Source organism: Muscardinus avellanarius, assembly GCF_963383645.1.
Source record: "Muscardinus avellanarius genome assembly, chromosome: 17".
Classification (NCBI taxonomy): domain Eukaryota; kingdom Metazoa; phylum Chordata; class Mammalia; order Rodentia; family Gliridae; genus Muscardinus; species Muscardinus avellanarius.
The window spans coordinates 31,954,235-32,026,323 of NC_137803.1; positions in this window are offsets into that span (position 1 = coordinate 31,954,235).

Sequence of the window (72,089 nt, forward strand, 5' to 3'; positions counted from 1 at the left end):
AAAAAAATACCCTATATTTTAGAAAATCGTGTTTTCACTTTGAAAATAGAGTGAGCTTAGAACAATTAATTCCCTCCTCCCTTCTTGCTGGGTTTCAGCCACTCTTCCTCTAGAGCAAATGATATCTTAGAAGCACATCACGTTAACAGGATAGAACGTCTACCTCCTCGTTATGTGAAAACTTAGCAGTTCATTTACCATCATTTCAGTTGATTTATGTGCAATTTTATACTATGCATCTAGATTTTTATTATCTTTTCAATTTTCTTTAAAAAAGCAGTTCACTCTGATGCAACATTAAAATAAATATTCTATGCAGAAAGGCAAGGAAACAGAACAGTGAGGTTTATATTTGAGAACTATGAAGGAAATAGCCATTGTTGGGAATGACCAACACCAGCAAAATCTGGGCAAATTGGTATCAGCAGTTTAGAAGAAAATCTTAAAGATAGCCCAAGACACTCTTTTAAAAATACTAGATTTCCAATACCCTTGATGCAGTTTCTTTGCTGCTAAATTGGGAACCTACTCTTGAAATTGCAACACCTTTCCCAATATTCATTTCTTGGGAATATGGTTCCAAACTTTAGCTCAGCACATGACTTTATGGAAAAAAAATACAGCTTGCAGCCCCTCTTTAGTTCAGGTTTAAAATCCATATATCCAAATTCCTTCAATTAGATACAGTTAGATGCAAATTTCTACTTGCAACTTTCAGAAATATCTCTTCCTTACTTTGTCCTACTAGATGATGGGATAGAAAATACTCGTGAAGAATGAAAAAATAATTAAAAAGCACACAGTCTCTGAATTCCTAACAATCATGGTGTCATCAAAGTATCTTTGGACTACTTCTGTTGTAGTTCAATTACCTGAAAGTAGTAGTTTTGGTAAACTACTAATAGAAAGTAAGTAAAGTGTGCTTACTTTTTATTATGTTTAAATTGTTTAAGGGAATAGGAGAGTTCTGTCACTTGCAAAACAATTATAATGTTTAATTGTAATGCAAAAATATGTGTATACTCTGGAATTAAGCTTTGTAAATTTGAATATGAAATCCAAAAAGATGTGACTTTAGTAAAATTCAGTTAAAATGACTCCTATTCTTCTGATGGTGGACACTGAGCATCACAACACTTCTTCTGATTTATAATATGCCAATAAATAAATAAATAAATAAATAAATAAATAAATATCAGATGGTCTCTTTTTAACAAGAAGTTCTTCTTTCCCCTTCTTTTCCCAAAAATTCTGTCAGAAGGAAGCTTTTTTACCTTCACACAACTATGAAAGTCCTTCCTGGGTCCCTTGAAAAATATCCCATTTCATTCGGGCTATAATTGGAACAATAAACAATTTAGTATCATAAATTACACAAATATCATTTACCATTTCAAAAATACTATCTATAGTTTCTCTTTCTTTGTCTAGAGTTCCTCCTACATTCACAAACATATCAACGTCAATCACTAAGACAAATATGAGAAGTAGGGAAGTGGGAGGGAAAGGTGAGAGAATTGGGGAAGGGCTAAATGAGTGATGTGTGCATGTATGCCTCTACCGTCTTGTACTCCATTAGGATATATGACTATAATTCACAAATAAATTTTAAAAAATTACTACCTATATTGTGCTTAAAGTATCATTTATTATAAATTATTATAGCTTTATTGGAATTTAATTGAGGCAGCCAGCCAGACAATAAGCTAATTTAACACATCTATTTGAAGAAATTTCCTAGAATGATGCCTTGGAGACACTGATTTGCTCATACGACATAGAAAAAATAGGCCTAAGTTTCTTGGTTGTTTTCAATTTGTTCTTATCCTAAAATTTTCAGGTGCCCTTTACAATGAGATTTTTAAATATTTTAAATTGTTTTAAACATAGAAAAATAAATATTTCAGACTAGATATACTCCATTGACTTCTCATGGTTTAAAATGCTTTGATTTGAAAGGATACCTTTAGTATTGTTCTAGCCAAGAGGAATGCAAACTTCCTGCAGATCATTAAATATGTGCAATGTACAGAGCTATGATTCATCGCTCCATTCATTCAACTTGTAACTAGTTTATGACTTCAAGTTAATGCTTGTTAACATCTCGTAATATGGATTCATGGTCATTCAGTTTTAACCTAAACTTAAATCTGATTGACCCTCTGTGGAGCTTTATTCAAAACAATGTGCTGATTTTAATAGGAAGTTTGCAGACTCAGCAGAAGAAAATGCACAGATGAATTTCAAGACATTCTTCTGAGGAAAAAAAAAATCAATATACAATGTGCATGATGTTAGTTTTCAGATGGACAAATCAATAACTTCTGGATGTACATGGCTTTGTGACACTTTTGTTTATTTTTAGGAAGAACATAATATGATATATTGTTTTACATCTATACAAGATGGGAAAAATGGACACGTTAATTTAAAATTCCATTATCAAAGTTACTTCTGTAATCTCTGGAGTATGTTTTTTAAAGCCTGAATATAACATCCTGAGAACTCTGATTTCAGAGACAGAAAATGTTGAATTCAAACAGTTCTATTACCAGCTCTGCCATTATCATCTTTAACTTAGAGAAGTCACTCACGACTGCAGTCTAATATATTTTTATGTTCTTAATTAAACTGACATTAATGAATATTTACACAAACAATGCATTTACTTTGTACTTAAGTCAAAGGATACAGATAGTTACAAAAATCTATGACTACTTTTAGTCCATTGGTCAGCTAGCTCTCTTCATTAACTATTTTGGTTAAGAGTTTCTTACATATTCTTGTTATTTATGTGCATAAAGCATATGTGTAAAACGAAATATTCTTCCTAAGCATTATTCCACATCTTGATTTTTTTTACTTAAATTATCTTGGGATTCTTTTTCAGTATTCATATTAACTATAACACTAATCTTGACAATGACTCAGTTTCTTTGCATGAGCTTATCATAATTTATTCAATCAATTCCTTATGAACAAACATTGTTGTTAATACTAATGTTTTTACTAAAGAATTTTGAAGTAATAGTATGCATAATTTTTAGTATTTACTATTATATTTAGAGCACGAATTCCTGAAAGTATGTTATAAATACATTAGTATAATTAATATAAATACATGTACACTTAATAATAAATCTCTATGGCAGATTTTTTGTATAGATTTTGTACCAATTTGCTAATCAAAAATTTTCAGAGTGTCAGTCTTTCTTCCCATTAAAATCCTATTCTATCAAATTATTTGATTGATATGTAAAAATGATAAAATCATAAATAGCTTATAGGGAAAATATAAATCATAAGGCATAAGATTTATCTCTTCTCATATGTTCTATTTGTCAGAAATATAGGAAAATCCAGTAAGTGTAAGCGAGAAATCCCAGTTGCAAAACAGACTGATGATAAGTTTTCTTTCTTCTTTCTTGGGAATCCTGAAAATTACTAAAATGTAAAAAAAGGTGTCTGAAAACATCACAAATGTCTATTACATAGCCATTGGTTAACTTGATTCTCACCACCATCCTCAGAAATAGGAAATTAGTATAATATTGCCCCCATGTTACAGATGGAGAAATAAGAGTCTAGAGAGGAGACATCAACATCGAGCTCATCCACTGCACTATACATTCCACATGTTTTTAAATTTCCTCATCACTTCTCAAAGTGTAAGTTAATTATTCTTATGTTATAAATCATTTAATTGTGTCTTAAAACAGACATATAGATGTATTTTTCAATAATGCCTGTAAATTCCATAATAAAGATTTAAATGTACCCCCATTGACTATAGACAGCATAATTTCCAATACACTAGATTTCTTTAAATTAAAGCACAGGCTCATAAGAGAGCTGAGTTATCTCAATGCCTGCTTGTATCTGAAAGCTGAGTTCAGAGTATCTCACAAGTTATCAATTTAAATTTCAGAATATGTGTGCAAAAGTATGTGTATATGTTGTGGACATGAAGGCTTATTCCTGGATCATGAATTGTATTTCTTGGTTTTTTTTTTGTCTATTTTGTTGCCATTGGCATGCAGTTTTTCTTATAATGGTTCCATTGTATATTTTGATATCAGGATTGTGAGGCCTCTAGCATTGTTCAAAATTTTTATTTTTAAATTGTGACTCTATTTCTTTTCTCCCCCTCACCCAATAAACCATAGTAAAGCAGGCTGAGAACACATTTTTGGGTTCAGACTTACTATGTGCTCAGGATGGAATTCCCTATAAGTAGTAAACATTATAATAGTTAAGCCTACTATTTCTTTTACTTTTTTTTCTTTCCTTTTTTTTTTTTTTTTTTTTTAGCGGTACTAGGGATGGAAACCAGGGGCATTCTACCTGCGAGGTACACTGACAGCACTATTTTTTAGTCTTTATTTTGAAACAAGGTCTCACTAAGTTGCCGAGGGTCTCACTAAGTAGCTTGAGGTTGGCCATGAACTTACTCCTGTCTCAGCCTCCTAAATACTGGGATTATAAGCATGTGCCACTATGCCCCGGCTTTAGGCTTACTATATCTTTACCTCTTTCCAGAAAATTTCTTAGAAACTCTACAAATATCTTTCTTCTAAATGATCCCTCCAGATTCTCAAGCATGACTTGTTTGTGCCTTAGAAGTCGACTATGACAAAAACTGTAGCATCCCAACCCATTTGTATTATATGTCATTTCTACTTAAGGGTCTCTAAGACCCTCTTCTAAAGAGAAGGCTGGACTTTCAAATATTGGGATGATTCATTATTGTAGAAAGCATTTTCTGTTATCTCTTAGTTAAAATCAAGTCTTGTATGATTTTATCCATCATGTAGAAACATTTGCAAAAGAACTGTTGATTAGAGGAAAGTTAAACGTTAGGCAGGAACACTTTCAAAAATCTACATCCAGACTTTTTTTATATGCTTGTTAGATAAAGATTTTTTTTTTAATTTTTCAAAGCCTTTCTGGGCATATTACAGGCAAACTAAGTTCATGAGCTTGAAGTGTTTCAAGAAATACAAAGCTTCATTAATGACAATTAACTGCCTAACAGACTAGCTCACTCATATCTCTTATTAAAATATACTAAGTATCAGTCTGATTACATATGACATTTAAAGATTTTCTCAGGATCATTCTTTAAGATTGCTATTCATTTTGGGTAATTTGTAATTTAACAACCAGCAGTAAGGCTTTGAGGCTATATTTTAGGAAATCAGTTTCAGATATATATTTATTAAATCATTAAATGAAAAAAATGTTGATCTATTAACATGAAATTTTTTGTTAAATTAGAAAGTTTTAGAGTAGTTGTAGATTTGCAGAAGATGTGATCATAAGGTACAGAATAGATTGTATTTAAAGTTTATACAATAATTGTGCTACTTTTCAGATTCTATGTTTCACTTAATTTTGTATTCTTCTCTGTGGTACGACTGGTAAAGGATGCAAAATTTTGTGCAGCACAAAACAAAAATGAAAAACAATTGTTCCATCTTGACATCTCATCTCAGTCCTCTATGGACCCTTATCATGGTCAATGTAACCTTTATCATCATCTGTATCATCAGCATCAGCATCAGTTTGCATTCACCCTTTACTATTTCATCAGAAATAGGGAGTTGATGGGAATTCTAAGCTTGGTCTTTTCCATTTTTCACTCTACAAAAGAGTAGACTGGTCAGACACTTTATTTGTATATCCTACTTTTGTTTATAGTAACTATCGTGATGAGAGAGAGAGAGACACTGGGGACTGAACTCAGAGACCTCTACCTCTGAGCTATATACCCTTAGTCCAGCATCTTGTTTTTTTTTTTTAGTTTTGTTTAGAAGCAGGGTCTTGGCATGTTTTCGAGAGTATCACTTAGTTGCTGAGGTAACCTCAATCCTGCAATCCTCCTGTGCCAGTCTCCCAAGTACTGGGATTACAGGCGTGAGCTTCCATGCCTACCTTGCTTGTAGTTACTATCTTGATAATTCAAAGAAGAATATTTAAAGAAATAAAGTATACAGACATACAAGCAAATGAAAAAATAACTCATTCACTATAATTCTTAGATGTTTGATGGATAAAATTATTGTAAAAATAAAACTATCTTCATTTTTAAAAAGGAATAAAGTATCTACCTAATTAAAAAAAAGTGAATATTAGTAAATAAGTATTTATTTTTATATCAGTTCAGGCTTCGAAAGGCCTGATCAAATAAATAGCCATTCTACAGAAGTTTGTATTGCTAAAGAATACCAACCAGCTGTTATAAGCCTCCATATAAAATAAATTTAACAAACAGAAACCAAAGAGCAGCTTATATAGCAGCTTCTAAAAAAAGAATCTTGTGAACCTTTGTGGTCAGAAGTAGAAAAAATAAAGAGTCCAAGAATTACATGTAAAAGAGAGCATTAACTGACTTATAATCCTGTCACCATGTGACCTAGAATTAATTTTCAACAGACCACACTGAACTGTCAGGCTACTAATTGAAATGGTTGTATTCTGCACAGTTTCTCATTGAAAGCGGGAGATAGAGAGTGCTTAGGAGCTGAGCTGATTGATGAAAACACCAGCCACGACCTTACTCCAAAAATCTAGCTTTAATGAAAGCTAAAGCCATAGAACAAAAATGGAGGAATGTTAACATTGGTCAATAGCGGAATCCAAGATCTATAAAAAATGAAGCAGAGCTGGGCATGGTGGTGTTGCACACTTGTAATCCCACTACTTGAGAGGCTGAGACAGGAGGATCGCAGGTTCTTGGTCAGCCTTAGCAACATAGCAAGGCCTTCCCCAGCTTAGAGAGACCCTGTTTCAAAATAAAATAAATAATATAGGGCTGCATATATACATTGGAGGTGAAATTTCTCTGGGTCTAATACCTAGCACATGCGCGCACGCGTGCGCACACACACACACACACACACACACACATGCATACACACACACACACAGAGAGAGAGAGAGAGAGAGAGAGAGAGAGAGAGAATGAATGAGAAAGAGAAAGAGAAAGAAAAGGATTGACTTACACGCAAAGACTCCTTTGTCTTAAGCTGAAATCACCCAATGAACTTTGTCATTAGTGTGTTACTAGCTTTGTCTGTGTGGGCCCCACAGGTTAGCATGAAGACATGACACAGTCACCCCACACAACCATAGATGTGTATATAATTACATGAGCATGACTAGGTAACACCCCACAATTTATATTGGCATAAAATATTCCTTTGCCTGAAATCCTATATAAGAGCGGGGTTTGTAGATTAAAGCTGCTGTTTGTGTTCAGTGTGTTGACTCCAGCTCTATTTTTCTCCCCTGCAACCATACCTGGCCCTTGGCAGGGCCCTTGCCAATTGGTGCAGTACATTGGATGAAATGAGAGATCCAGGGCTCCTCCAGAGGAGCAGCCTCCAGAGGGACAGCTCAGAGTGGAAGGAATGTGGCCCCTGGCCTTCCTGTGGTTTCCGGTAGCAGAATATCTGGCGGTGTGGACTCACCAAAGGATTGATATGCGGTAAGCAGTCAGCCGGAAGAAGTCTGTAAGGTATTAAAAGTGCTGGAGTTGAACATTCCAGCATGCATCCGCAGCTCCAAGGTTCCTACAGAACATGCTGGCCACAGCAGCAGAGGCACAAACTTCAGGATCTTTGGTTTTTTTTTTTTTTTTTTTTTTTTTTTTTTGGTGGTACTGGAGGTGGAACCCTAAGGCTTTCTACATCCGGGCTCTACTCCCAGACCTATTTTATATTTTATTTGGAAACAGAGTCTCACTAACTTGCTGAGAGCCTCACTCACTAAGTAGCTGAGGATGACTTTGAACTTGTGCAAACCTCCTGTCTCAGCCTCCGGCTTACTTCAGGATCTTGGAGCCCTGTTTAGTCCCCGGGCCACACAAGCTTGATCATGGAGGGCTTGGTGGGGCTGCATGGGTCCCAGATGTGATGCGGTGTGAGTTAGGGCACTGGTGGATGACACACATTGTGAACAGTTAAGGGGGCGACAGTGGCTAAAGTCTCACCTGTAGTACTCAGCTAGTAGAGAAGCTGATCTGAGGCCACATGTAGAACTGACAATTTACTGATTTTTCCTCCATAATTTGTAACATGTCCTGGCACTAGATGACAGTTTAGCATGCCCTGGTGACTTTGAGAATCACCCACTGACCTTCTAATCAGTTAGATGTGTATATATTCCCCATAGCTGAGTATATCCTGAGGTGGACATGTTATAGGAATCAACTGTGCAGACAATATTGGAGAATTCCAGCCACAGGTGCACATGGTAATACTATGACTAGAGGACATTCCCATCATGCTCTCTTGCAACTCCACAAGCCAAGAGGATTATGAATGTATAGTAGTACAAGTTAACAGGGGCTGGGACAGGAGGAAGTTGGGAAGATGATACTAAAGCTAGAAGAGGCAAGTGTAATCTTCCTTACTTGTAGCTCACTGAACTCTTCTGTGTGCCCAGTTCACAATGCTAGCTGTTCTTGGAACATGACATAAACTGTCAGAGGGAGCTAAATAAAGTGACACTTTCTTTGCATGCAGCAGTATACAAGATTTCAGAACTGATGGATCATTTGTCACATGAACTGAGACAGTTTCATTATTTTGTAGACTTGGCAAATGCCTTTTTCTCTATTGATATTATCCAATTTTATTTTACCTGGGAAGGGTACCATTAGACCTTTCTGGTATCACCCCAGGGACATCTGCATAGTTCCACTTTGTGTCATGGTCTAGTGACACAAGATTTGGCCTCTTGACAGAGGCCTGAGGATGTATAGTTGTATCATTATATTGAAAGTATCATGCTAACCTCTCATTTTCTTACAAAGTTAGAAGCAGCTGAGCTCTTCTCCAAAAATGGGTGTGGGCTGTTAAAGAAGACACTATCCAGAGAACTGGGTATTCTGTCAAATTTTGGGGACTTGTCAGGTTGGGTAAGACCAAGGTGATAAAAATACAGTAATAGGCTGGGAATGATCAAACAGTTATAGATATCTGTATCTTTGGGGATTTTGGTGAATGTTTATACTTATCCCACTTAGCTATGTTTATGTGCCCCTTACACCATCTTCTCCATAAGGGGGCAACTTGGGATTGGACCCCTTTAATTAAAAGTACATTTATTACCACCAAGCTCTATGAAGTACAAACTCTATGAGAAGTAGACCCTGCCTTTCCTTTTCTGCTAACAGCCCAAGATGATGACACAGGCTTTGATTGAGGGTTATGGAAAACTCAGAGCACTAAAAGTGCTCAATTGGATTTTGGTCACAGCTATAGAAAAGAACAGTGTGCTTTCTTGTAATACTGTTGCCCCGAAGCAGCCACTATTTTGGTTACAGTTTTCTCACAAGATGATCATGTCATCTGTATCCTCTCAGTAGGGAATAATTTACCTATGATGGTCTTTCTCTTTGCTCGGTCATACCATCCTGGTTAACAGCAGGGAATAACCTTTTTTTCTGGGCACACATCTTTGTAAGACTGTATAACACCTTTCATTTCTGCATCTGCACAGAGTTACCAGTGGAAGCAGCCGAAGGTCTCCTGCGGTAAATTTCCTTCACTACTGTAGACAACTGGACTACCTTACAAATCTAGAACCACAGCAACTCAGAATGAGATGAATGATGCCATATAATAGAGGACTGTTGAGCAGGGTCCTAGTAATGCTCCCTCCTTGTTTGTGTATGCTATAGAAATGGGTGACGGTGATAAGGGGGTCATGTAGAGCTTGTAAACATAGCACCTTTTGGTATAGAATAGGTGAACCAGTTTTAACCAATTAAATATGCAGATGTTTACCCCAAGAGCTGTGTTCTTGTTTGTCCCCAGAGGTGGTACTGTAGGTATAGAACTACAGGTGGAACCCTTAGTCAAATGTATTGCTGAAGCTTTAAATATGTCCTGTCTGGGTCTTCACCTTTTCATGAATGAAATCACCCACATGTAGCAATGGCAGAGGCAGGGATTTTGATTCTGGATGCCCAAAACTAACATTAGGGTGACCCCTAATGGTGCAAACCCCTAATGACCTCTAAAGCTTATTAACATCCAAGAGACATTGGTGGCTGTCAGATAGCCATATTCTTAAATACCAGGCTGTCTTTATGGAGAGGTCAAGCATAGCACTGAAGAAATGCACTACCCTTAACCCCTCCACCTCTTTGCCTGAGGATTCCAAGGGCCTGGTCCATTCCCGTGAGAGAACATTAGCCCATCTCTGGGCTCCTAAACCAGATGTTTCAGACAGGCATCTTCTAAACCCCGATGAAAAATTATTTACTGCTGGCAGTGCTTTTGTAAAGGAAGGAGTACGGTATACAGCCTCATCAAAGGGAAACAGACCTTGTTTCTCAGGGTAATAACTTAGCCAATAGAGCAACATGAGAGGCTGCCAGCCATCCATGTCAGACACTCTGCCCTGTCCTGTGGGAAAGGTACAGCTGCCTGATGTGAGACCAGTGTATTCCTAAGAGGAAAGCGCAAACGCCCAGCAGAAAGGATGTAATATAAATAGTAGAAAATAGTAAATTACATCTAACAATAAACTCTGGGTTCCCCAGAACAGTCAATGAAATATATTTAAAACTCTCCATCAGATGCACCATTTTGGAAGAAATAATTCCTTAAAACTGGTTTCAAGGTTGTTTACCAAAAAAAGTTATAGGAGACTGAGTCATATCATACAGGGACTCAAAATTTGCCTTAGAAATTATTTCCAAAAGCTTATTAAGTCCACCAGGCAAGCAATCTAGAGACACATGTCCAGGTGAAGATTGGCAGCTTGGTTTCACTCATGCCAAGGGAAACTTTTAGGTCTTTTCTGACTGGGACATAGTCCTAGATAACAATGTTACCCTATTGTCAGCATACAGCAAGTCTTAAGTAAATTTCAAACAGTGCCAGAGGAAAAGGATAAATTCTGTTTTGTCCAGGTGACCTGGTACTCATCAAATCATCTAAAATCTTTATTCCAAAGACTATTTCAGGTCTCCACAGCACTAATTTCTGGATTCACGTGGTGCAAAATAAACTTAATACATCCTACTTTTGTGTGTTTCAGCCTAAGTCAGCAAAACAGGTTTTAATTTCTCATTTAAGTGTTATTTTTGGGGGGGTTTCATGGTTAACCTGTATTGTTAAGTGTTGTCTCATAGGGTTAAAGCTTGCCAACAGACAGAACCTGACAGACATCTATCGAGGCCCTTTGGATTGTCATAGACGCACACGGCACGGACCCATCTGATTCCCCCATCCAACTATATGCATGAATGTTACCCTAAAGCTGCCCCCCCCAACTTCGCCCCTGTACATCTCGAAGCAGTTTATGACCGATTTGACATCCTTATTCCTTTGCTAAGGGGTACATTCATGCAATAGAAATGGATGAAAAATTAATGGAAATTGAGCTCATGTTAAAGTTTGTAAAATTGTAAATGTCAAAATGTATTTTCTGTATCTACCTTTGGCCTGACAGGTGTCAGGGAGTTACTAGACAAAGGGGAGAATGTACCGGTATTGGAATGGCCTAGGAAGATTTGGGAAAGCTCTGATTATTAATATACTTCAAAAGAAAATAATTGGTATATTTCAAAATAGTTGTGTCAAAATGGCAGACATGGGTAAAGAAAGGACTTGTTTTCTGCCTAAAACAGGCAGCTATTCCAATGTAAATTAACCTAGCTCAAAGTAATTAACCAGTCAATAGGAGAGGAGAACTAGGCCTTTCTCTATCAAAAGACAGATCTTAAGAGAGAACTAGGCTTTTATCTAAAGACAGATCTACTTGATGATTTAGGGAGGATGGAGCGGGTTTTGACCTTGCCCTTCATGAAAGAAGACACCTTGCCACACCTTTCTGGGGGAGGTAACTTTCAGGCTTAAGGAGGGTACCTTACAGGGATGTTCACTACATCAGAGTCATGCAAACAAGATGGAGGTCATGAATATAAAAGGCCGAGTCCATGTGTAATCTCTTGGGTGTATTCATTTAGAGTCACCCCCCCCCATGCCATTTTGGCATGGAGCTGTATTTCTATTTTCTGTATTTCTATCTTTCTAATAAACTTCTTTAAATCTTCAAAAAAAAAATCACCCAGATGTAGAAGGTGGTTTTGCAGAATAGAATGATATTAAATAAGTTAGATATACTCATTGCTGCTCACATATGCTCTTTATTATGTAAAATGCTTTGTATATGCTCCAGGTCACCAGAAACAGTTATACCAAGGCTTAGAGGAAAAGAATGAGGAGGTACAGGCTATTTAGGTTACAGGAATACCTGCTTACAACCTGGTAGAACTCACTGGGCTCCTCCTGGAGATATGTATTCATTATCCTTGCCATTGTGGCTGGGGGACTAATAGTCATTTGTTGTGTCCTCCATTGCTCTTGTGATTTTTGGGCCCAATGTAATGCTTTCTGGGTCAAGTCACCTACTATCACACTGGAGGGGATGGAGTTTGGGGCCCAGAGGGAGTACAGGATGGCATTGAGGATGTAGCCTTGCCCATTCCGTGCAGCCTCAGATGTGTGCACATCTTGAGCAGCCACAGATATGTATATAGTTGTGTAAGCATGATTAGGTAATACACAACATGCATGCGCACATTATCCTGGCATAACATGGGCCATTTTGCCTGGAAACCTATGTAAGGTACAAGTCTCTAAAATAAAGCCACTGTTTGTTCTCCTTTGCATGTTAACAACATATGTACTTTTCTTTCTGGGGATCTCACTGCCAAAACCTCTTCTTCAACCACAACTGTTCCTTTACAGAGCCACTGACAGTCTAACAAGCAGATTAATAAACCAACAAATATCTGTTAGCTGTTTGTGTATAAATTCTCCTGAATTAAGTAATTTTGAAGAACATTTTAAATTATATTGGGCACAGATATTGACATTAAAGAATTCAAGGTCAACTGGGGAAAATATAGTCTGAATATAAATAAAATAAAATCTTAAAATTGCAGAATGTTTAGTGAAATCTATCTTAACCACTAAAACAATCCCTCTGAAACATTATTGTTTTCTTCAATATTTCTAAAATATGGCTGCACAGTTTCTCCTTAATCACCACCAGTGATTGGGAATGCATTAATTCTCAATTTCTCAAGACAATACTATTGGACTATTGGACTATTCTAATATCTAGAGAGTTCTATCTATTGAATCAATTTCTCCACAGTTTCTATTGACCTTTGCTATGGTTCTTGTTATTTTTATGTTACCTATTCAATCCTATTCTCCAAGACAATGCTTCAAAACTGTGCTAGTTCATATGAGTTCTCCTCCTCCTCCTCCTCCTCCTCCTCCTCCTCCTCCTCCTCCTCCTCCTCCTCCTCCTTCTTCTTCTTCTTCTTCTTCTTCTTCTTCTTCTTCTTCTTCTTCTCTGAGAATTGAACTCAGGGCAATTCTACCTCTGAGCTACTTCTCAGCTCTATTTTTTTTTTTTTTTGTAGTAAGGTCTTGCTGAGATGCTGAAGGTCTTGCTAAAGTATTGAGATTGGCCTTGAACCTGGGATCCTTCTGTATCAGCCTTCCAATTGCTGAAATTATAGTGTGCCACTATCCTGATGCTAGCTTTACTTCAAATGCTCCTTTAAGTGATTTACCTGGTTCACCCATATGACAGGGCTCCAATGGCTCTCATAGTTAGGTTATTTTCTCCCCTCATAACTCACATTCTTAAAAATACTACTTAAAGTGAGTATTCTGATGTAATCTTAGTATTTAGGAGGCTGAGACCAGAGGCTGGCAGATTCTAGACCAGCCTCAGCAATTCAGCAAGACCCTCAAAAACTTTAGTGAGATTGTTTCAAAATAAAGAATAAAATAGGACAAGATATGTAGCTCAGAGGTAGAATGTCCTTGGCTTCAATCCTCAGAACTATAAATAAATAAATAAATAAATAAATAAATAAACAAATAAATACCTACATACATACATACATACATACATACATACATACAATGGAGTCTTCTAAAGACAGTAATATTGATGCAAAAACCATGTTTTTTTCTCTTCAGTTTATTTTTCTCAAACCAAATTTCTCTGATTTATCACCTTATTCTTGTACTTATGCACATTGATATTTTTCTCAACAAAATCCCTACTCAGTTCCCATTGTTTGGAATTTATCTAACCTCACACAATGTAAATACTCTCTGTCTTTTTCATAATTTTATTTTTTTATCCTTGGGTCCCTGCCCCCCAAAAATGACCCAATGGTTTGTTATTCCATCTGAAGTTAGCTGTATTCTTCATAGAAATTCATAAGCTTTTATCAATGGAAAATTCATTATAAGTTATCTTTTTGTTATGTTGAGAAATGCCGAGCTAGGAGCAGAGTTTGGTATCATATTTCAGAAGCCTAAAGAAAAATGAATAGATAGTAAGAAGAATCTAAAACATTCACACTTATATCACACTTTTTCTAATGGCCAGCTGTGACATCCTTAATTAAAACTAGAGCATAAACCATTTTTATTACCAGTGCTGCAAAATTTAAATCTGTCTCCTAGATACTGTCTCTTTCTTGAAATATGTTTTGAATATCTGACAGAGGAAATGTATCCTCTCCTTCTACCCTTGTTATAAAAGGATTTTTGTGAATAGGTCACCACAATTTTCACCATGGGATTCAATCTTCCTGGTCAGAACTGATTGGAATACCATCTATGGGTGGGCCAGAGAGTGGATGGAAATTTTAAAATGAGAACTCTCTGGCAGCCCTGTGTTACTATACGGCTGATACCATTCCTCAAAAGTCTGGTCTGCAATAGGGATTTGTTGAAATAAAAATATATATAAAATGTATGAGACTCTGAGGTTTTGAAATTAATACTTGTCTGAATCTAGGGGCATTAGATAGAGTTGCTATTAAAATCTGACCATTTGTGTCACATCAATAAAGCCATTGATGTGCCCTGAATCCCTGTCTATTCATCTTTAAAGTGTATTTTTATTGAGCCTGAGCTCTTTTGTTGACCTCTCTAAATACCCATATATTTAAGTCTAAGCTTCATTCATTGAAGCACATTGAATGTGCTACTGTCTTTTTCAGGTAAATGAGCCTTCAGGACAATGGTCAGGAGGCAGCAGAGTGATATTCCTTCATTCAGAACACAAGTATTCTTTCACTTACAAGAGAATCATGTCCTGCTAAGCCCATGGACATTGTAAATATCCCAAATTAAAAATATAATTAATACATCAGGCCTACTAGGCAGCACAGTTTAGCAACACAGTATACTGTGCAGTATGAGTTGTTTACCATCACGAACACTTAGCTGACAGAGCTATGGCTAGCAGATGCTGCTCAGCATTGCAAAAACAACATTGCACTGCATATCACTGGCCTGGGAAAATTCAAAACTTGAAACGTCATGTCTACTAAATGTATATTGGTTTTGCATTATTGTAATTATCATCAATTTGGGATCTGTCTGTACTTCTCTTTGGACTCCCAGGATGCAATAATTATCATTGTCCACACTCAAGCACCTTGTCCAGCTAATGAGCTTTCCTCTTTCACAAAGGCCTTCAATTATTCACTATTTTAGACTGAGGTGGGGACAAGGTGTTAAAATGTTTGTGAAGGTCATTTTAAGAATGAAAAATGATGCTGGGCGGTGGCCCACGCTTGTAATCCTCGCGCTTGGGAGGTGGAGACAGGAGGATCGCGCAGGTTTTTTTTTTTTTTTTTTTTTTTCTGTGGTATTGGGGTTCCTGGAAGCCCTTCTACCTCCGGGCTACACTCCCAGACCTATTTTTACATTTTTTAAAATTTGGAAACAGGGTCTCCTAAGCCAGCGCCCGCGGCTGGCTTCGAACCTGCGCGATCCTCCTCTCTCTGCCTCCCAAGCGCGGGGATTACAAGCGTGCGCCACCACGCCCGGCTGATCACGCAGGTTTGAAGCCAGCCGTGTTGGCTTAAGAGACTCTGTTTCCAAATTAAAAAAAAATACCTTGTAAAATAGGTCTGTCTGGGAGTATAGCCTGGAGGTAGAAGGGCTTCCAGAAACCCCAGTACCACCAAAAAAATAAATAAATAAAAGAAAGAAAGAAAGAAAGAAAGAAAGAAAGAAAGAAAGAAAGAAAGAAAGAAAGAAAGAAAGAAAAGTCTTTTCATGACATTTAATTCCGAATTTGGTATATAATGCCTACCAAGCTGGGCCTGGTGGTGTATGCTTATAATTCCAGCATTTGGGAGACTGAGACAGGAGAATTGCGGTTGACAAACAGCCTCAGCTACTTAGTGAGGCTCTTTGCAATTCAGTGAGACCTTGTTTCAAAGTAAAGAATAAAAACAGATCTGGGGTGTAGCTTGGAGGTAGAATGCCCCTGGGTTCCATTCCTAGTACAATAAAATAAAATAAAATAAAATAAAATAAAATAAAATAAAATAAAATGCCTGCTAACGGCTTGCACAGGTCACAAAGGACAGGGACAGAAACTAGTGAGAAGAAGAGATGAAAAGTTTCATCCAATTATTTCATACCTATGTAAACAAATTCCCCCATATTTCATACTTTGGTATTTTGGAAGATACATTGTCTTTTCCACGATGAGCTTGAATTACTATATAATGAGAAATTGTATTATAAAATTATATTACAAATAAAAAGTTTAAGCTATATTTAAGAGTATACCATATTTCTTTTTTCCCTTTCCCCAGCCAATCTAAATAGCTAAAACGTATTGATGCAAATTTAAACTATGCTAATGTGTTATGGTCTTTTACAGTCAGACATTTCTTAGCGATACTAAAACATATTGAGCTTCAATTTTGTTCTCATGGCCAATGTTGATAAAATAAGAAAAAACAATGAAAATTAGAAAGAGAAGAAAGAAATAAGTTTGAAAAAAACAGAATGGAAAGAAGATCAAAAACTCCAATTCTTAACTGAATCTTTGGTTGGTATATATCAATAATGATTTTTGGTTAAAATCAAAACCTGGTATCTGAGTATAGATGTGGTCCTTATCATTGAGGGTTTAATAAAACATGAGTGAGAAAAAGACAGACAATAAATCAGCTGGCTGGCCAGTTTACTGAATCCTTTCTGTTGCTTATGACTAAGGTGTTCTTAGGAATAGCTGCTGATTTCTTAATTCAAAATTAAGGTAGGTAGATGGGAAGATAGATAGGTATACGAACACATTGTTCAATAAATCAAGCTTTGCAAACTGTATTTCATTAACATAGAATATGTTAAATATATGTAAATATATGATTTTTTAATTTATCAAAAAGATAAAAGGCAGAGTGCTTTTGCAAACAGAATTTGTGTCTAGAGAACTAACTTCACTTGGCTTCTGTACAAGCTGATGTATTGAAATAGAATAATAAATAATGCTTAGGTGCCAAGATTTACATCAATGGAGCACAGATGTTGGACCCATAGGCTTACACCCAAATTGAGCTCCATCATGATATTCATAGGTAAAAACTGCCAATGACTGTCGGTAACCCTGGGGCTGGAGATAAGGCAAACTGATATATAAGCCAAGAAAGAAGAACCACAAATAGATCAAAGTTGGAGTCAGAGAACATCATAAAGCCCATGTCACTGGGCACACAGATATCTGGCTTACTGCCGGATGTCAGATATCAGGATGGATAGGCACAGACTCAAATGTTGATGCCAGAAGTGGGGCACAGATACCTGACTTTGCCGAGAAGTTAAGCTACATAATACTCGGTAAATATTTATTGACTCTATGACTGAATAAAAAAATCATCTGAGCCAACCAATGCAATAAAAGTGTTTATGCTTGTAAAGTAAGACTGAAATAGTATTTTAGATTAATTATTCCATAGAGGACAGTTAATTCAATAAAAATCTAATGATAATACTATCACTAAGAAGAGTGGTAATTATATTTAGCTACTATGTGTTGGACACTCACTATATAATAGAAAATACATACCATATTATGTATCTTCTTTATAAAGATGCAATGATGTGCAACCAACTTGTACCTCATTAAGATGTATAACTACAATGTACCAATTTAAAAAACACAATGGCAAGCTGGGCATGGTGGCACATGCCTGCAATCTGGTAACTTTTGGAGGACTGAGACATGAGAATTACAGGTTAAAGACAACCTGGAAAACTTAGCAAGACACAGTTTCCAAACAAAAATAAAATGAAGTAGGGCCGGAGATATATCTTGGAGATAAAGGTATCCCTGAATTCCAACCACATCACCAAAAAAAAAAAAAAAAAAAAAAACAAAAAAACTTCATCGGCCCATTATTATGGGTCCATTTCTGGAAAAATTTAGAAACTCTCTCCAAGTCATTAGGCTAAGGTGGAAGGGCCAGAATTGGATCCAGATGTGGCTGCTTTAATATTGTATGCACTTAAGTCTCTGAAATTCACTGGTCTGACTTTCATTAATGTACATTTATTAAAGAGCTATTATGTTTCTATTATGTTTTCATTCAATCCCAAGTGCTTACCAATAAATAAAATGGTATCTTTCTCAAAGGAGTTTTTAGTTTGATATAATTTAAGAAGGAATGGTGTAAGTATGATGAAATTTTAAAGAAACTCTGAATGATAATGATTCTATCTAAAGAATAATACTTTTTTTGTGTAAAATGCCAATATCTAGCCAGGCGTGGTGGCACACACTTGTAATCCCAGTACTTGGGAGCCTGAGACAGGAAAATCGTGCAGGTACAAAGCCAGCCTCAGCTACTTATTGAGGCTCATGGGACAGATTATCTTTCACAGATCTCACAAATAACTAATCCTGCTGATTTTGTGATCTTGGAATTTTAGTGGCCAGAAATGTAAGACAGTAACTGAGGTTTATGTCATTTGGTTTGCTAATTCGTCATGACACTTGTTAATGTTTCATAATGCTGTCAGTCCAGAGATTCTTCCAGTGCCCATCATGGGACTTGTGGTTTTTGATGGCACTTATTCAAAGTTCCTTTGAAAGGTAGTGCTCCAAAGAATTCTTGTTTCTTAGGAGTGAGCATTCACCAGTACCCAGGTCTACCTGTTCTCAGGCCTGAGGCTGTGGAAGCATCACTCATTTCATTCCTCTTTAGGAGTGTATGTATCATTAATAAATAAGCATTGCTGTTCTAAAAGGTAAGTTGAGGAAGAAGAAACAATATGTCTAGGGAACAAATATCAATGCTATGATTTTGATATATATATTTTTTTGCAGTACTGAGGATGGAACCCAGAGACATTCTACCTCTGAGCTACACCCCTAGACCTAGTTTTTTTTCTTTATTTTGAAACAGGGTCTAACTGAGTTGCGAAGGGCCTGGCTAAGTAGCAGAGGCTGTCCTCTAAATGCAATCCTCCTGTCTCCGGCTCCCAAATGCTGGGATTACAAGCGTGCGCCATCACACCTAGCCTGATTTTGACATTATTGATAAGTCAGTGGTTTATCTTTTTTACTTTCTTACTCAGCCTGTATTTTCTGTGGAAACTCATTGTAAATATTATCATCTACTTTTTTAATATGCATCCCAGCTGCTGTTTCACAAAAAATTTGGTTAACTATTATAAAATGACAAGGTTGGTAAAAAAAAAAAAGACCAGATTATTCAAAGTATGCAACAAGTTGGTTATTATAGTCATTTTTCTCTTCTCTTTTGTCTATGTAAATGTAAAGTACAAAATAAGGGTATATATCAGGCTATATATACACATATAATTTTGGGGATTCTATTTCATGATCGATTGGCTCTGTTGCTTTGGGTCAATGGAAAGGCAGCATATTATGTCAGGAGTAACAGAGAGAAAATAGTCATCACATCAGTCAGAAAGTTATGTAAAGAATGAAGAGGAGCCAGGGTCCCACAGTCCTCTTTGAGGTCATGCCCCCAGTGATCTGTGAAGCTCTCACTACGTCCACCTCCCAAGAAGTGCATCATCCTACTGGAACCACAACTGACATATGTCAGGGGCTTTCAAGATTCAAATTATGGTAGTAGAAATATAAATACTTAGAAATTCTACACCCAATGAAGAATCTAAATATAAATACTCAGAAATTCCATACCCAATGAAGAATCTAAATATAAATACTTAGAAATTCTACACCCAATGAAAAATCTACACCTAGCTGGACTTTCTACAGTGGCTTTCTTTAGGGTACACACAGGAAAGAAGGGAAATTCTGACTGAGGGAAAACTTCTCTTTAGCAGGTGGTACTGAGGTGAAACCCAGGGGCTTTCTACCACCAGGCTAACCTCGCAGACCTGTTTTATATTTTATTTGGCAACAGGTTCTCACTAAGTTGCTGAGAGCCTCACTAAGTAGCTGAGGCTGGCTTCAAACCTGTGTGATCTTCTTATCTCAGCCTTCCAAGAGCGGGGATTACAAATGTACATCACCATGACCGGCTATCAACATCTTTTAATCTCCTGGTTATGGGGATTGAACCCAGAGGGATTCAACCTCTGAGCTACTCCCCTGGTCCTTCTTCTATTTTTTTTTAACAGATTCTTTCTAGGTTGCTGAGGGTCTTGTTAAGTTGTTGAGGCTGACCTAAAACCTCCAATTCCCCTGTTTCAGACACCCATTTACTAGGATAGCAGGTATGCACTATCACTCCTGGATCAACATATTAAATGATATTAAAGGTAAATCAGCTGAGGAAATAATTGCAACATATTTTCCAGAATAAGTGGCAGCATCCATCCAAATATATCACTTAAATATTAATCTGGAAAGTAATACTCAAAAATGATCATATAAGAAAGATCTAAAAGAGACAATTCATAAAACTATAAACACAAAACAATAAACTAGTACAAATAGTGTCAGACCACAATAGTAATCAAATGAATACATCTAAATAATACAAATTTTTTCTATTTGTCATATGAGGAGGAAATTTTCATGAGCTTAAAGTTCTGTAGTCATGAGAAATTGGTTAAGAAAAAGTAGAAATTTAAAAATTCTGAGGCCAGGCGTGGTGACGCACGCTTGTAATCCCCGCGCTTGGGAGGCGGAGACAGGAGGATCGCGCAGGTTTGAAGCCAGCCACGCTGGCTTAAGAGATTCTTTTTCCAAATTTAAAATAAGTATAAAAATAGGTCTGGGAGTGTAGCCCGGAGGTAGAAGGGCTTCCAGGAATCCCAGTACCACCAAAAATAAATAAATAAATAAATAAATAAATAAATAAATAAATAAATAAATAATAAAAATTCTGGAGGTCAATTTAACATTGAGTACCAAAATCCTTAAACCTGTGTCTATGCTTTTATCATAACAATTTTATTTCTAGAAAACTACATATCCATGTAGTCCAATTCACAGTAGCCAAATTATGGAATGAACCCAGGTGTCTCTCAACAGACGCATGGATCACAAAATCATGGGGTATATATGCAATGAAATTCTAATCATCAATCAAGAATAAAATCATGTCACTTACAGGAAAATGGATCAACATGAAGAACATTATATTAAATGAGAATAGCCAGTCACAAAAAGTGAAAGGTCATATATTTCATCTCATGCAGAAGCTAGGAAGTAAAAGGGATACACGAGGGTCTTCAGATAATGGGAGAGAAACTCCAGTGGAGTGAGGGAGGTGGTCCAGGGAAAGGTAGAGGAGACAGAGGATCAATGAAGGAATCACTTTTATTGACCTTATGCACATATGTGTGAACAGCAATGTCAATCTCAATATCCTGTATGGGGAAGAGAGAAAATGGAGTAGGAGCTGAGGGAAAGCTCACCAACTGCTGTGTTCATGTATGTCAATATAACCATGAACTACATTAAGTTGTGAAAATATAATATACCAATAAAGTATAAAAATAGATATATTGGTCTGAGTAAAAAGTTTAATATATATTTTCTTCCCATTATGGTTTGTTTACAAAGAAAAAATCAAAATCACACTAGAAAACCAATACTTTGGAATATAAATAAATAAAATGGGATGCTGTTAAAATATTAATATATTATTGCATTTACTGTGATAGAAACAACTAGCTTTACACTTAAAATAACAGTTTATGATAAACAAATATATATCCTGTTTATGTCATTGTTTAAAATATTGTACATAAGAAGAGTAAGTAGTATTTTGAGATTGTTATCTTTGGATGGTTTGACTAAATGTAATTTGATTTTCCCCAATTTGCTTACATTTTGTAATAAACATCAATTACACATGCAATATAGTAAGTTTGTTGAAAATAAATCTTATTAACTCAAGTCAAGAATTATTTGCAATTCACACAGACTGAGTATAATCAGATTTGGGCCCTTTTAGCTTCATCACAGAGTACAAATAGGAATCAATTTTCTAAATAGTAATTTTTGAGTTCAGCTAAAGTTTAAAAGTCATTTAATCTCTAATCTTGACAAGATTCAGTAGGTAGAAATTTTAACATGGATTGACATCAGAATGTCAGCATTAAAGATTTAATCCACAAGGGATTTTTTTCTTCCTGTAGAGAGAATGAAATGAGATAACCCTATAGGGGGGATGGAAATAACAGAACATTCAATTAAAAAATAAACATATGTTAGCTTTAGTATTTTTAGTACTTTATTGAGCATTTCAGGAAAGCATGATACCTTTGTGAAATTGGTAGCTGGGTATATTTCCTCCATTATCCCCTCTAGAATGCTAACTAGTTGGCATTTCTCTAATAGCTTTATGAAATAAATTTTCTTATGGGATTTATACCTGTTCAATTTTATAGCTTTTAGTTAAGATCCTTGTGTGTTTTTGAGCCGTTTGATTAGTAAGGAAACTTCTTGAAATTAAAATAGTTTGGATTAGTATGAAATACAGTAACATAAATGAGCAATAATAGTTGATAATTTACATGTGGCAGTTAATTTTCTTTTATATTATTTAATTTTTTCTACAAACAAGACTGTGAGGTACTTTTAATCTTATAATATAAATGAATAATGTTCCTAATCAGTCATGTAGATATGTATGTTATTGCATCAATCTTATTAAAAATGAGAATAAAAAATAGTTTAAAGGAACCGGGAATGGTGGCACACGCTTGTAATCCCCACGCTTGGGAGGCGGAGACAGGAGGATCACTCAGGTTCGAAGCCAGCCGCGCTGGCTTAAGAGACCCTGTTTCCAAATAAAAAAGTATAAAAATAGGTCTGGGAGTGTAGCCCGGGGGTAGAAGGGTTTCCTGGAACCCCAATACCACACACACAAAAAAAAGTTTAGAGGGGTTATTACGTGTGCCAAGAACTTTTCTACTACTTAACTGGATTTACCTGAAGTCTTTATAGTAGGCTTAAAAGGTAAATATTTTAATTTCCACGTTAAAAACTTTGAAATTATGGTAAACCAATGTAAATCTCCCTGCGCTCACTTGACTAATCAGAGACATTTTCCCTTTTTTCCAGCTTGTATTTCTGATGAGCATTTGCACAAGTTCTTATTGGCATATGTATTTTATATTCTATGTATGGGAGGAAAAATGATCGGATTAAAAGTCAGATTATTTGGGCGTTTATGAACCAAGCCAATTAGCTTCACTTGATGTATAGAAGATGAGTTGTAACCTATGTGATCCCTCTTGGAAGAGGCTGGAGCAGAAAGTTTAGATCTATTTCCAGCATTCTGGGGCTTTTTTCTTACAGCTTCAATTCTTTGAGGAAAGGATGAAATTAGCAAACTTGGAGGAAGTAGGAAACTCAAGATAAAAATAGGTAGAGCACATAGTCAAAAACTAATCTGATGTTTTATGAAAAGGTAGTGATAAGGTGGGGTAGAGAAAAAGTTAATTCCAAGATTTTACAGTTTTTCTTGAAATAATTAAGAACAATATGAAAGGTATAATTTCTTGGAAAATATCTGTGAAATAGGGAAAAGATTACACCTCAGGACTGAGTTACCAAATCCAACATCAGTCACCTGCCTGCCCCAAATTCTTTTCCAGTTTTTAGTTTGTAACTGTGTATAAATTTGATTATATGATACACCAGGGGAACATATTTAACCATGAGTTATACTGATTATACTTCTAATTAGCTTAATTAAAAATGTGTACTTCCTTAGCGAAAAGAAACTCATTACTCTAATCACTATACTTAAAAGCAGATCAAGACTTCTGTTTAGTTTTTATATTCTTTCATTTTTTATTTAAAGAACCTGAATATGTTCCTATTTTGAATACACTAAAATATTTTATTTTAGTTAGGGAATTTAATTGCCATCAAATCTAAAAAAGTGACCAATTTAATAAAACATAAACACTCAGTCTAAAACAGAATAGAATAGAATAGTCTAGAAAAGAATAAACTAGAATAATTTAAATTACTAAAAAACTTATGATTAGCATAAAATATTATGAGTGTTAAGCTCACATTTTGAGGATACTTTAAAGATGTTTTAGTTATTCATTTATTCACCTCACAAATGGTACTAGATATATCCAGTAACAGCAAAGCTAAGGAGTTTTTCATCTTAGGACTTTCTAGAAGATATAATTGATTAAATCATATTAAATAATTAGAGCAGTGTTTCCAGCTTTGACAGAACATTGAAATTCTCTGAGAGTTTTACAAAATGTGCACGCCTAGCATTCTTCTCCCAGATCTGCTAACTTAATTGCTTTGAGGCATTGATTCCCAGAGTGGGCCTCCTGATGTGTTTGTGTGTGTGGTGGGGTGTAGGATAAAATACAGAAATCAAAATTATGACAAATCTGCCACTGCCTTCTCCTGTTTCTTCACTTAAGGAAGGTAGACCTCCAGGTAGATGTGGATTATTTTTTTTCCTGAAAAAGAGGAGGAAATCCAAATAAATGTAGCCTAGGCATCAGAAAATTTGAAAGTCTCCTGGCTCTAATGTATGAAGATATTGTTTTCAGAAATTCTATTATTCATCCAGAAAATAAACTGGCATAAATTAAGGTTGGAACAGTCTAAGGCAGAGCTGGGGAAATAAATAGAAGCTGAGAGTGTTAATCCCATGTGTTTCCTAAATATATGACTATCTTGCTCATTAGTGCTGTGTCTATATAACAAAACAATAACAACAAATTATCTTTTATTTATAGTAAATATGTTACAGACCATGAGAAGCTTAATTAAGGGAAGAACTATATAAAGGAGAAATATTTCTGTATAATTCTTCTCTGGGCTTCCTCATTATTCTTTCTGATACACATTGGCAACTCTGACCACTCTTTACTAATGATAACCAACTTTGTACAATGGTCAAGGAAAAAAAAATATATATATGAGCTTTGCTTCAAAAGTTTTACACATATTGTGTGATGTGTGCATGTATGTCTCCACTAAGAAGATAAAATATGTATACATGGCTATAAGCCAACTCTCACACATGCACACACATATGTACACACTTACACAGATACAAAGATAGGGAGTAAATACTGTGCTGAAGGGCAAATCAACCAAACCTTTCATGAACTTAGAGGAAGAAGATCACTTTCTCCAGAATTATGCATCCCATGATGTGTATTTTGTTTAGAAATAAAACTTCCTATAGCTAAGGATCTGTTTTCCTTATTTTAATATGTCCATGATCTAGCTAGAGTTTAAGGCATAAAGAAGGACTTGATAAATTTAAGTAATATAAATTTGTAATTAAGCAGAAAATCTTGACAGATTGAGGGCAGTTTAAATTCACCTTCTTTGAAAACAAAGCAGTCTAGCTGAGGATGTGCTGTAGTATGGATCTGAAATGTCACTAAAGACCCACTTTTGCAGGACTTGGTCCTCTTCTTGGTAGGTGGTGTTATCTTTCAGAGGTGTTGTCTACTGAGCAATATTAGGTTAGGTTAGCAGGTTAGGTCACTGGAGTCCTGGTCTGGAAGTGTATTGTGAGACACCAGTTTCTTCCTCTCTCTTTTTGGTGCCTGGCAGCCATAAAGTTAACAGCTTGCTCTGCTATGTACTCTTAACTGTGATACACTGCCTTACCATTGGCCCCAAATAAATGGGGCCAAAGAGTCTTTGCTAATCAATATCCCTAAGAACTGTGAGCCAGAATAAGTCTTTCTTCTTTTTAACTAGGTTATCTCAGGTATTTTGTTATAGTGATAGAAAGCTGACCAACCCACAATTTTATGAGAAGCTAGAAAAGAAGTTTGGGAGTCTTAAATATTAACAAGAGAATCTACTCTAGCCAGTATATAGAGAAAGGGATTTCTTAAGTTATGTGGGTAATTTATAGAAACATTGAAAATGGATATGGACATTCATTCTATGGTGAGTTTCCAGAAAAAAATAATTGTTCTACCTCACATAATGGGATCAGCAAGGAAACTGCAACCTATACCATCTCAGTAAGTTCATAACCCATAAATCCATAGCACAAGCTACAGAGGAGGTTGGTACCGTGGCTGATTCAGAATGATCACAGGTTCAAGGCCAGCTTCAGCAAATGTTTCAAAATAAAAAGAAATAGGACAGGGTTTGTAGCTCAAAGTTTCAATTTCCAGTACCTCTCCTTCAAGACATATAAAAGAAGAAATGACGATTCAAGATTTCCTTTTCAATAGAAACAAAGGGTTCTTTATTCATATGTGCAAACCTTGCTCAACACTGGTGTTTTTCACACTTTTCCAGTCCCTTCATTTTTTTCTCTCATTCTACCTCCCTTGAATATTCTTTCCTGGAGTGACAGTGTCTGCTGCTTCTCTCTGGATACTGTTAAAAAGCCAAGTCAAAGGGAAGTGAAATGCTTTTAGAATAATCCCATGATCAATATTCTCTTGATTATCATTTTAAAGAAGTGCTCCTGTGTATAAATTACAGATTTACATCAATCATATAAGTTGTTTTCAAAGAGAAGTGTTTCTTTCCTCTTTAGATGGTCAGAAAGAAATAATAAAGATAAAAGGATTGTTTTTCAGCTGGGAATGGTGGCTCACACCCTCAATCTCAGTATTTAGGAGCTGAGTCACAAGAATCACAGTTTGAAAGTAGTTTGAGGAAATTTCACACAATCCTGTTTCAATGAAAAAAGAAAAAAAAATCTTATGATATAGCTGAATGGTAGAATGCCATGTATACTAATCACCATTACAATAAAAATGTTTTTAATATAAAAGCAGGAAATATATATATATATATATATATATATATATATATATATATATTTTACATAATATGAATAAAAACATATTAGGCTGAACAGTACAACTGAATAAGAATGTGCGTGTGTGTGTGTGTGTGTGTGTGTGTGTGTGTGTTGCATGCATGCACACATCTAGGGATTAAACCCAGGGTACTCTGACACTGAAGTACACCTCAATCTATTTTTTGAGACAGGGTTTCACTATGTTGGCCATTTGAATTTTTTATTTTGTGAAGTTTCTAGTTCACTTGCTCATTTTTTGATTGGGTCGTCTGTGTGCTTATTGCTGAATTTCTTGAGTTCTCTGTATATTCTGGATATTAGTCCTCTATCAGAAGAATATTTGGCAAAAGTTTTCTCCCATTCTGTTGGCTCTCTGTTGAGGTTCTTGGTAGTTTACTTTGTTGTACAGAAGCTCTTCAGTTTAATGCAATCTGATGTATCAATCTGCCTTTAAATTTATTGTGCTTTTGGGGTCTTGTTGAGGAAGTTTTTACCTGTGCCTATGTGTTGAAGTGTTAGACTTATGCCTTTTTCAATGCGCTGCAAGGTCTCTGGTCTGATTTTTAACTCTTTAATCTATCTTTAATTGACTCTTATAAAGAGTGAGAAAGTGGGGTTTATTTCTAATTATCTGCATATAGTTAACCTGTTTTGCCAACACAATTTGTTGAAGAGGTATTTTTTTCCAGTGCATGTTTTTGGCCCCTTTCTCAAAAATCAACTGGCTGTAAGTGTGAGCACTTGTTTATAAGTCTTCTAGTCTGATTCATTGGTCTATGTGTCTATTTTGTGCCAACACCATGCTATTTTTATTACTATGACTTTGTAGTATAGTTTGATGTCAGGTATGGTGATCCCTCCTGCATGATTTTTAATTGCTGCAAGTTACTTTGGCTATTCTGGGCTTTTTGTTGTTCAAAATAAACTTAAGGACTAATTTTTTTATGTCTGTGAGAAATGATCTTGGTAATTTAATGGGTATTGAGTTGAATCTATAGATCAAAATTGAGTTAAATCTGTAGATTAATAATAATGATCAATTTGAAGATATTTATTCTGCCTACCCAAGACCCTGGAAGATCTTTCCATCCTCTAAGGTATTCAATTTTATTTTATCATAGTCATAATTTTCTTTGTAGAAGTCTTTTACCTCCTTGATTAGATTTACTCCTAAATATTTTATTTTTTGTGTGATATCCTGAGTGGATGTGTTTTCTAAATTTCTTTTTTAATATACTTATGATTGGAATACAGAAAAAATTTTGATATTTTTAAGATTGGTTTTATATCTAGAAACTTTGCTGAATTTATTGATCAATTCTATAAGCCTTTTGGTTGGTTTTTTTTCAGTCTTCTAAAAATAGTATCATGTCATCTATAAATAGAGATGTAGAGATAGTTTTAGTTCTATTTTTCCTGTTTGTAATTGTTTTATTTTTTTCCTTGCCTTATTGCTCTGAATAGAGTCTCAAGTAATATATTGAATCATTGAAAGTTTTAGGTGCCACATTTTTCATGTTTTACTAACAAATATATTTCAGTTTTCAGGATTTTGGTGTTATAAATATTCCTTTTAAAACTTATATTTTTAGTACTTTTAACTTGTTTTCAGATTTCTTCAAATATAATGGATATGTTGTTTATTTATTTATTTATTTATTTATTTATTTATTTATTTATTTATTTATCTAGCAGTAGTAGGGATTGACCCCTGGATTTAACAAACACTTCATCACTTAGTTGAACTCCCAGACCCTGATCTATTGTTGTGTGTGTGTGTGTGTGTGTGTGTGTGTGTGTGTGTGTGTGTGCGCGCGCGCTACTGGAGATATAACCCAGGATTGTTCTACCTCTGAGCCACAACTCCAGCTCTATTTTATTATTAATTTGAAACAGGGTCTTGCTAAGTTGCTGAGAACAGCTTTAAATCCACAACCTACTGTCTCAGCCTCCCAGGTACTGGGATGTTAGACATGGACCACCACAACCAGCTAGTGTTTTTAACAAATGTTTTAAAATGACTTATACTTTGAAAAGGAAAATTTATGCTTGCCACTTTTATTGCGGTTAGATGGAATCTCAGAGTAGTTTTGATTTGCATCTTCCTGATGGCTAATGCTGTTGAACATTTTTTAAGGTATCTACTGGCCATTTGTATCTTCTGTTTTGTGAAGTATCTATTCAGTTCAGTTGCCATTTCTTGATTGGGTTATTTGTTTTACTAGTGTGTAGTCCTTTGAGCTCTTTGTATATTCTTGATATTATCCCTCTATCAGAGTGGTGCCTGGTAGAGATCTTCTCCCATTCTGTAGGATTTCTCTTTAGGTACTTGGTGGTTTCTTTTGATGAGAAGAAACTTTTTAGTTTGATGCCATCCCACTTATTAATTCTTGCTTTAATTTTCTGCACTTTGGACGGGTCTTGTTGAGAAAGTTACTGCCTGTGCCCATATGTTGGAGTGTTAATCCTATGCCCTCCTCTAATAACTTCGTAGTCTCGGGTCTAATTTCTTTTTCTTTTTTTTTTTTTTAAGTTTGGGGATGGAACCCCATTCAACCTCTGAGCTACAACCCCTGCCCTATTTTTTATTCTTTATTTTGAAACCGGGTGTCACTGAGTTGCAGAGGGCCTCACTAAGTAGCTGAGGCTGTCCATGAACCACGATCCTCTGGTTTCAGCCTCCCGAATGCTGGGATTACAAGCATGCACCACCATGCCCGGCATCAGGTCTAATTTCTAAGTCTCCATCTCGTGTTGATTCGTGTCCACAGTGAGATGTAAGGATTCAGTTCCATTTGTTGAAAAGGCTATCTTTTCTCCAGGGTATGAGTTTGGCCCCTTTGTCAAAGATTAATTAACTGTAGGTGTGTGGGTTTGTTTCTGTATCTTCTATTCTGTTCCACTGGTCAGTATGCCTGTTATTGTGCCAATTGCATGCTGTTTTTACTACTATTGGTCTAAAGTATAATTTGAAGTCTGGAGTTGTGATGCCTTCTGCCTGGTTCTTGTTGCTGAGAATTGCTTTAGCTATTCTGGGTCTTTTCTTTCTCCATATAAAATTCATAACTAATGTTTCTAGGTCTATGAAGAATGTTGTTGGCATTTTAATGGGAATTGCATTGAATCTATAGATCACTTTTGGCATGCTGGTGAGGATGTGGGGAAAGAGGAACACTTTTACACTGTTGGTGGGAGTGCAAACTAGTACAGCCTCTATGGAGATAAGTGTGGAGATTCCTTAGAAAACTGGGAAAAGATCCACCAAATGATCTGGCTATACCACTCCTAGGTATCTTCCCAAAGGGCTTAAAATCAGAAAACTACTGTAACATTTGGATACCCATGTTCATAGCAGCACAATTCATAATAGCCAAAATATGGAACCAACCTAGGTATCCATAAACAGATGAATGGATTGTAAAAGTATGGGAAATATATATAATGGAATTCTATTCAGCTATAAAGAAGAATAAAATCATAACATTTGCAAGAAGATGGAAAGATCTGGAGAACATTATGTTAAGTGAGATTAGTCAAGCACAGAAATAAAAGGGACATATGTTTTTCTCTAATATGCCCAAGCTAGGGAGTAGTGGTGATACCAGAGGGACTCCAGATAATGAAGGGGAAACCTCAGCAAAGCTAAAATGGAAGGATAGGAGAGGACGAAGGCTGAGGTTGATTAATGGAGTAGCTACATCTGAATATGTATAAAAGTATGAATATAGCATGGTCAATCTGGACAATCATTTTTGGGAGGGGGAAAGGGGAATGGGAGGGCAGAGGGCACCAAGCACAGTCTAAATCTATACCATTTTCAATACATTCCATATATAAATAAAATAAATAAATAAATAAATAAATAAAATTAAAAAATAACCCCAACAAATTCAAAACAAGAAAAGAAAAATTTTAAAATACCATCAAGTCCTCTAATCTGCAGTTTCGTTTCTTAAGGTTTCACTTACCTACTGTAAACCATAATCTAAAAAAGTTAAAAAGAAAATATCTCAGTTGTCATATCAGCTGACCCAGTTTAGCAATGTTAGGTTCTAGTAACAATTATATTGCTTAAGAGTGAATGCAGAGCACAGTAGTTATGATGAAGACAGTTCATTTATGCCAATAAGAATTCAAAGTGCTTCCTTTAAGCAAAAAGATAAATGTTATATTTTGAGAGTCAGAGAGACTCTATTTACATAACTTTTACTAAAATATGCTGCCATAATTTTCCACTTTCTTATTAGCTAATGTTGTTAATCTCATACTATACCTAATTGATAGGTTAAAATTAACTATAGGTATTATAAATATAGGAAAAAACACATTATGATGAGTTTGCTATTATCTGTAGTTTTAAGTATCCAGTAGAGGTTTAGGAACATTCACCTGATTGATAAAGGGGAAAGTACAACACTTTTAAATTACAAACATCTTAGAAATATTGTACTACCAGTAATCTTGGTGGCACTTAACATAAACCCCATCACTGCAAATAAGATGACTGATTGAATCACTGAAATGTAAGTTTATCTGATTTAGAAGAAACACTGATTTTCATTTTTGTTTAAAGTGAACCACAATTACCACCCAAATGTCCATTGCCTTTTTATTATTTTTTTAAAACCAGCTTTGCAGACAGAGTGGAATAGCAGAGACACTTGGTCAGTGAATTTAACACTCAGGCTGATGCCCTGAGGCAGCTCATCAGTCTGCCCTAATGGCAGCATTAACAGCAAACATCTCCCTTACCTCAGATTAAGAAGATAAACTTGTCAATTTGCCATTGCAAATTTGAAAAGGAAAACTAATGGTTTTTACATCAAGACCTAAGCCAACTAATGAGTTGGCAAGAGCAAATTATCCAGAGGAAGATGTGGACTTGTCTAAGGTAATTAGAGTAATTCCTATGATCATGGGGCAAATGGAATTGAAACGAAACCCCAACCCCAAGGCTGGGAGAGTGAAGCAAGGGAGAGAAACCTGGCCTTTGACCGCATCACTGAGATGGAAGATTGGCCTTCCTAGTCACCTCAGCTCTGGATTGCCAAGTGTATCAGCCAAGATAGGTCTGTTTTTCAGCAGAGGTAGCACTCATATATTGATTAGAAGAAATGTTCTAAGTGCTTTATGTATATAAATTCATTCTTTTAAAAAATAAGAAATCAGCCATGTATAGTGGCATATACCTATGACCCCAATACTAGGGAGGCTAATCCCAGTACTAAGAGGATCACAGTTTCAAGGCCAGCTACACTGACAAGTTAATGAAACAGTAGAAATATTTTTAGAATAAAAAACTACAAAGGGTTGGGGGTGTAGCTTGGAGTTAAAATGCCCCAGAGTTCAATCACCATGAACAAAATGGAATATATATATTAATTCTATTAATATTTCATTTTACCCATATGGTAATGAGGTACAGAAAGGGAGGTGAATACAGCACACAAAGACATAGAATTGAAGCTCTTAAATTTAGTTACAGAGTCCATGGTCCTGACCACTAAATGCATGACTTTTCAAAGGGAGGACTCAAAGTAGTCGATGCTCACTGGGGCATTTATGATGTGCTAGACACTGCTCTAAGTGCCTTCCATATGTGACTTTCATCACCCAAATCAAGTACATGTCCCTACCAGATTGTGCTGAATTGGCTTGCAAACACTGGGAGTAGGATCTGCTGGAGAAGCACAACTTCTTCTATAAATGAAGCTCCAAATGATCACAGCTATGTCACCATATTTCTTTTAGGCAAGAGATGCAGAGAACAATCACAATCCTGTGACTAGTTTAGTTTCAGAAATCACATGGGCTGGTACTGTAAGACTCCTTTGTACTTTTGAAAGTGCCATTTAAAACTGTCTTTCTCCCTTTGCACCTGCCTCCCTGCAGGCCTTCCTCCCTCCTACTGCATCTCACCAGTGGACATTGCTAAAAACATTTTCTGACTTTGTGACTTCTACTACTAAACCTTTTATCCCAGAAACCTCCCTCTGGGCAATTTAATTGCTCTTAAGAAGACTTCACATTAATACATTCATGTTAAAAGGTGTTAATAGCTAAAGTTTAACATTTAAACTCCAGGATTTTAACAGCAGTTATCTTTGGGGAAAGGGCCAAAAGTGGATTATATCTTTATATTTCTCTGCATTTTCCACTTTTTGAAAGCATATTGCTGTAGGTTGGATAGGTAAGGTAGTCCAAAGTCTGATGTTTTGGAGCTCAATCCCAAGGTGGTAGTATTTGGGGGAGATGGTGAAACTTTAGAAGGTGGGATATAGCTGGGGAAAGTGGCTCATTGCAAGTGGGTGACTAGCCAGGTGCGGTGGCCCACACTGGTAGTCCTAGCATTCAAGAGGCTGAGACAGGAGGATTGCAGTTTTCAGACAGCCTCAACTACTTAATGGGGCTCTGTGCAACTCAGTGAGACCCTGTTTCAAAATAAAGAATAAAAAATAAGGCTGAGGGTGTATCACAGAGGTAAAATGCCCCAGTACCACAAAGAAAAGAAGAAAGAAAGAAAGAAAGAAAGAAAGAAAGAAAGAAAGAAAGAAAGAGAGTGGATGACTTAGGCTGTGCCTTTGAAGGGTATATTGGTATCCTGCCTGGCCCCTTTATTTTTCTCTCTACTTTCAGCCACCGTGAGGTGAGTAACTTTGCTCCACCACAAGCTCTTCTACAGTGACATTCTGTCCTGCCACAGGCCTAAAAGCAACAGGGCCATGTGCCCTTGGACCAAAGTCCCTGAAACCGTGAGCCTAAACAGGGCTTTCCTCCTCTGAAGCTGATTTTCTTGTTTTTTTTTTTTTTTTTTTAATCACAATATTAGAAAGCTGACTACCACACACATATTAATTTTATAATTTAAAACTGATTTAAATACAGTACAGAGGCATTGTAAAGATTCTGCCTGGCCCTTCATGCCACTGTTAGCTGTTTGACTTAATCAGCTAGTGGATACATGAAGCTTTTTTGCATAATATGACCTTGACCTTTGTGAGCTGTAACTCCTCTAGTCAGGGGCTGGGCCCATTATATACTTGTAGAAAATTAGATTATAAGGATTTGGGAACCGAGACGGAGAGGAATTGTAGTGCCATGTACTTTAAGTAGCTAGAGGTGAAATGTTTGTCTTTGGGAGCTGTGGGGAGGGTACAATAAATATCATATTACCTAGAAAAAAAGGGAAATACTGGGAGAAATATTGAGGGGAGAGGAAGAATAAGAAAAAAAATGAAGTTATTTCTAGAGAAGGAAAATAGGGGAAACAGATAAAAGCCTTTAAGAGTTTCTCTTTAATTCTGGTTTCTTCTAGTTTATAACCATTTGAAATGCTATGTAATACATTGGTCTTTTCTTATTTCTTCAAAGAAAAGAAGTCCAAATCAAATATTATTTTATTTTAAAGTGATATTAATGGTGGATGATTATGTCTTTGTGTATGGAAAATCTGATAGTAGTCTTTCTGGCAGAGTGCTAAGAATATTTCTCAACCCAGAGGATTGAACTGCTATTATTCCTAATTGCAGGTGGCATGTAAGGACAGAGGGAAAATGATTCATGGGTTGGATGCCCTTTCAATAACCCCTCAGATGTCATAGTGCATCATGTGTGTTAAGGCAGAAACACTAATGCCACCCCTGAGCAATAATAATCAGTCACCAGATTTTCCAGTCGCTCCTCCCAGCCTGCCCTATCACTATGAAGACACAGCTTTAAATTGAACATCATTGCATTCAATATCCACAGGCCCAGTCCCTGAGCTTCTGGTTACCCTGGTGACTGAAGGAATAGGCATTTCTCACCTATTCTTGTCTTTTGACTGTCAGCCCCTGCAGGCACTGGAAGGCCTTGCTATGTTGGGCCCTAACTGATTAAATCTTCAACTTGGAGCAGTAAGACAAAGATATGTCAGAGAATCATATCCAAAGATTAACTGATGTTGTAAGAGTTGTGTATAAGAGCAAATTATAATTTGTCACAAAAGTCAATTTATTGGATCTTGCCTTACATGTTTGAGATGGCTTATCAGGTTTTCATGTTTTAACTTCAACTGAGATAATACATGTGTGACTTTTAACACATCTTTTTTATGTCACAAAGATGGAATGTTTCTATTTTTATTTTCAAGAACTTTAAGCTCTACGAGCTTACTATCAGTTTCAGATGAGGTAGACAATTAAAGGTGGTAGTCATATGCTAAAATATAGTAAGCAAATATTTATTTCATGTGAATTGTGTAATAAATAGTTTAGTGTTTTATGTATTAGGACAATTACAATAGACAGCACAAATAATATCCTATGCTTTTTTGAAAGGTAACTAGTGCAAGAAAGTGGAAACATAAAAAACAAAGAAAGAGGGCCACACAGTCACAAGTCATACAAGATAATAAGAAATGGGAAGGGGATTGAGTTATCTGGGGTAAAACTTTATCCATAGAGTAGGAGATGAAGAGTGATACCCCAATCCGTTTTTTTTAGCACACAGATTTTTCTCATTTATGTAACATGTGCATTTATGTCGGCTTGTGTACAGCAAAGAGTCAGAGCCTGAATGAACATATGATTTTACAAATGTAATAATTTAGACATGTTCTCCATGGACTCTGTCATTTTCTTATCCTGACAGAGTAAGGAGCATAGAAAAAAAGAAGGTGGGGGTATAGTTGTTGTATATTAAGTAAGAGCTGAATAGGATAATATGTCTCCATAGTGCCAACAACTCCATAATGACCATGGCTTTCATCTATTTTATAATTCATGAGGCATCAAGCAGTAAAATTCCATATATATATATTATATATATAATATAGATTATATATAATTTACATATATATGTAAATTAATTCAAACTGTGTGATATTCAAAATACAAGAATGAATACTATAATATAAATTTAAAAGCAATAGATATTTATTTCTTATGTAGAAGACCAAACACGAAGGAAATTCTCTCCTTCCAATGTCTTTTGATATGAGAAAATTTTACTAAAGTGGAAGTCTAACATTAAGTAAACAATCTTATGGCCAAGTAAGAAACTATAGCTGCTTTGGATATTACCCTACAATAATGATATGTGTTATGCATTAAATTAAATCCAGTATTTAAATAAGCTTGTACAATTATCCTATGAATGAATGGCAACACTGATGGCATCAGTGGAAAAAAGATTTCTCTAAAGAATAGGGTAAATAGGCAGAAAACAGAGTTGGCCATTTTCTGATGAGGAAAGCTAATTTTTAACACAGAAACATAAAAAGGAAAGTACTCCTTTATTTAGCACCACACCTGGCCTAAATTCCTTAATTTTACGCTCCCTTTTTAAAAAGAGAGCTTATATATTGAGTCAGTAGTTCAACATATAAGTCTTTTCTTTATTTTTTTCCTACGGTACTGGGTATTGAACCCAGGGGTGTTCTATTTTAAGCCATAACCCTAGTAATTTTTATTTGTATTTTTATTTATATTTGGTTATTTTTGTGGTACTATGGGTTGGGACCATCGTCATTGTACATCTGAACTATACCCCCAACCCTTTTTATTTTTTATCTTTAAACATAGTCTCACTAAGTTACAGTGAACTAAACTCAAACCTGTGGTCCTCCTGTGTTAGCCTCCCAAGTACTAGAATTATAGGCATGTGCCACTACCCAGCAAGAGGTATGTGTTTTTAAGTAGCCAGTGTTTAGTTAATAAAATGAGTAGTGATGGGAATATGTGTGAGGATTGGTCTTGGGGCCACACCAACACTTAGTGGTTTGAGAATTGTGGATGAAATGAACATGTAAGTTGAGAAAGAAAAGTTGGTTACGGAGGCAAACCATGACAGGGTCACATCTAAAGCCAAGTAAAGAAAGAATTGGAGGAAGAAACATTAATATCTGTGTTATTTGCTGCTTAAATGTCAAGAGATAAACAAAGAATAAACCTTCAGATTTTAGAATTCAGAATTTAATAATTTAACTAAAGTTTAATGGTCAGAGGGCATAGGAAAAATAAGCATATTAGATTGGGTACAGAAAAGAAGGTCAAAAGAGAAACCAAGATAGCAAACATTAAAAATAAATTGGAGCTATTTCAAAGGGCAAAAGAAAAATGGGGGTAGATGGCTTGAGACAGGTCAAGGGACACTTATTTTACAATAAGAGGAAATACAGCATGAATGTAGTGATGATACACAGTGAAATATAAGAATGAATTGTGCAAACAGGAAGAAAACTCAATGTATTTATAGCAACAAGGACAAAGCCTAGAACCATGGCCACAAATGCAGATGTGGCAGGTGACTACTATACTGCTTTTCTGAGGATGCCATAACAAAGTAACACATACTTTGAAGGTTCAAAGAACAAAAAGTTATTTGCACATGATAGTGGAGGTTAGATGTTGACTGCAAAACATGGGCAGGGCTGTACTCCCTCTGAATACTCTGGAGGAGAGCGTCCCTGGCCTCTTTTGGCTGCATGTAACACAGACATTCCTGTTCTCAGCTGCAGAACTTCCATCTCTGGCAGAGATATAAGAAGCTGCCATCACAGGTTCTTCTTGCTGTGTGTCTCACCTTCATCTGGTGGGGTCTTTTCCTTCTACAAGTTATCAGATAAATTAGATAAGGACTTACCCTAATGACTTCCTTATAACTTAACCTTCTTTGCAAAGACTATTTCCAAATAAAATACCAGGGTTTGGGACTGTGACATATCTCTTTGGGGTACTCAGTGCAATCTATGACAATAAGTAGTATAAACTGTCACTCAGGGCCTTGTGGAATATGGATAAAGATAAGAAAGTGGCCACTTTAGGTATAAAGACTAAAGTTAGAGGGGTCAGAGAAACATGTTATGTAGGTTGTAAAGTAAATAGAAATTGATTAAGACAGAGAACCCATTTTCTTGCTTTTAATGCCATGGAAATGAAGTCCAAAAGGGAGATGAGGAATACTGTTGTCAAAGCCAGATTGTTATGTCTGGTGTCTGAGAGGTAAGGGGAACTGCAAAATATCTCTGAGTGCTTGAGGATGAAGGGACATGGTCAAGTGTGGGCAATAAATATACAGATCTGACTATGGGCTGCAGGTGGATGAGCAGATGAGAAACTTGAGGCCATAGTATTAAAAGAAAAGAAAAGTGCTGGGAGCTAGAAGAGACTGGCTCTATGAAGGGAGAATGGTCCTAATCTGGTAGCAGAAAAATATCTCAACCCCTTTGACTTCTTGGTAGAGTGTGCTAGACAAGAACAAAATGAGAACTTCAGCAGTGTTCTCATTTCTAATTGTGTGATAGTAATCTGTCTTTAATTTTATTTCAAAAGGGCTAGCTAGGCAAAATTTTTTATGTTTATTTTTTTCCAAACAAATAAGAGTCTTAATTGACTGTTTCTTTTAAACTAACTTCCTACTAATATTCCCAGAAAAATCTCTGGAGAAATAAAATTCTCATCATATTTCTCATTACGGAAAACTAATTAGAGTTCTAATTAGTATATAAATGGTTTTCAAAATAATCTTCTTTATAATACAAAATAATTTACTCTTTCAATTAAAATTTGTATTTGGCAAAATATTGAATTGATTAGACTTCTGGAAAAGTTGGATACAATGGCTGAGTCCTCGTTTTCTGTTTTACTCTTGGGAGAAAAGAAAGAGTAGTTAACAGAGTTGCTCTCATTTCTGTGGATGTAGCTACTTCTCACTTCTGTGGATAGTGGCTGCTAGTCCTTGAAGTTTTTATGTCTTTGTTCTTTTTTTCTCTTCCTATTTTGATTGGTTGGTTAATATATTGACTACTGTGTTTATGCTGAAACAATTTCCCAAGCAGAAGGACATTAAGTAAGGGATGATTATTCCTAGCAGGAAAATGTGTAAACAAACTCAGTATATTTTTAGTTAATATTTGATATGACTTTTAAAGATTCATGTATTATTCTCAAATACTGAATATGGAGTGGGGTGATTTTAGCAAGGCATATTTAAAACAGACCATTCAGATAGGAAAAAATGATAACTTAAATAGTTTTAAGTTAGGAGGTAACAGGTAGAATTACAGATGAAAAGGCCATTCTATTGCTACTGTAGAGAATAGATTAGATAAAATCACAGTAGATGGAGCTATACTTAAGCTTGAATTCCTTTTAATGACTATTTCTTTGTCAAATATTGTACCAACTATGTATCAAGCTTTCTTCTAGGCCTAAAGATATATCAATGAACCATAGAAGAGCCCTCCCTCCTAAACATTACATTCTGTTAAATCTCTACAGAGTTGCCACTATTAAAAGAACATCCTTTGCAATTGACTGGGAGCAATGGGCTTGGATTGATTTAAGTGATTTTCACAGGCTCATGCTTCATGTATTTTAGCAAATTTTTTTTTTTTTTTTTTTTGGTGGTACTGGGGTTCCTGGAAACCCTTCTACCACGGGCTACACTCCCAGACCTATTTTTACATTTTTATTTGGAAACAGGTCTCCTAAGCCAGCACACGCAGCTGGCTTCGAACCTGCGAGATCCTTCTGTCTCTGCCTCCCAAGCGCGGGGATTACAAGCGTGCGCCACCACGCCTGGCTAAGAAATTTGTTTTTATCATGAGAAAAGAATTGTTCTTATAGCATCATGCTTTTGGTTTTAAATTTTATTAAAGCAAATTTACATAAAGTTTACCCTTTTATTGCTTAATTTTGAGAGTTTTGATGAATATATTCAGTTACATAAACATATCACAATTTTGTCATTTCATAGTTGCATCACCCAGTGAATTCCCCATGTCATTTTTTAAAATCAAGCTCACCACTTCTACCATTTTCCCCCTCACCTATTCAGACCCTATAAACAACCTGTATAGTTTTTTAAAATTTGGGATTTTTCTAGAATGTGATATAAATAGAATCTAGAGTCTCTAGTATTATATTGAAGAGAAGTGGTGATAATGGTCATCCTTGTCTTATTCCTGTTTTTAGGGGGAATTCTTGAAGTTTTTCCCCATTTAATATGATGTTGTCTATGGGCATATTGTAGATTGTCTTAATAATATTAAGATATGTTCCTTCTATTCCAATTCTCTGCAGTGATTTTATCATAAATGGATGTTGAATTTTATCAAATGCTTTTTCAGCGTCTATTGAAATGATCATGTGATTGTTGTCCTTGGTTCTGTTTATATGGTGAATTATCTGGATTGATTTTGGTATGTTGAATCAGCCTTGCATCTCTGGGATAAACCCTACCTGGTCATGGTGTATGATTTTTTATGTGGTTTTAAATACATGTTGCTAATATTTTGTTTAATAGTTTTGCATCCAAGTTCATCAGAGATATAGGCCTGTAGTTTTCCTTCCTTGAACTGTTTTTATTTAGTTTGGGTATTCGTGTGGTGTTGGCTTCATAGAATGTATTTAGGAGAGTCCCTTTTTTTTTCTATTTCACAAAATAGTTTGAGGAGTATTGAGTTAGCTCTTCTATAAAGATTTTATAGAATTCACTTGGGAAACCATCTGGTCCTGGGCTTTTCTTTGATGGTAATCTCTTTATTGCTGTTTCAATCTCTTTGATTGCTATTAGTTGGTTTAAGTGTTCTATATTTTCTTGACTCAGTTTAGGAAGGTTGTATTTATCTAGGAAGTTGTCGATTTCCTCCAGATTTTGCATTTTGTGGGAGTATAGATTTCCAAAGTAGTTTTTGATAATCCTCTGTATTTCTACACTGTCAGTAGTAACTTCTCCTATTTCACCCCTTATCTTCATAATTTGGGTTGATTCTTTTTTTTTTTAGTTAGGTTGCCTAGTGGTTTATCTATCTTGTTAATTTTTTCAAGAAACCAGCTTTTGGTTTTGTTGATTTTCTGTATTTTTTTATTCTCTATTTTGTTAATTTCTGCTCTAATTTTAATAATTTCCTGTCTTCTACTGGTTTTGAAGTTCAATTGTTTCTGCTTTTCAAGGGCTTGGAGGTGTGTCATTAGGTAATTTATTTGAAGATTTTCTGTTTTTCTTATGTGAGCACTCAGTGCTATAAAATTTCCTCTTAATACTGCCTTCAAAGTGTCCCAGAGGTTTTGATATGTTGTATCTTTATTTTCATTTGTTTCTAGAAATTTCTTGATTTCACCTCTTACATCTTCTATGACCCATTCTTCATTCAGAAGGGTGTTCAGTCTCCACATGTTTATGTTGCTTCTCTGGGTCTTCTTATAGTTGATTTCTTGTTTCATTCCATTATGGTCTGAAATGACACAGGGAAGTATGTAACATTTTTTAAATTTGCTAGTGCTCATTTTGTGTCCCAGAATGTGATCTATTTTGAAGAAGGTTCCATTAGCACCTGAGAAAAATGTAAACTCCATTGTAGATGGGTGAAATATTCTGTATGTGTCCAACAGGTCCATTTGGTTAATGGTGTTCTTTAGTTCTGAGGCATCTTTACTGACCCTTTGTCTGGAAGATTGGTCTAGTGTTGTGAGAGGTGTGTTGAAGTCTCCCAGTATTATTGTATTGGGATTTATGTGTGACTTCATGTTATATAGAGTTTGATTTATGAAAGTAGCTGCACCTATGTTTGGGGCATAGATGTTGATTATTGTTATTTCCTCTTCCTGGATTATTTCTTCTACCAGTAAAATATGACCTTATTTGTCTCTTCTAATAAGTTTGGGTTTGAAGTCTAACTTGTCTGATAGCATAGTTGCTACTCCTGCTTGTCTTCAAGTTCCACTAGTATGCATTACCTTGCTCCAGCCATTTACCTTGAGTTTGTTCCTATCTTTACTTTTAAGGTATGTTTCTTGTAAGCAGCAGATGGATGGATTCTGGTTTTTAATCCATTTTGCCACTTCATGTCTTTTTATTGTGGAGTTGAGGCCGTTTATATTCAGTGTGATTACAGAGAGATCATTTTTAATTCCTAACGTGTTAAGATTTTATTTCTGTTTGAGATACTGTTTATTCTTCTTTGCTTAGTTGTCTCCTGCAGGGAAAGTATTATTTCTTTTATTTTGGCATGTATTACCTATTTCTTCTTTGCAGTTAATCTCCTTGAGTATTTCTCTAGCACTGGTTTTGAAGACATAAAGTCCTTTTGTTTCTGTTTGTCATGGAAGCGTCTCATTTCCCCATCTAATTTGATAGCTAGTTTTGCTGGGTAGGAAATTTTTGGCTGGAAGTTGTTTTCTTTCAGAATTTGGAATATGTTACTCCATGCCCTTCTGGCTTTCATAATTTGGTTTGGGAAGTGTGGACTGATTCTAATTGATTTGCATCTGAATGTCACTTGGCCTTTTGTTTTTGTTGCCTTTAAGATTCTCTCCTTGGCTTCCATGTTAGTCATTTTGACAATTATGTGGCATGGGGATCTTCTTCTCTGATTCTGTCTAAAGGGAGTTCTATAAGTTTCCTGGACCTGTGTATTGACCTCTTGTTCTATGTTTGGAAAATTTTCTGCTATCACTTCCTTGAAGAGATTATTGATCCCTTTGGTTTCACCTTCTTTTCCCTCCTCTATTCCAATTATTCATAGGTTAGCTTTCTTAAAATTGGCCTATATTTCTTCAATGTCAAATTCCTGCTGCCAGATATTTTTTTCTAAATTAGAGACTATGCATTCATTTTTGGAGTGATCATCTTCTAAGACAAGATTCTATTCTCCATGTGGTCTAATCTGTTGTTTATACTTTGAATTTAGGCCTTTACTTCAATGATTGTATCCTTTATCTCTTTTTGACTCTCTCTGAATTCTTTTTGAAAGCCCTCTATTATTTCTACAGTTATTTTCCTGATTTGATCTTCTAGAGATCTCTGAATTTCTGTGTTATCAGGTTCTGATGATTGGGGTTGTAGGCATTCATTGCTCCATTGTTATTTATCTTTCCCATGATTTCGGAAGTTTGTGCCTTTTCTGTTTTTTTCCCTGGGTCACCACGACTTCACTTAAGGTGCTCTGGATCTCAAGTCTGTGGTATTTCAGTCACCACTACTCCTTTACTGGTTGTATCACAAAGTCTCATGCCCAGGGAGTAAATCAACGCTGCTTTAGAACATGGGGGGCACGTGCCAGGCTGGGCATTCTTCTATGGGGAGCTGCAACTATGGTGTGATATCTCTGCCACCTCCATTCCCCCACTGGGTTGGACTGCAAAAATCTCCGACCCAGGGAGACTATCTGCACAAGTCCCTGGGAGTGCATAACTGGGATTTCTCCTCTAGGGGCCGCAATTTGACTCACGGTTGTTAGTGTGCTGATGGAGATGTAATGGACTCGGTGAACTCACTGTTGCTGCGGCTGGAAATATGGCGCCACTGCCACACCCTAGGCTGTGAGGCTGGCATATTTCTTCTCTAGTTTTGAGCTCCTCTCTGAGTCCCTGCAGGGTATGCCGAGCCCGGCCTCTGGGAGCTTTAGAAGCTCCTTGCACTGAAAAAACAGCTGATTTCCCTGTAAATGACATAATTGTGTTTTTCTTTATGGCTGAGTAAAATTCCATTGTGTACATATCCCATAGTTTTGTAATCCATTCATCTGTTTATAAACATCTTGGCTGGTTTAATAATTTGGAAATGGTGAATTATGCTGCTATGAACATAGATGCACATACATTAGTTTGGTAGTTTGGTTTCTATTCTTTTGGGTAGATACTCAAATCTACCCAAAAGATTATATGGTAGGTTAATTACCATTCTTCTGAGGATTCTCCATACTGTTTTCCAAAGTAGCTGCACTAATTTGCAATCCCACCAACAATGTTTTAGAGTTCCCACTTCTCCACATCTTTACCAGCATTTCTTGTTATTTGTGTTTTGAATGATTGCTATTCTAGTTGGAGTTAGGTTAAATCTCAGGGTGGTTTTGATTTGCATTTCTCTGACTGATAATGATCCTGAACATTTTTACATGCATTTATTGACCATTTAAATCATCCTCCTCCTTCTCCTCTTCTTCCTTCTATTTGTGCATTGTGATCATATATCTTGATGCAGTTCAGAGCACTAGGCATACATGCACACATCACTAACTGAGCCCTTCCCCAGTTCCCACTGTACTCACTCTCCCTTCCCACCTTCTCATACTCAACACACAGTAGCTCTGATAAATTTATGTATGTATATCATTCACTGAGGTATTTCCCTCTTCCAGATTTTCTCTCTTTTTTTCTGTCTCCCTTAGTTAGTTCTCCTTCTTCACTCCATTAACATTTCTCCTCCTTTGTCTGGAGAATCTCCTGTGTCCCAATTTTTTCTTTGCTTTCACATATGAGGGAAAACATCCAACCTTTCACTTTTTGTAACTGACTAATTTCACTTAGCATAATAATTTTCACTTTTATCTATTTCACTGCAAATGACATAGTTTTGATCTTGTTTCAAAACTTTTTTTTTTTTTTTTTTTTTTTTTTTTTGTGGTACAGGGGTTCCTGGAAACCCTTCTACCTCTGGGCTACTCTCCCAGACCTATTTTTTATATTTTTGTTTGGAAACAGGGTCTCCTAAGACAGCAATATTGGCTTCTAATCTGTGTGATCCTCCTGTCTCTGCCTCCCAAGCACAGGGATTACAAGTGTGTGCCACCACGCCCGGCTCTCAAAACATTTTAAAATACTGATTCACTTTTCTTTAACTACTATAGAATTACTTACACTGTAATTTGTCTTGGGAAATTTTTGGTATCCTATATTTTTCTTGGAATTTGTCTACCTTTTCTATTTTCAAATATATCAAACGTACTAAAATTTCTTTATTTCTATAATTTCTGCTACATGTATATAAACATTTTCAAGTTTTCAATCCTATGTTTATTCTTGATTAGTATCTCTAACATTTTAATTTTTATTTTTTTAAATTTTATAATATATTTTCTTGGTGCCTTCTGCCCCCCTCACTTCCCCTTCCCCTACTCTCAACAATGAGTGTCCAGGTTGACCATGCTACATTCATGCTTTTACACATATTAAAATGTAGCTCCTCCGTTAATCAACCTCAGCCTTCTTCATTTCCTACCCTTCCATTTAGGTTTTGCTGAGGTCCCCCCCCCCATTATCTGGAGTCTCTTTGGTATTTCTAATAGTCCCTAGTATTATATTTCCAAAGCCTTTTCAAAACCAGATTCTCCTTATGCTTTGTTTTAGCTTCTGATATTTTCTGTTATTTTAGAAAAAAAAAAATTACATTTGGAGGAGATCTGTTTTGCATGCTTTTTTAAAGATCTTTAGTGTTTTTCTTGTTAATTTTAACCTCTTACTTTTTTTTTTAAGTACCGAGGATGGAAACCAGGGGCATTGTATCTCGGAACTACACCTCCAGCCCTATTTTTTATTATTATTAATTTTGAAATAGGGTCTCACTAAGTTGCAAAAGGCCTTGATAAGTAGCTGAGGCTGTCTGCAAACTGCGATCCTCCTATCTCAGCCTCCCAAATGCAGAGATTACAAGGATGTGCCATCAAGCCTGGCTTAACCTCTTACTTTTTTTTTTCTAACAGGGAGTTTTATTTATCTTAATTGGTGCATTGTAGTCATACATCTTAATGGAATAAAAGACTTGTGGATACATACCTCTAACTTTTATTTATGTATTTATTTATTTATTTATTTATTTATTTATTTATTTATTGGTACCGGGGATAGAACCTAGGGGCATTCTACCTCCAAGCTACACCCCTAGCCCTAATTTTTAATCTTTTTAGTTTTTGAAACAGAGTCTCACTGAGTTGCAAAGGGCCTCGCTAAATAGCTGAGGCTGTCCACGAACCACGGTCCTTTTGTATCTGACTACCAAATGCTGGGATTACAAGCATGTGCCACCATGCCCAGCTTTTTAATAAGATTTTTTTGTGTGTGTGACAAATTTCCTCTAGCATTGTTTTTCCTGCATTTTAATATAATTTTTATATTATTTTTGCTAGTAATTTTAAATTTATATCACAATATTTTCTATTAGGCATTTAATACTTACATACAAAAAACACAGGAAGAAGCAAATATTTGTGATTTGTTAAAGGATTATACATTTTTGTGTCTTTGAAGTCACTATTCTAAACAATGCAGAATTCTATGAGAGTTGTAATTTTACATTTTCTTTAAAAATAATTTCATATGTACAGTGTAACAATGAAAAAAGAGATTGAAATGCCAATCATTCCTTTATTCTTGGCTTTGAGTACAGTGTCATTTCCAGATGTTAACCATAATTATTATCATCCCAGCTTTGTTTTATAAAAACATTTAAAATTATTTAAGGTAGTATGTGTGGAAACACCAAGAATTATTACTATCATTAAAAAAGAACTTTTATCATTATCATGATGAAATAAAATAAAGCATAATAAGTAATTTGTGATTACCTGATAGAATAGTTAGTATAATACAAAAGATAGAGTGTGCCGAGTTTGGTGATGTATACTTATAATATCAGTGTGTGGGAGCCTGTAAAACAGAAGAATCAGCCTCAACAACTTAATGAGGCTCTCCAAAACTTAGTGAGACACTGTTTTAAAAGAAAAAAAATAAAATTGGTCTAGAAAGGTAGCGTGGAGGTATAGTATCACTGGGTTCAACTCCCAGCACAAAAAAAAAAAAAAGAAGAAAATTTTAGGATCATGTGATGGTGAACATTTAATTTTTTCTTTTGAGTCCACCAAAAGTTGAAACACAACAGACAATAATCAGAGAGAGTATGATTAATTATGTGTATTTCAAGAACCAGAATTGTATGTGAAAAGAACAAAAGAAAGAACATGAGATTTGAAAAACAGAAACCAGAAAATATAGAAGATGGATGAAAAACGAAACTAGTAAGCCAGTAGATGTAAGCAGGTGCTAGAACATGAAATAATTCATAATTCATTGTAAGAAATTGAGTTATATTGTGAAGAAAATGACCTTCAAAATTTATAGGCAAATTTGATCAAATTATTCTTTTTAAAAATTTAATCTGCCTTTATCATGGGGAAATGGATTAGCTAAAAGCAAGATTAGAGGCTTTCTCGAAGAGCTGCTCCACTAACCCAAGGAAGGAAATTGAGGTGTAAAGGACGGTAGTCCCAACTGCAACATAGAGAAGTGCTGGTTCAAAAACGTCTATGAAAGTAAATTTCAAAGATCTGATGCCTTACTTGTGAGACAAGAGGAAGAATGAAAGTTGAGTTGTAAAGTTCTGTTTGATTCTGCATGATGGTGTCAGTCACTATGGGACCATCAGGCAAGAGTTGAGTGAATGAGATGAACTATCATTATCACATGGACAAAAACATCTTAGACAAAGACAGACACATTGATAAAACAACACATATACAATGCCTGAAAATATTACTTTACAAAATTCACAAACCCTTGAGAATATGCGAGCATCCACCAGTCTGGAAATTGTCCTTAGCTACTGGGTTTTCCCTATCAATGATTGTGTAGATGTTCTCTTTTTAATAATAATATGAATTTAGGTAATTTCTTTGTTTTTGTTGCCCATATGAGTACTGTAGTCTTTTAAAACACATATTTAGTAAACAACATCTTATGTATTTGTTACTATAGATTGTTGTCTAAGCTAAGGTTAATTTAATGTGGAATATAATGTGATTTAATATGAAAAAAAAAACAGTGAGGCAATGGACAGCTAAGTTTATTTTTCTCCAAACAGATTTATTGAACATAAAATTCTATATACAAAGTGATATGGACCTGCTGTTTCAAAAGATGATCTTCTTTTTAATCAATATCCCAATAGGATAGTGAAAAAGTAACTTAGTCTAAAATAAATAGTGCCCACTACACATTCAAATGAAAGGCCTCACTACTGGAACTTTATAGTTATACAAGATGATTAACATAAGTAGGACTGAGTCCCTACGACAGGCTTCTGGAGAACTGGTTAGAGACATCAAGAGGTCATTTTGTGGACTGCCACCATGATGCCGTACTGTTTCTGGATCATAATGTTCCCATTATCTGATTGTAGACACCACAGGAATATCGGTGGGGTCAGAGGTTAGCTTAGCTGCTTGCTGGGCTAGAACAGATATCACCCTAGCATGCTCAACTGACAGGGTTCCACAGCATGTCCTCCAATTGCCGCTCGAAGGTTGCCTCCATCCCACTGGGTCTGCCCACTTGGGCGCACAGCTGGTGTGTCCTCCTGGTTAAGTTTTGAATATGAGAGAAAGGAATCCCAGGATTTTTGAGGAAGAGGATTCCAAAATGGAGAGAAATTATTCAAATGCAACATGAGATCAGAAAAAAGATGCAACTTGTTGTAACATGATAACTGGTGTTTACTTCTGTGCAGACAGTTCTATGGACATGTTCTGCTAGAGGCATTGTATATGCAGTTCAGTAATGAGGGAATCCACAGGCTCTGCACAGACAGGCCTGACATGAAGTCACAGAACACAGCCACAGTGCCTAGGTAATTCCTATCAACAAGCAGACCCAGTTTACCATGGCTGCCTCTAATACTAACAGCCATAAAGTAGTAGTGCTTGACTAATGGAATCTCCTGGGGAGCTTTTGAAAGATCCCACCATGTCTACATCTGGTCAGCACCAGAGATCAATTAATTCAGAATCCCCAAAGGGTAAGACCAGGCATCAGTGTGTCTACCTCTCACCAGATAATCCCAATATTCATCAAATGCAGAATCAGTGCTTCCAGATAATCACATAGACATTTTACTTAAATGGTCCCATTTATTATTTTTTAACTAATGTGGAGTCAAAATATGTGACTACTCAATCAAAGTAGAATTTCTATAGATTTTGTATAGAAGCATACTTTAAAGAGGCCATAGTTGTATAATCTCATAAACAAGGTTAAAAGTAAATATATATATATATTGTGTGTGTGGTACTGGGGGTGGAACCCAGGGGCTTTTCCAACTCCAGGCTATACTCTCAGACCTATTTTATAGTTTATTTGGAAACTGGGTTTCACAAAATTGCTGAAAGCCTCACTAAGTAGCTGAGGCTGGCTTCAAATCTTTGCAATCCTCCTGTCTCAGCCTCCCAAGCACTGGGATTACAAGCATGCGCCAGCAGGCCTGGCTAAAAGTATTTTTTAATTTAAGAATTTACAATATCTATATAAAATAAATATTTGGAATCACTTTTCTTAATTTTTTTTGGTATGAACAAGAAAATCAAGAAAGTTATGGGAAAAAAGATGTCCTTATTTGAAACAATTTCTATTAAAAAACTGTCAAAATTTTAAATAATGATGAGAAAAATATCAGTCAATCTTAGGCAAGCTGTCCATCTATAGAAGATGTCGTGGTGCATACCTTCCTAAATTCCAGTATGTGGGAGGCTGAGACAGGAGGATTGCAGGTGTGAGGAAAGCCTCAACAAAATAGACTCTCAACAACTTTGCAAAACTCTGTTTCAAAACAGAATTTTGAAACAAAAAATGCAAAGAACTAGAAGTGTAGCTTAGAGGAGGAAAGCCTATGGGTTCAATCCCCTATACCACACATAAAAAATGTTCATTTGAGCAATATTAAAGAGACATTGCAGAACTGAAACATACTTTTCTTGCTCTAACATACTCATATTTGGGAGAGAGCATGCTCTTGGTTTTTTTAACTTTCCAAAACAAAATCCAGGCATTAGTAATTTATTTCATGGTTTTCTTTATTTCTAGAATAACTGGGAAAGAGCAGCAGAACAGAGTCTCAGTTCAAGGCTGAAAGTAAATATTTGTAAATGTATGCAGAATGTATATAAGATGAATGGCTTCTAAAATTTTAACAATAAAATCGAAGAATAAAGAGTCTGTTTACAAAATTGTGTTAGAAAAAATTATGCAGATTTTGAAAGTTCAGAGAACTATTTTCATGTCTCTTCTCATTGGTTATAAGGAAGCTGTTTACCTTTGAAAGACAAAAATAATATTAAGCTGAGAAAAGCAAATAAATTTAAATAAAGTTTTTAGGTTAAGCAACAGGTAAAGTGAAAGTTATCTACAAAAAGTAGAAATCATAATTCTTGGCCCAAACCAGGATTGATGATGTATGCCTATAATCACAATACTTGGGAGGCTGAGAAAGAGGATTATAGCTTCATTGTTAGCCTCAGCAACTTAGTGAGATCCTGCTTTAAAAAAAATAAAATAGGGGATCATAGCCCCAAAATATCTCTCTCTGCAGTATTCATATGCCTAATCTATATCTGTATAAACATCGATAGCTGTACACTATTTCAGTCTTAACATATTCCAAATAGCCAGATGTAGTGGCTCGCACTTGTAATCCCAGCATTTGGGAGGCTTAAACAGGAGGACCCCAGATTGTGACCCACCTCAGCTACTACTTAGTGTGGCCCTTTGCAACTCTGTGAGACCCTATTTCAAAATAAAGAATAAAAAATAGGATGGAGGTATAGCTCAGAGGTAGAATGCCCCTGGGTTCCATCCCCAGTGTTGCAAAAAAAAAAAAAAATCCAAATAGATTCTTTGATTTTCATTCCTTTCCTTTTATTACATCTAATAAATAAATCACATTTTCTAGGAAGACAGCAACTGAGGGAAACAGCACCTATCAGTTCTGATAACACTCGATCTCTATGGCCCTTAAAACAGCATCTTGACAAAATAAAGAAACCATCATAAAATTGAAACAGAACACTGAATGACCATGGAAACAAGGCTAGAAGGCAGATCAGAGAGCAGAAAAGTACCCTGTCTGTCTCCAACATATGTGAACCTAAGGCTTGTGGTGGCACCATATTGCTTTATCCTGCCAGGACTGCTGGCACTGTGGCCTCTAGAGACACGAGCACAAAAGGCAATGACTTGAAGAAAGTGTGCAACTGCATCTCATCAAAATTGTAAGCAGTCAGCTCCTCCTGTGTAGATCTGTTACAGCTTGCAGCACTGGCAGCCGAGCTCTCTGCATCCCCCAGAGATCCAGAGCAATGATCAACAACACAGATATCACCCATAACAGCAGCAGGGACTAGCTGTGTAACTAGCAGGGTCTGAGACTTTCCAGTTCACCCTTGTGAAGGTGGGAGTGGAATATTCTCTCAAACACAGCAGAGGTGGGAATTAGCAGACAATAACCAGGTCCAGCCAGGAAAAAAAGGCCTAGAGTCCCTCAGGGCTCAGAGCCTTAGTAGGGCCTCCAGAGATGGCCACAGAACGCCTAATCATGGTGACCAGGGAAAAGTTAGACCAATCTAGCCTTTGCTGTGAAAAACTCGGACTCCTACATATACACTAGGTTTGGTCCCGCAGCACCTGCTGCCTATGTAGGCAGGGAGAGATGAGGCCTCAGCATTGGTGAGAAGTGTTGAGACCTCCAGACTTAACACTATATCCAACCCCAGTCATACTGGCCTCCTGTATAGACTGAGATAGTTTCAGAGACAGGTTCTTTTCCTGGGGGAGGGCACTGGAGATGGAATCCAGGGGCATTCTACCTCAGAGCTACACTCTGAGACCTTTTTAATTCCTTAGTTTGAAAGAGGGTTTCACTAAGTTGTAGAGTGTCTTCACAAAGTATCTGAGGATGGCTGTCAGCCTGCGATCCTCCTGTTATAGCCTCCCAAGTACTGGAATTACAAGCTTGTACAACCATGCCCAGTTCAGAGACAGGTCTTTATTTTATTATTGGTGCACTATAGTCTCACTTCATAATGTGGGTCATGTTCACAATGGCAAATATTCACAAGTACTTGGTACCCTCCCCCCTGCTTTCCATTTTCCCTCCCTCCCAATGCTGAGTGTCCAGGTTAACAATGTTATATTCACATGTGTGTGTGTATATAATATATATATATATACACACACACATTATATATAATTATATGTAATATATTATATATTATATTATATATTATATAAATGTAGTTTTTCTATTATTTAACCTCAGCCTTCTTCCTCCTTTCTGGGTTTGCTGAGGTTTCCCCTCCATTATCTGGAGTACCTCAGGTATCCCTAATACTCCCTATCTTGAGAATATTAGAGAAAAATAATAACCCTTCTCTTTCTGTATTTGGCTAATCTCACATAACATAATGTTCTCCAGGTCTTTTTTGAGAGCTCAGAGACCCAGACTTGCAGCCCCAAAAATGCTGATGGCAATTGGTGCCTGCACAAAGAGAGATATCAGACCAGGGTCCCAAACACAGCTCATAGCTCAGCTCAAAAGGATTAAGACTTACTTAAAAAGCTCAGCTCAGTGTTATCCTCAGTCTGTAATATAGTAACCATGCCACTTTATAATCCATCTCCCTATTTTATTTTCTTTCCAACACATGAATGTTTGAATTAAATGTTATTTTAAAGAAGTGTATATTTTCTTTTTCTCCCATTCAAAATATAACTTGCTTCAAGTGAGCCATTTTACCTGTTTTGTGCTTTCCAATATTCCCATCCTTGAACAATACTAGTACATAAATAGCATGCAAAAACTTGTTTACTTAACAAGTTTACTTATTATAAAATTTTAAGAAAATAAATACATAAATATAAGTATTTTGTATTTATTTTATAACCATAAAAATGGTGTCTTTATAAAATAACAGAATATTATAATCTAGAGGAAGCAAACTCTAAGATAAAATGGGACAAATGATATTTGCAGATGAATAAGTTGAAGTTCTCAGAGATAAATTAGTGAGAGAACTAGATCTAGGATTCAGAAGAACTGGATGGAAATTCAGTATTATATATCTCTTTTTGGAATTCCTTTTGTTTTTATTACTGGTTAGTATAAATGTATGTAGATTAATTTAATTAGCCATAAATCACTTAAATAACCATACTTTTGATTAGGTCCATGATATGGTTACTGTTTTTATGGAGTCTAATATCTTTTTGGAATTGGAATGATGTGTGTATGTTTTCTTTTTTTACTTTTTGTTCTTTACTTAAAAATTTAAAAGATCCAACATATTTAAGCAGGACCAGAAGACCAAGGTGCAGACTGCAAATGGAAAGAATTGAAATTCATGTATACTTTGACCTGAAAAGAAAGGGGGGTTAGGAAAGGGACCATTTTTGAACTCTCATTTGAAAAAGGGAAGGCTGTTCACCCAAAGAAGGAAATAAAAAAAAAAAAAGGAAATCACTGAGAGACAGTTGTACAGCATTAATAATGTGGATTCCATTTGATTTTAGGTGGAGTTGAAAAACAAAATGAAAACTAAGTCTCACTCATCCATCTTGCTTTTACTGGAAAACTCCAGAGACTGAAGCCCAGATCTCAGGAATGAGATGAATGGCTGGGAAGGAAGGTTAAATAGAAACAAAGACCTTGTCTCACCTTAGGGACTTTCACTGAAGGTTCTAAATTAATTGGATATCAGAAAACATCATTCCTTCAGAGAAAGAGTCAAAAGAACAGGAGCACATGCTAGGAAGAAGCAAAAGGATAATAAAATTGCATTTATGTTTTAATTAATACATATAAAATGAGAAAAAATAACCATGAAAGAGAAATGTGTGCTCTCAGGCAAGCCACATTTCTCCACTGAAACATCTACATACAGTGGGTGGAGTTGATGCTCTGTGTAGGGCCACAGGGCAGTGGATAGTAGCTAGGGTGAACCTGCACCTTAAAAACAAGAGTGCAGAGTGAGCACAGAAAATCACAGGTCAAATGAAGAGACTGAAAAGGAGCAGGAGAAGGAAAGAAAGGACAGGGGGATAAAAACAAGAAAAATGAAACTTCAAATGAACATTATAATACAACACAGGAACCATGAGTTTAATTTCCATTATATTCTGTAAAACCCTAGATTTGTGTGCTGAGTCCTTGGAGGGACCTGGTATCATCAGTTACTATTTAGACAATTCTGTAGATGGCTGCTTTGTTTTCCACATCCAGTAATGAAGTACAAAAGCTTTCAAAGCCTGGAAATAAATGTTTCTGCACTTTCTCAGGAATCACTTCAATTGGCAAATAACTGTAACCGCATCATTACCATTTAATATCCTGGGCATTTCCAATGGTACCTGGAAGATAATAAAAAAGGTGTCAGTATTATTCATATCTTTTAATTGCTCCTATTAGCATTTTTTTTGTTATCCTGTGGGCAAAATTGTAACACTTGGCTAGGCAAACAGTGGATAAAGGAGACATAACAGTCCAGACTAAAATACTCTCCTAAACACCCATTACTTTGGATAGCTATGAGCAACAATATAACTTTGTAATAAAAGCTATCTACTGGTAAAAATTAAAATTGCTTTTAACAGCTTTATAGCATGCAAACAATTAAAATAATTATATCAACTTGCAGCTGCTATTCTGGTAAGTATGGCTAAGAAATAAAGTAAAAGTAGAAGAAAAACAAACCCCAAGAACAATTTCAAGAGCCTTATAGTAGCAGAGAATATAAAGTCTAGCCCCATCTCTTCTTTTCAAAGTCACTTACTATCTGTATAGCAGTAGTAATGTTCTCCTATATACTTCCACATATAATGAGTAATACAAGAATTCAACATCCCACAATACTTGCAAAAGCTTTGTGGAACATTTTTGAATGGTATGATAAATGCCTATTTATAGAATTCCTAAGTGGCCCACAAGTTATATATTTCCATGTCATGATGAGAAAATTTTAAAACAATGGATATATTGTTATCTATGTAGTTTTCTAAATCATATTTTTTATGTGACTTTCAGGTAAACCACTGTATATTTTAAGAGTTCAGTAGGAATGGAAAATAACTTTTGGAGTCTATGATTGTGTGATATTTGTGAGACAAAAGAAAGGAAGATATGCATGCATCAAACAAGTAAAACCATGGGCATTCCAAGTCAGAAAACTTTCCGTGTTCTTTACATTCTCATGAACATACATGGCAGAATGACCAGCGATCCAGAGAAGACAAGACTGACACAAAACTAAATGTGATTTACAAACTAGCAGTAGTTCACTGGTCCTATAATCCATGACTCATCACACATATTCCAAGTACCTGTATTATACTGACATTCTATTTGTCATGTAAAATAAAAACATAAATGGGACACAATGCTTGACCTTGAGAAAACCACAGTCTGCAGTGGGCGCAACTGAAATATAGTTAAACAGTTTGCAGTTTCCCAAGCCATGGCAGGTTGATTTCTATTGTACCTATTCACTAAGGGTGTAGTCTTTCTGTCATTAGTATTATGTGGGGAGTTCAATTCTTAGACTCTCAATGTTGAGCAAGCCTGAATTTTTCTCATCTCCCATGTGTTCTCTGAGGTAATGAAAAGTCAAAATTCAGGTTTATTGGGTTTAGCAAATATCCCCAAGACAAACGCCAGGTTCTGCATTCTTCTTCATCCCTGCTCCGACCCATATATTTTTGATTTACAGAAATCTTTATTTTCTTTTTACCTACTACATTGAAACATTTTAAAATTATTTAAAATGTTTTAGATTTTTTCAACTTAATTAAGAAATTAATCATGCCATATCTACCATTTAGGAAGTTCTCAGTGAGTTCTGTCACTGTAAGGCATATAACTGTGCTTCACTACTCACTTAACTATAAGAAGTATCTCTCATATATTTTCCTCTACCTATGAACTTGAAGCAAAACTTTATATTCCATATTTTTTTACTATTATAATCCTAGTGACTGAGGCCAGGTGTGGTGGTGTACAACTGTCATCTCAGTACTTGGAAGGCAGAGAGGCCTCTGCAACTTAGTAAAACCTTGTTTCAAAATAAAGAATAAAAAATGGGCTGGGGATATAGCTCTGAGCAGAATGCTTCTAGGTTCCATGCCCACAATCAAAAAATAATAATAATAATAATCCTAGTGCCTAGAACAGTACATGGGACATAGAAACAGAGTAAATATTTTTTCTAATTAAATAATGATAAATTTCATATGATTAGTGTGATTAGATCAGTACACATCCCTGTTTTCTTTTTTCTTTAAATCTTAAAATCTTATCACTTCCATTTATGTGAGAGTTGATTTCAATATTATTACATTGACCTGATAAAGCACTAGTTTGACATCTCATTGAAGCAAGAGATCCCAAAATTTAGGTATAAAGTTGAAACAGAGGCACCTGGGTATAAATCTTAGCAAAAAAAATACTATTTCTTTGGTCTGACCTGATTTATCAGCTTCCTGAGTGAAAAAAAAAACACTTTAATTAATAATAGAGAAATAGGGAGATCGAGACAGGAGTATTACAGGCTCCAGACTGATCTTAGTAACTTAGACTCTCAGCAGTCTAGTGAGATCCTATTTCAAGATTAAAAGGACTGTAGGTGTAGCTGGAGTGCACCTAGGTTAAATCCCCAGTAACTGACACACACACTACTATAATAATAATAATAATACTAATAATAATAATAATAATATATTGATAGAGAAACTGTATACAAATAGGACCAAGCTGGTGTTTGGGTATTTATTTAACTCTTGACTAAAACCAGCTTAACAGTTTTTCTGATTCACTCGACTATTTCATGTTGTAGGTATGGTATTTTATCACCTAAGGGGATAATATTATTATTCTTTCAACCTTAAATTTGATTTTTTTTGTTTTCTGAATATTTTTCATATCTAGGTGTTCAAATACTCTGACTATGAACTTATATTTAGTTTCTTGAATACCTAGATTTGTCCCACTTTGTGAGAAAGCAGCTTCCTATTATGAAACCAAGTTACTTAATAAGAAAAGGAGTATTAATTACTTTCCCCAGAAAGATCCAAAAATTTGTGTGTACACAGATGTTTATATTCATTCAGTGAGAAGGTTTAACATTTTAAAGCAAAACTGAATGCATTATTCACTCCCTACCAAACCCCAGTTTATTTATGTATTCAATAAATCAACATCTACATTTTTTCTGGAACAAGTTAGACTTAATTAATGCCTACTTTATAATGTTATAGCTTTAAGCATGCATCCAGATCGACTTTCTTTAAAGAAAGCCATTTACTTTAGAAATAGGACTTCAAAAAAGACTGTGTTCTTATCTGAACATTTTAATATCTTCTTTGAAAAAAAATGCAACTCCTAAATTAAAACTGTAATTTCCCATCTTTAATTTATCACATGCAATAATTCTTTTCTGTACCTTTCATTGTCACTTGCAAAATGCAATTCTACTGGTTTTCATATTGTAATCTTTACCATGTACAGAACCTAACTCCTTCAAAAGATTGTTCAAGATGGAGCTGAATCCAATGTTTTATTGATGAGTCCCAAGAGAAAGACTCTTTCAAAATCTATAGCTATTGGCTGTGTACCTATGGCACTATCTTAAAGAGCATCACTAATCTTTATATAGCAAAAGAAACCATTTCTTTTTTTGTTGAGTGTTAGTACTGGGTTTCAGAATCATTGAAACCTAAAGGCAACACCTCAGGCCATTAATATAAAAGTAAAGAGGGCATTACCAGCTGTTATTATCACACACTGAATTTACCTTTACTTCTGAAAAGGAAAGAAAAAGCAAAAGATAATATGAATGTTCTTATTTCTCTTAGCTTTTTCCCCTGAGCTGATAAGCTTTTTCCCCTGTGCTGATAATTAGAGTGCTTAGAAAATAAAATAACCACAAATTATTATCAGGCACATGGAAGGCGTAAAAAAAAAAAAAAAGATTGCATGTATCTTACTTTTCTTCACAAGAAACAGGCAAGTTATTTATTATTCACTCATTATGCCTTTACTTGAGGCAGTCTCAGAAACTCTATGGTCAGGTTTGTTGCCAAACATTTTTAAAATGTCAGTTTTTTAAGAAAAATACTTGTAGAATAAACCAATTGAAATTAAAAGAATGATATTTTTTTTTACCAGTAAACATTTATAAACTAAGGACTAAAAACAATTAATTCATAAATTAAGGCACTAATGGAGAGAAGAATTCAAGAATATCTGTAAATTTTTGCTTATGTTTGGGGAAAATGGAGAGAATAGTCAAAAAGTAGAAGGTGTGGCTCAGTCCTCAATTTCTTGACATAGATACAATCTAAAAGGACTAATTTTATTATTTCAGTCGAAAAGACAGTAATAATATGAATGGAAATAATTTATTTTTCTTTTGCTTTAGAGAAAGTAAACAACCATATGCTCTACTAATATTCAGTGCCCCTCAATTTAAACAAAACAAGTAAACACAGTATTTTTTCCTCCTAGTTCCAGGCCTGAACACACAATCTGTTTATTTTTACTTTGTATTTATTGTTTTAATTGCTAGTTCCTATTCATTAGAAAGTACAAACTAGTAACTTTTAATCCTGCTCTCTGCACATGCAATTGATTGCCACTAATTCTTTTCTGAAAATAGCTCTTGATGTGTGATGATTCATTTTTTGTGTTCCAATGGAATTTTTTAAATGTTTTTATTGGTGCAGTATAGTCTCACATTATAATGTGGATCATGTTGACAATGGCATTTATTTACACAATACTTTGTGCCCACCCCTCCTGCTTCCCTTCCCCCCCCCCCATTACTGAGAGGGACTCCAGATAATGGAGGGGAAATCTCAGCAAAGCCAGAAAGGAAGGGTAGGGGAGGAAGAAGGCTGAGGTTAATTAATGGAAAAGCTACATTCAAATATGTGTATACTTAGTTTATTTTAAAGTGTAGCTGGACATCCACTTTGGGATGACTTTGTTCAACTATTATCACACTTTTTCTAAAGTATTTAATAATTTTCTGATGACTCCTAATTCTTTTTGTGTGTGTGTGTGTGTGTTACTGGGGTTCCTGGAAGCCCTTCCACCTCCGAGTTACACACCCAGACATATTTTATACTTTTTATTTGGAAACAGGGTCTCTTAAGGCAGAGATGCTGGCTTCAAATCTGCGCGATCCGATCCTCTTGTCTCTGCCTCCCAACTGCAGGGATTACAAGCATGCACCACGCCCGGCCTGGTGACTCCTAATTCTGACATCTCTTCATTCAGGTTTGTTGTCCACTTTGTTATGGGAAATACTAGATTGAGAAAAGTCAAATCATGTTGTCTACAAAAATATCTTTGGTGCCTAAAGAACAAAACACGTCTCTTAAGAAAAAAATTGAATGTCTTCTAAATCTCTCTTTTTTTTCTAAATCTCTCTTTTTTTTTTTTTTTTTTTTTTTTTTTGGTTGTACTGGGGGTGGAAGCCAGAGGCTTTTACCTCCGGGCTATACTCCCAGACCTTTTTTATATTTTATTTGGAAACAGGGTCTCACTAAGTTGCTGAGAGCCTCACTAAGTAGCTGAGGCTGGCTTTGAACCTGTGTGATCCTCCTGTCTCAGCCTCCCAAGCGCGGGGATTACAAGCGTGCACCACCACGCCTGGCTTAAATCTCTTTTTAAATGCAGAGTTATCTCTCTTTAACCTTTCTCACCATTGCTCAGGTTTGTCAGGTCTTTCAATATTTCAATCTTTTGCAGATACTATTTCATATGCAACAGCCATTATTTCTTCCTCACCCACCTAGAAAACATAATTAAATACTAGAAACCTTTGCATATGTCTTCCCTGAGAACTCCAGACCATTCATGCTGGTAAGAACTACTCTTCTCTGTAATTCTACAAGCATTTGCTCAAAGGTCTATAAAAATGATTATTTTACATTTTTATAATTTTTTTATTTTTTCATAATCTTTTTAACTATGTTGTGGTTGTATTTTGGTAAATTGAACTGCAACTCCATTTCTAATGCTTAGCCATTATGGCTAAGAATAATGTCTTGCATATATTAAGAGTTCAATGTATATTTGGTTAAAAATACATCTTATATCTTATGTAATTCTTTTCCTATTTTTCCAGCTTATTCTGATCACCATATTCTCAAAACTATATATTACATTTTTAAAAAATGATTTAAATGTTATTTCATATAAATATGTTTAATTCTAAGTTTGAAATATAGTAAGACAATTAATAGAGTAGTAGATAAGCTTGAAAAATAGATGCATAGATAGATATTAAGGGAGGGAGGAGGGAGGAAGAAAGAAAGAAAGGAAGAAGGACAAAAACAAAGAACAGACCAGGGCTGAGAGTATAAAATATGATGGCACAATATGTGTAATTTGTCTCAATCATATTTGACCAAAAATTTCTGACACAACAGTTTCTACAGCAACCAAATCAAGGACCCAAACCTGAACCTTTATAGCTCTAAATCATTAGAACTGGATAAATGACTTCAGTTCTCTTACTGTTTTTGTTAGGCTAAGCAGCCCAGTCATGCCAAAGATGGCACCTCTCCGGCTTCTCTTTTGGATTGTGCTGATTACCTCATAGCTTGCCAAAGGGGCCACGGGATGCCCAAAAATCAGTCCCCTGATAACACACCCACTGGGGTATGAGCCACCCAATCAGTAAACGCCCCGTACTTTGTGCGATCTTCCGCTGTGAGCAGAAGCTCCCTCCTCCCAGCTGCCTGATATAAAAGGGAGCTGGGCTGTCTTAATAAAGCTTTTGCTTGCTTGCTTGCTTGCTTGCTTGCTTATCTCTGATGGCTGGCCTTGGGTCTTTCCTGTGCTGACCCCCCTTCATTGGTCTCGAAGACCCCAACCCTCTTCAGTTTTTACCCCCTTACTCAACTTAAGGCCAAACAGAGAAGTAACACAATGCTCCTCAGAACAACCAGATATGTTAACCAGAGACGAGTCAGCCTAGCCTAGTTAGCCCCCTGCTTCCCATGCCAGCAATATCTACTTAGGGCACACTGAAAGACTCCACTTTTCCTTTGATAAAGCTTCCTCACTCTTTTCTTGCCTTTAATTTACTGCCAAATGCAAATGATATTTATTGACAGGTTCCCTATAGAAATGTCTAAATAAACAGCCCTTTAGTTCTCCTGTCTGTGGTCTGTTTGCTTCCACAGTCTTCTCTGTGGTTATAGATCTGTCAGAGACAATATAAGAAAATCATCAATCTAATAGAAAAATAAAAATGAGATCCATTTGGGCTTTTTAAACCTAAACTCAAACAAACACAGAGAAGTGGGATGTATAAATATTTTTGAATCTTCTGTGTTCCTTCCTATTATCCTCACTGTTCCTTAAAAGCAGAATGTATTGTCTTAAAATCTCTCCATCACGTTCTCCCCCAACTATCTGGTTGTTTTAAACCAAGAGTTTTTTACTTCTCACTTGACCCATGAGCATCTGCTCATCTACTTGCTTTAATTGTTTTCACTAAGGTAAATTTTCAAAAAATCCCTTTCTCATACTGCTCTTCAGTGAGTGATAGATTCTCCTTTTGTTGTTTATTTCTCATCCTGTGCTCAGATTTTGCATCAAAAGACTGATAAGTACTCAGGTATGGTATCACAAGCCTGTAGTTTTAGTACTTGGGTGACTAACAGAAGAATCACAGGTTCATGGCCAGCCTCAGTGACTTAATAAAGTCCTCAGCAAGTTAGTGAGACAGTGTTTTTTCTTGTTTTTGTTTTTGTTTTTGTTGGTACTCTGGATGGAACCCAGAGGCCTTCTACCTCTGGGCTACACTCCCAAACCTATTTTATATTTTATTTGGAAACAGGGTTTTGCTTAGTTCCTGAGAGCCTCACTAAGTAGCTGAGGCTGGCTTTGAATCTACAGGATACTCTTGTCTCAGCCTACCAAGCATAGAGATTACAAGTGTGTGCCACACCTGGCTTTGTGAGACCCTGTTTTAAAGTAAAAACATAAAATAGGTTTGAATGTGAGGCTCAGAAAGAAGAATGCTCCTTGTTTCAACACAGGGTATGTTTCTTTCTCTTTCTCTCTTCCCTCCCTCCCCTACATAAGTAAATGGAGAAAATCCTGCTTAAGATGGTGGGTTTTATCATGCCAAATCCTACTTTTAATATTGCATTATGGTTTTGAAAAATGTTGCCATTGAAGAAAAATGAGCAAATTGAAAAACAAATCTCTATATTACTTTTCACAATTACATGCAGATTTCCAGTTACCTCATTACAAAAAAAATCTGTTGCTAAAACAAGAAATTTGGATTTAGGGTGAATAGTAAAATTCTTAGAGGTGAGACAAAGAATTCTATTTGCTACTCAGGAAACAGCAGGTGGCTATGAATTAATAAAACTAGCTTTTTTACAGTCATATATATGTTAACTGAATTAGAAATTACTAGATAGTATTTAATCCTTGAAACAATTTACTGAAGTCAGGACCTTAGAAATGTGAACTTGTGAACTGAATTAATTTGTCAACTTTAAAGTAAAATGGTGAACAATATTGTTAAATAAAAATGACTCAATGATTTCCAAAGTATTACCCAAATATCTCACACCATTTTAATTAGATTGTCTATTCTTTATGTAACTTTCTATCTTTTATCTTTAAATTATGTTTTGTTTTAAGGAAGAAGATGTTACTTTTCTATTTTGCTTCCTTATAACCTCCTGACTCATATGTACTCAGTATACTGAGTACTTTTCTAAAAAGGTCTTAAAATAATTCTATTGTTAGTGGTGACAGGTTGGGACCCTCCCCGCAAGGGCAGGACCTTAGAAAAGGAGGAGACTCTGCTGGGTGATATCGTGAGGCAGGTGATGTCACGAGAGGGGCAGCATTGTGTCATTCCTATGTGTAGCCCCACCCACAAGACATAAACCTTAAAAGGAAGGGGATTTCCTTTCCAGTGACAGAGAAGCTCAGAGGTCTCCAGGAGTGGTCCAACTACTATCCCTGAGAGAAGACCACATTAAAATTCTTTTCAGTGCACCTGGTCTCTCTTGCCTTTTTACTGCGCCAAAACCTAACATCTGGTACAAAACCCGGGACGATTACTTTATTTTGTTTTAATTTAATTTAATTTAAAAAGTTTTTTTTTTTTTTAACTTTCTGCCACCTCTGCCACGGCGTGCTCTGGGAGGTTTGGTGGAAACCTCCGCCTGGATCTGCCCGGGTGCTCAATCCACTAGGACCACTCCCACCCTGCCCGCCGCTCCAGGACTGCTGCCTCCTTCACACCCTGCCTGCCCTGACTGGAGACCAGCCATCTTCCTGGACCCTAGCTCTGCTGAAAGCCAGTGGTCATCTCCTCAGCCCCATGCTCTCTGGGAGAGCCAGTGGCCAACTTCCTGGCCCTGAGCTCTGCTGGGCAGCCATCTTCCCAGCCCAAGCCCCACGCTCTCCGGGAGGGCCAGCGGCCATCTTCCCCAGCCCCACACTCTCCAGAAGAGCTGGTAGCCATCTTCCTGGCCCCGGGCTATGCTGAGAGCTGGAGGACATCTTCCCAGCTCCAGCCCTGTGCTCTCTGGGAGAGCTGGCAGCCATCTTCCAGGCACCGGGCTCTCTGGAAGAGCTGGCAGCCATCTTCCCAGCCCCGAGCTCTGTTGAGAGCCAGTGGCCATCTTCCTGGCCCGGGATCTGCTGAGAGCTATTGGCCATCTTCCCCAGACCCAGCTCCATGCTCTCCAGGAGAGACAGCAGACATCTTCCTGTCCCCGAGCTCTGCTGAGAGCCAGTGGCCATCTTCCCCAGCCACAGCCCCGCACTCTCTGGGAGAGCCAGCAGCCATCTTCCCGGCCCCCAGATCTGCTGAGAGCCGGCAGCCATCTTCCCAGCCCTGGGTTCTGCTGAGAGCCAGTGACTGTCTCTCCAGCCTCAGCCCTGTGCTTTCTGGGAGAGCTGGTGGACATCTCCCCAGCCCCGAGCTCTGATAAGAGCTGGTGGCCATTTTCCCCATACCCAGCCCCGTGCTCTCCGGGAGAGCCAGCGGCCATCTCCCTGGCCCCGAGCTCTGCTGAGAGCTGGCGTCCATCTTCTCAGCCCCACGCTTTCTTCTGGAGGCCAGCAGCCATCTTCCCAGCCCCAAGGTCTGCTGAGAGCTAGCAGCCAGCTTCCCCTGACACACCCAACACACGCTCAGAGCCGGTGGCCATCTCACCACCCTGCCAAGCCCTGAAGGCCATATTAAACCTCATCTAGCCCTGATTCAATCCAACAACTCCACAGCATGCCCTCCTGGCTCTGCAGCCTCTCAGCACTTTGGTTTCAGTCAGCATTGGCTGATAACACTACACTGGTAAGCTTCCACTTTTTTGGACAAGCGGGTTCTGGCTTTTAGCCTCTTCCTGGCTGTTAAATAAACCCAAATATTTGGTTCTAAGTTCTCTGAGGGTAGCCAGGCTACCCTATGGCTGTGTAAAGGGACCAGAGATGTCCTTCTCTAACTCAACCATGCTGTTTCTGGATGTTAGGCAGGATCTTGGGAAGCCAAATCCCTGTTTTTGTCCTCACCTGCTGACCAGTCATGGGGGGAAGCCAGTCATCTAAAATAGACTCCCAATATGCACTAGGCCGTATTCTGGTTAATCTCCAGATTCTAGGTTTTTCCAGGGAACTGTGCCCCAAGTCGTTCATATTTTTCTGCACAAAAGTCTGGTTCACTTATGAGTTGGGTAATGGTTCTTGGTGGCCTGAGATGGGTAAGTTAGATCTTAAAATGTTGACTAATCTCAGTAACTTTTGCAAATAGGCAGGTAAATGGTCAGAGGTTCTGTACATACAGTCTTTTCTGTGTATGCATTCCTGGCTTTCCCTTTCCACCCCTCCGGACTCTACTGCTTGAGTCATGCTAGCTGGGGATTCCTGACAGCCACAGCTGCCATCTTGGTCATCATATGGCAACTCACAGATGCCATGTGGTGGCCTTTCTGGGTTGCAGGCCTTGCTATTCTGCTAACTCAAGGTCCCCATTCTGTGATGACATGTGGATGCCGGAGTCTGACCCGGCTGAGTTTCAGGCCCCATTTCCTGATGACCCTGACCCACAAGACCTCTCCTTACCACTGCAGTCATTATCTTATTCTGGGGCAGCCTTCCATTCTAACCCACTCCTTCCTTCCCCGCCTTTCTCCCTTAAGGGGCCAACCCTTACCTCCCCCTCGCCTACCCCCATAGGTCACCCTACCTGTTCCAGAGACCCCTACTTTCTCTCTTGGCCTTGCTTCATGAGGTGGCTGGTGCAGAAGGTGTGACTGGTAACGAAGGCATGGTCCAGGTCCATGTTTCTTTTTCCCTTCCTGACTTTGCACAACTTCAAAAGAGACTGGGTTCTTTTTCTGCCAATTCCTCTGGTTTTATTAAGGAATTCCAACATATTGTACAAGCACATGATTTAACTTCATGTCATTTTAACCTCCTCTTTAACTGCAGATGAACGATATCATATTCTTGAGGCTGCCAGGGAATGGGCCCATCAGGCTCACCTAACCAATCCATAGCTCCCTACCGGAACAGCTGCAGTTTCTTCTGAGGATCCCCACTGGGATTATAATGACAGGAATGAGGGAATAAAAAAGAGACCTTACATGATACTATGCCTTCAAGCTGACCCCAGGGTAACTCTCCCAGTAGTGGGTAAGCCAGTCTCCTTCTTGATTGATACAATGACTACCTACTCTGTCCTCCCTTCCTTCTCAGGACCTAGTTTCCCTTCCCAAATCAAAGTTCAGGGGATTGATAGCATGCTTTCTTGCCCACATACTACAGGCCCCCTTTTATGCCATTTAGAGACCTTTATGGTTAACCATCCATTCCTGATTTTCTCTTCATGTTCTACCCCCCTTTTAGGTAGAGACTTCTTAATCAAAATTGGGGCTGAATTCTCATTTAATTTTCCCATGGCTTCTGTTTCCTCTAATATAATTTTAATGGCTGTAGCTACAGTTGATGAGTGTGAAGCCATACCTCCCCTTCCAATAGATTTGGTTGACCCTATAGTATGGGATACCAGCACCCCAGTTGTGACAACACATCACACCCTGGTCTATTTTCCCTGCCCGCTCCCAGTTTCCCATATCCCTCTTTCACTGATGTGGGCTTAAACCCATTATTTCTCATCTCCTGGCCCAAGCACTGCTTATTACTACTAATCCCCCTTATAATACCCCAATTCTCTCAGTTACAAAGACTAATTGGACCTATAATGATGCGGTGGTCCCAATCCACCCAGTTGTCCCTAATCACTATACCCTCTTATCTCAGATTACCCCCAATACCACCCACTTTTTAGTTCTGGACTTAAAGGATGTGTTTTATACAATTTACCTGCATCTTGAGTCATACCCCCTTTTTGCCTTTACTTGGAAGGACCTCAATGCCCAGGTTGCTCAACAACTAGCCTGGACTATTCTCCCCCAGGGTTTTTGAGATAACTCACACCTCTTTGGACAGGCTCTAGCACAGAACCTCCTCCAGCAGCCCTTGGAGCCTAGTTCTCTATTACAGTATATAAATGACCTTTTAGTTTTTAGTCCCTCCCTAAAAGTGGCCATCTCCTTAATTTTCTTGGAAGCAGGGGTTACAGGGTGGCCCCACATAAATCCCAGTTATCAGTGCCTGAGGTGTGCTATCTAGGCCTACATCTCACCTCAAACACACGAGGACTAACTGTTGATCGGGTCAAGGCCTTACAAGGCTTGCAGCTGCCCACCTCAGCTGACAAGATCCAAGAGCTGCGAATATCATGGTCTGAACTCCTGCTACTAGCCATGGCCCGTGTAAGAGCCACCCCTCAAAAGCCCCACATTTATGAGCCCCTTTGAATTGCTATATGGTCACCCTTTCCTGATTAATCATGCTCTCCCTTCAGATCCCCCTCCTTTGGCTTCCTATCTTCCTTACTTGTCGTTTCTCAGGCACCTTCTTAGGGAAGATGCTAACCAGTATCTTTCCCAACCCGGGACTGAAAAAGCAGCTCCACACCCTGTAATCAAGGCCCTTAAGCCAGGGGATCAAGTGCTCCTCAAGTCACTTCAATCAAAACATGTCCAACCACGGTGGACTGGGCCCTTCACAGTGATCCTCACCCAGCTAAAAAGGGCTCTGTTACAACAGTCCCATGACAAATTTTCTTGCATAGTTTGGGGCCTACTAAGCTTTGTTTTTCTTGGCATAATTCTCTTTGATATTTTATTTTAGCAAATCAACTTGTTCACATACTATGGTGCTCTCCCTCTCGGATTCCATACTATCATAACTCCGTGTCTGCTTAAGTCTCCTTGAGCACACATCACCAAGCTGTCCAGGGTAACCTCTGACTCATGCCGCAGCCATACTCCCACCTGTCCACTTCTGGAGGACCCGATCTCTCCTGGCTGAGGATTCTCCTTACGATGCCCCTTGACAGCAGGAAGTAGTGTACAATTCAAATCTCTGCCCATTATCATCAAAAGGCTGGGATGACAGTTTGGGTCTCTCCCCACAGGTGAGACCTTAAAAAAGGAGGAGACACTGCTGGGCAATATCGCGAGGCAGGTGATGTCACGAGAGGGGTGGTGCTGTGGCGTTCCTATACGTAGCCCCATCACAAGATGTAAGCCTTAAAAGGAAGGGAATTTTTTTTTCCAGTGACTGAGGAGCTCAGAGGTCTCCAGGAGCAGTCCAGCCCCTATTCCTGAGAGAAGACCACATTAAAATTCTTTTTGGTGCACCAGGTCTCTCTCGCCTTTTTACTGCGCCAAAACCTAACAAGTGGAACATAAGTGAATTACACTACTTTCATACGTTAAGAATAGTGAACAAAAAATTAGATGAATTTTTGTTCTTTGGCCAGTGAATAAGAAATAATTATGTTTGTTGTAATATATGCATTTAGTTGCATCTGCTAAGTGCTAGTGTCTGGGGACTGAGGAAATGGTGGAAATAAGGTTTGTTTGTTTGCTTGTATATCTTCTTAGAGCTGTGGAATTTAGGAAAAAGCAGGAGAAACAAATGAATGAAAAAGTAATCATTTTTGTATTAGATACATTTATATTATATTAGAAGAGAACAGATGTTAAAATAATGTATTCATGGTTCTGGAATTTGTATGACGACCAGATGAAAAAGTTTAAAAAATCATAGCAGTTGTACTAGACTCTTGAATCACTGCAAGGTGGCTACAGAAGGAGCCTTTTTAAAAATTTTTTTCTTGGCGCGTGGGGCACGCCAGATGGGGCCCGGGTCGCAGGACTCTGGGCCCCAGGCCGAACTGCGAGTAGCACGCCAGACCCCTGGAGAAACCGGGCCCAGTAAGAAGCTGGGTTCTGGGCAGGGGTCGCACGCGGGGAATGCCAGATGGGGCCCGGGTCGCGGGACTCTGGGCCCCAGGCCGAACTGCGAGTAGCACGCCAGACCCCTGGAGAAACCGGTCTCAGAACAGAAAAAGATAAAGAAAAATATCGGAGAGGAGGTAAGAAAGCCGTTATGGATGCCAGGACACTGGAGATGCAGAAAAAACTTATCTAAATGCACTGGAACTTATGGAAAAATTTGCCATGAAAGAGGACTGCTATTTCTCTATATTGTTAAGAATCTCAGTCATCACATATAAGGAGAGAGTTTAGCAGAGACCAAGGAGAAATGTGGTGTTGAAAGAGTTCTCCGCGATGGTGGTGGAGACGTGTATTCAGGAGAAGCAGAAACCGGATCTTACCAACTTTATTTTTTTTGGAGAAATTACACCAAATGTCGAATGCTACCATCACGCATGCTTAGGAACACTGGACAACATTCAGAGTGGAAAAAGAGCCTGGGAAGGATTTGAAACGGTGGAGGCAGTGGCAATGCCAGTGGCCAATACTCAGGGGAGGCAGAGATCTGATATTACACCTGGAACCTTTGAAATAATAACCACAGAGACAGTGATCAGAACCTGCTGAGGGGTTAGGCGGGCGCCGGGGCCAGTGGCCGACAAGGGAGCTTGCTGTGAGGCAAGGCCACTACTGAGGCCTCCGTGGCCGGGATTGGAACCTGCAGAGGGGTTAGACCAATGCTGGGGCCAGCGAGGCTGGCATTGGAGCCTGCCATGAGGCAAGGCTTGTGCTAGGGCCTCCGAGGCCAGGATAAGAGCCTGCCGAGGCATTAGGCCGGTGCTGGGGCCAGTGAGGCCGGCATCGGAGCCTGTTGTGAGGCAAGGCCGGTACTGGGGCCTCGAGGCCAGGATAAGAGCCTGCCGAGGGGTTAGGCCGGTGCTGGGGCCAGCGAAGCCGGCATCGGAGCCTGCCGTGAGGCAAGGCCGGTACTGGGGCCTCCGAGGCCAGGATAAGAGCCTGCCGAGGGGTTAGGCCAGTGCTGGGGCCAGCGAGGCCGGCATCGTATCCTGCCTTGAGGCATGACCAGTTCTGGGGCCTCCAAGGCCGGGATCGGAGCCTGCCGAGGGGTTAGGCCGGTGCTGGGGCCAGTGACGCCGGCATCGGAGCCTGCCGTGAGGCAAGGCCGGTACTGGGGCCTCCGAGGCCAGGATAAGAGCCTGCCGAGGGGTTAGGCCAGTGCTGGGGCCAGCGAAGCCGGCATTGGAGCCTGCTGTGAGGCAAGGCCAGCATCGGAGCCTGCCGTGAGACATGTCCAGTGCTGGGGCCTCCAAGGCCGGGAACGGAACCTGCCGAGGGGTTAGGCCGGTGCTGGGGCCAATGAGGCCGGCATTGGAGCCTGCCGTGAGGCTAGGCCGGTGCTGGGGCCTCCGAGGCCGGGATTGGAATCCTGCCAAGGGGTTAGACCGGTGCAGGGGCCAATGGCCAGCATCGGAGCCTGGCGTGAGGCAAGTTCACTCCTGCGGCCTTCAAGGCCGGGACCAAATCCAGCTTAGGGGTAAGACCGGTGCAGGGGCCAGCAAGACCAGAACTGTGGCCTCCCATGAGGCAAGGCCACTGCTTGAGCCAGCGAGGTCTGGATCAGTCCACTGAGTAGCCAGGCCACTAATGGGACCATCAAGAGTGGGATTGGTACTTGCAACGCAGCATGCACAGAGAAATATCGCAGAAAATATAAATCAGACGCTTCTCTTAATCAGCAATAACTAGGGGGAAAAGGGCAACAGGAAGAGGTTGAGCTATAGAAAGGGCCCTATAGTGAAGCAACTAATGTGACCAATCAGAGGGTATGTAATACTGGAGGACGGAGCCTCTTTAAAACGCAGGAGGTACATAAACAAATGTATCAAAGTAAATCACCAAAGAAGCGTGGGATGGAGGGAGGGGGAGGGAATGGGATGTGGGCTGGAGGAGGGCTAATTGGATGATGTGTGCTTGTATATCCTCTCAAGTCTTGTACTCCAATGTGATTGATATATGACTACAATGCACCAATTTAAAAAAAATTAATAAAAAAATAAAAATAAAAGAGTAAGTTTTGTCTAAAAAAATTTTTTTTCTTTATTTTTTAAACAAATTTTTTATTGAACATAAATTGTATATATTTAAACTATACTTGGTCCCCTCTTCCCCCATCCCTATCTTCCCTTCCCCCCTCCCACCAACGGTTGTCCAGGGTAACCATGCCATATTCATAATTTTACACATATTCAGATGTAGACCCTCATTAATCAAGTTCAGCCTTCCTCCTCCCCTATCTTTCCATTTAAACTTTGCTGATATTTTCCCTCCATTATCTGGAGTCCCACTGGTATCCTCTATGTTCCCTAGTTTGGGCATTTTAGAGGGAACATATGTACCTTCTCCTTCTGTGCTTGGCTGATCTAATTTAACATAATTTTCTCCAGGACTTTCCATCTTCTTGCAAATTATAGGATTTTGTTCTTTTTTATGGCTGAATAGAATTTCCATTGTGTGTATTTCCCAAAGTTTTGCTATCCATTCATCTGTTGATGGAGATCTGAGTTGGTTCCATATTTTGGCTATTATGAATTGTGCTGCTATGAACATAGGTATGCATATGTTGCTGTATTTCTCTGAATTCGACCCCTTTGGAAAGATACCCAGGAGTGGAAGAGCTGGATCATATGGTGGATCTATTCCCACTTTTCTTAGAAATCTCCACACAGATCTCTATAGTGGCTGAACTAGTTTGCACTCCCACCAACAGTGTAAAAGAGTTCCTCTTTCCCCACGTCTTCACCAGCACTTGTTGTTATTTGATTTCTTTATGCTTGCCACTCTGACTGGAGTTAGATGGAATCTCAGTGTAGTTTTGATTTGCATCTCCCTAATGGCCAGTGATGTAGTGTCGTGCGCAGTGACGACTCTTACACGATCTTCCTCAAGCAGTTTTATTACCCCAGGTTCTTGTACAGTTCCCGCAAATCTTCTTCCCGTAAATCTTCTCTTCTCTCTCCCTTTCTCCCCAGAAATCTTCCCCTTATATAGAGCCCAACAGCCAATCAGCAGACTGTTCACGTGCACAACTCATGGCAACAGCCAGTCCATTGGCTGTTGCCCTATGGCATGCGGTGTTCCCGTGTATCTCATGCTCTTGTCGTCACTTCCTGAAAGCTGTTTACCACCTAAGTGCTCTGGGGAAGATTTCCGCTCAGCGCCATCTTAGCTCTCGGACTTACTGGCTGATGGGCGGGGCCCGTCACAGTTCCCCCTTTTTTGTTTTTTCAGACAGGAGAGGACAGAGGACTCAACCCCTGTATGTTTGGAAGGGGCTTCTAGGCCCACCACCTTTTGCCAGGGACGGGACAAGAATCAGTGGCAACCCGTATGCAGTTGAGCATGCCCTCCTCGGGATGCACCCTCCCGGGGTCCCGAGTGCAGTCCTAGCTGGCATCCTGTCATTAAGACTTTCCCATCGCCGCAAGCCATATTTGAGGGGATTGTCCCAACTCCATGGCTGCAAATGCCTGAGCTATGAGCACTTGATCTGTAGCGCGCTGACGGATTAGTTTTCTAAGACAGTAGAGACATAAGATACACAGTAAGACCAGACAAAGACCAAGAGCACCCAGTCCAGCCCACTCTTTTAAATGACGAGCTGCTTGTTGGATCCAGGACATCAAGGTGCGGGCCATCACCGGGTCAACTTGAGTAGTATTGGTTTTGATGATCTCCAACCGCAACCGTCTTGTCAAATTGTCAAATTTCGATGACCGGTTATCTGTAGGATATGCAGAAAGCTCGCAAGAAAGATTAGCGGCAATAAACGCATTATCATTAATCATGACAAGGGGAGCTAAATCCGTGCAACTGCCATTTATCCCACAAAGAAGCCACAGATCAAATAGGTTAGAATGAAAGGCCATGGTCAGGCTCTAATAAGTAAAATTATAACCTGCAAAAGTAGAATTTGCTCCTGTGCCAATTTTAAGGGGAAAAGGTAAAAGGATTAAGCGGGGAAGAACTTGAGCAGAATGACTCAAAGGCAATAGAAAAGAAAAAGCAGTCAAAAG